Source organism: Phoca vitulina, unplaced genomic scaffold, assembly GCF_004348235.1.
Source record: "Phoca vitulina isolate PV1807 unplaced genomic scaffold, GSC_HSeal_1.0 scaffold83, whole genome shotgun sequence".
Classification (NCBI taxonomy): Eukaryota; Metazoa; Chordata; class Mammalia; order Carnivora; family Phocidae; genus Phoca; species Phoca vitulina.
This window is the reverse complement of record NW_022589786.1, coordinates 4,778,500-4,850,588: the sequence shown is the minus strand read 5'-3', so window position 1 is coordinate 4,850,588 and position 72,089 is coordinate 4,778,500.

Genomic DNA, 72,089 nt, shown 5'->3' with positions numbered 1-72,089 from the left:
CCAAATCGATTTCAACCAGGAACCACTTGCAACAATCAATGAAGGGCTTCCTTCTCCTCCCCGAATCCTGGGGAATCAATCAGACACTGAGGCAGTGATATTCTCCTGGTTTATTTGCCCAGGCCTCCATGCAGGGACACGGAGCCCAGAAAGAAGCAGGGCGGCTCTTCTCACAAGAGCGAGCAATTTACAAGATGTCCTCAGAGGGAGGGAAGAACCACAACGCCTTCATTAAAAAGAAGATGTAAACAGCTGTCTAGCCTTTTGAAAACACTCCCCATTGGGAGCAGAGATGGCGAAGAGAAAAACGCGGCAAAAGTAAAGAACACTTAAAGACCAGGAGGCAGCTGCCCCAGGACAGGGCACCAGGATGTCAGCTAAGAGTTCTAGATCCCTTGGTGGCCTCCTAATGCCTAAAAAATAAAGTCCAGGTGCTTCCCCTGATTTTAATACTCTCCCTCTCTTGACCATAAGCTGCCTTTCCAGTTTTCTCTCCCACTACTCTCCTGGATCCTCTCTAGGCCCTAACCAAGATGGGCTATGCCCTGCACATACTCAGGGGTTCATACTTAGATGCCAGCAAAGTGACGGAGTAAAACCAGCTGGATATAAGAAAAACAGTATGACAGATATATTTTTAATCACTACTGACCCTCAGAAAAACGACAGAGAATGGTAAAGCCTGAGAAAAACTGGAACATTTTTGCCCCATTTAAATGAGGCAAAAGCCTGAAACAAACTAGAATATTTATGCCCCATCTAAAGGGGGTAGAAATTACCCATCCCTAGTCAGTCATGGCCCAGCTTAGATGACCTCACTTTACCCCTCAAGGAACTAGAAACAAAAGAACAAACTAAGCTCAAAGTTAGCAGAAGGAAGGAAATAACAAAGATCAGAGCAGAAATAAAGACTTTTTAAAAAGATAATAGAAAAGATCAATGAAACAAACAGCGCTTTTTTAAAGATAAACAAAATAAGCAAATACTTAGCTATACTCACCAAGAAAAAAAAAAGAGAGAGGACTCAAATAAATAAAATTGGAAAGAGGAGACATTATAGCTGATACCAAATACAAAAGATCAAAGAGACTACTATGAACACCAACAAATTGGACCACCCAGAAAAAATGAATAAATTCCTGGAAACATACAACCTACCAAGACTGTATCAAAGAAGAATACAAAATCTGAACAGAATAATTACCAGTAGGGAGACTGAAGTAGTAATCAAAAACCTCCCAACAAGGGGCGCCTGGGTGGGTCAGTCGCTTAAGCAACTGCCTTCGGCTTGGGTCGTGATCTCGGGGTCCTGGGATGGAGCCCCGCATCGGGCTCCCTTCTCCGCGGGAAGCCTGCTTCTCCCTCTCCCACTCCCCCTGCTTGTGTTCCCTCTCTCTCTGTCAAATAAATAAATAAAATCTTTAAAAAAAAAAACAAAAAAAAAAACCAAAAACCTCCCAACAAAAGAAATTCTATGACCAAGTGGCTCACTGGTAAATTATACCCAATGTTTAAAAGGGAATGATTGCCAATTCTCTCACACTTTTCCAAAAAAATTGAAGAGGAGGGAGTGCTTCCAAGCTCATTTTATAAGGCCAGCATTACCCTGATACCCAAACCAGACAAAGACACTACAAGAAAATAAGACTGCAGGTCAATATTCCTGATGAACATAGATGCAGAAATCCTCAAGAAAATATTAGCTAACAGGGGCGCCTGGGTGGCTCAGTCGTTAGGCGTCTGCCTTCTGCTCAGGTCATGATCCCGGGTTCTAGGATCAAGCCCCGCATCGGGCTCCCTGCTCCGCGGGAAGTCTGCTTCTCCCTCTCCCTCTCCCCCTGCTTGTGTTACCTCTCTTGTTGTCGCTCTCTGTCAAATAAATAAAAATTTAAAAATCTTTAAAAAAATAAAAGAAAAGAAAAAGAAAATATTAGCAAACTGAATTTAACAGTAGATTAAAAATATCATCACAATCATCAGTGAGAGTTACTCCTGAGATGCAAAAATGACTCAACATCTGCAAAGCAATCAATGTGATGCACCACCTTAACAAAATAAAGGATAAGAATCCAAAGAGAGAGGCAAACCAAGAAACAGACTCTTAACTAGAGAGAACAAACTGATCGTTACCAGAAGGAAGGTGGATGGTAGGATGGGTTAAGTAGGCAATGGGGATTAAGGAGGGCACTTGCTGTGATGAGCACCGGGTGCTGTATGGAAGTGTTGAATCACTCACTTTATTGTACACCTGAAATTAATATCACACTGTATGTTAACTACCTAGAACTTAAATTAAACCTTTAAAAAAACAGACTATAGAATAACAGCAACAAAAAAAATTCCAATGACATTTTTCACAGAAATATAACTATCGTAAAGTATGTATGGAACTACAAAAGACCCCAAATAGCCAAAGCAACTTAAGAAAGAACAAGCTAGAGGTATCAAATTCTTCGTTTCAAAGGATATTAAAAATCCACAGTCATCAAAACAGTATGGTATTTGCATAAAAACATATGCATTGATCAATGGAACAGAATATAGATCTCAGAAATAAACCCATGCATACATGATCAATTAATTTACAACAAAGGAGCCAAGAATATATAATGGGGAAAGGACAGTCTCTTCAATAAATGGTGCTGGGAAAACTGGATAGCCACATGCAAAAGAATGAAACTAGACCCTTATCTTATACAATACACAAAAATCAACTCAAAATTGATTAAAGACTTGAATGTAAGCCTTAAAATTGTAAAACTCCTAGAAGAAAACATATGAAGGTAAGCTCCTTGACATAGATCTTGGCAATTATTTTTTGGATGACACCAAAAGCATAGGCAACAAAAGCAAAAATAAACAAGTGGGACTACATCAAACTAAAACGATTCTTCACAGCCAAGGAAAGTGTCAACAAATTGAAAAAGCAACCTGCCAAATGAGAGAAAATATTTGCAAATCATATATCTGATAAGGGATCAATATGCAAAATATTGACAACTCATACAATGCAATATTTTAAAAATCCAATTCGCAACCTACCAAATGAGAGAAAATATTTGCAAATCATATATCTGATAAGGGATCAATATGCAAAATATTAACAACTCATACAATGCAATATTTTAAAAATCCAATTTAAAAATGGGCAGAGGATCTGAATAGACATTATTCCAAAAAAGACATACAAATGGCCAACAGGTAGATGAAAAGTGCTCAATATCAATCATCAGGGAAATGCAAATCAAAACTACAGTTTTGAATAAATATCATCAAAAAGATAACAAGTGTTAGAAAGGATGTGGAAAAACGTCACCTTTGTGTGCTGTTGGTGGGAATGTAAATTGGCGCAGCCATTATGGAAAACAGTATGGAGGTTCCTCAAAAGATTAAAAATAGAACTACTAAAAAAAATAGAACTACTATACGATGCAGCAATCCCACTTCTAGGAGTATATCCAAAGGAAATGAAAACAAGATCTGAGGGGCGCCTGGGTGGCTCAGTCGGTTAAGCGTCTGCCTTGGGCTCAGGTCATGATCCCAGGGTCCTGGGATTGAGCCCCACGTCAGGCTCCCTGCTCTGCGGGGAGCCTGCTTCTCCTTCTCCCTTTGCCTCTCCCCCCTGCTTGTGCTCTCTCTCGCTATCTCTGTCACTGTCTGTCTCTATCAAATAAATAAATAAAATCTTAAGAAAAAAAAAGAAAACAAGATCTGAAAGAGAGATCTGCACTCCCTTGTTCATTGCAGCATTATTCACAACAGCCAGGATATGGAAAGGACCTAAGTGTCCATCAATGAATGAATAGATAAAGAAGATGTGGTATATCTACACAATGGAATATTATTCAGGCATGAGAAAGAATATCCTGCTGTTTATGACAACATGGATGGACCTGGAGGGCATTATGCTAAGTGAAATAAGTCAAAGATAAATACTATATGATATCACTGGTATGTGCTACCTAAAAAATCCAAACACAAAAAAACAGACTGGAACCGTGGTTAACAGTGGGTGGGAGGTGAGGAAAAAGGGGAGATGTTGGTCAAAGAATACAAACTTCCAGTTATAAGCTGAATCAGTTCTGGGGATCTAATGTGCAGCATAGTGATTATAGTTAATAATATTCTGCTATATAGAGTTGACCTTGAACACTGGCTTGAACTGCATGGGTCCACTTATACGTGGATCATTTTTAATAAATACAGTGCTCAGTATATATAACATACAAAATATGTGTTAAAAGACTATGTTATCAGTAAGGCTTCTTGTCAACAGTAGGCTATTAGTAGTTAAGTCTTAGGGGAGTCAAACGTTATACATAGATTTTCTACTTTACAGGGGGTCAGCGCCTCTAACCCCATGCTGCTTAAGGGTCAACTGTACCTGAAAGTTGCTAAGAGAGTAGATCTTAAATACTATCACCACAGAAAAGAATTATGCGACATGATGCGATGTTAGCTAATGCTACGGCAGTAATCATTTTGCAGTATGTAAGTGTATCAAATCAGCATTTGTACACCTTAAACGTATACAATGTAATACGTCAATTATATATCAATAAAGCTGGGGAAAAAAATCACGGCCTAGATAAAGTCAGGCTAAGGGTTGCCAGAGCTCCTGAATGAAGAGAGCCCGGCAATGCACAGATCTATATGAAATATCCTGAAAAGGTAATAATTTTTTAAACATGGACCAGGCTAAACAAGGTATTTCTGTTGCACCAATGCTAGCCTGACATTGGCCCATCCAAAGCCAGTGTCTAATTTCTTCCTACACAGCCTTACTCCTATGGCTTGAAATAGTGCCTCCCCTTCTCTACTGCCTATTAAAAGCCTACCCATTCATAACCTGAGAAAGTGGCACAATGCCAAAAACAATGTCTCACGGTTGTATTTTTTTTAAATATTATGTTAGGGAAAAGCGGCATAAAACTTGGAAAACCAAGTCCAGTGAATATCATAGGTCTAATAGTCTCAGGTTAACATCATGGAGAGATGAAATGCTCATTGATATGCAGGGAGGAGGCACAGCAGGCCACAGGGTATAACGCCAAAGGGCCTCAGGACTCCGCGCCAGAAGGCTCGGGGTCACTCGCTAGCCGTGTTATCCTAAGCAGATTACTGAGCTGGCTGAGACTCACCTTCCTCTGAAAAATGAGAAATAGCAGTATCTACCTGTCTGCCTCCAGAGTCATTATGAGAATCCAATGATCAAACATATGTAAACATGCTTTCACAATTGTAAGATGATACAAAAATGTAAGGAGTTATTACTAATGTAGTATCTCAGGTTAATAAAAATTTGAATAACACAACTTTATAAATGCCTTTTCTTCTTTAAATTCAATTAGCCAACGTATTTATTATCATTAGTTTTTGATAAAATGTTCAACGACTCATCAGTTGTGTATAACACCCAGTGCTCATCACATCACGTGCCCCCCTCAATGCCCATCACCCAGTTACCCCATCCCCCCACCCACCTCCCTCAACCCTCAGTTTGTTTCCCGGAGTCAAGAGTTTCATATGGTTTGTCTCCCTCTCTGATCTTTTCCCATCCAGCCCTGCCTCGCCTCCCCTATTGTCCTCTGCACTATTCCTTATGTTCCACATATGAGTGAAACCATATGACAATTATCTTTCTCTGATTGACTTATTCGACTTAGCATAATCCCCTCCAGTTTTACCCATGTCGATGTAAACGGTAGATATTCATCCTTTCTGATCACTGAGTAATATTCCAACGTATATATGAACCACATCTTCTTTATCCATTCATAAATGCCTTTTTGAAGTATATGCCCACTATTCATTTCCAGAACTTAGAAGATAAAATTAAAAAAAAAAAAATTTAAGTGCATGTCCCCTTGGCCCAGAAATTCTACTACAAAGAAATTAGCCTGAAGAAATCATCATGTGATGGCATTACTTAGCTACCACCATGATTACTGTAGTATTGTTTGTAACAGGCAAAAAATAAACCAGACAGCAACGAGGAAATACCTTATGTGTCCAATGATAGAAGCCTGACTAAATATACCATGGCATCTCCAAGAGTCCAATGCTAAGCAACCATCACAAAATCTAAGACCATGTACTATAAATTTTAAAATGCATTTCCCTGCTGCCTCAACATCTCCATGAACAGCCCGTGAGCACCCTGACTGTGAGCATCCGGGTGCAGCAGTGAGTGAGAAGGCTCACCCCTGCCACAGCTCCCTTCCTGCCCTGCCCTGTGATCCAGTGACAGTCAAGGGCACCAGTGAAACCCCCTAATGCCTTTTGCTTGTGTACTCCACCCTGACCCCCAATAAAGGCCCTTGTCCACACAGGTCCTTGCTCTCTCTTGGCTCCTCACCTGCCTGAATGAGCCCCCTCTCCTGGGATCTCCCCAATAATCAACTTTGTTTTTCTGCATCTCTCATGTCCCCTCTTGTGGCAGCACCTGACTCATAAAAGAACACAAAAGAGAACACTTTAGTGGAATAAAAAACACATTTTAAAATGTGTTTAAAGTTAAAAAGAAAAAACTGACTATAAAATAATACAATCCCATTTGTATAATCATGTGTGCATATACTTGCATAGTGAAATGTTTTAAAATTATACAACCCAACGGTAACTAATTATCTCAGCTGGTGAGATCACAGGGAATTTTGATTTTCTTTCTTTCGCTTACTGATTTTTTTTCTAAATTTTCTAAATAGATCAGGTATAACTTTTTCAGTAAAAAAGAAAATATCCAAAATGGTAACTACCCTATCTTCAAAAGAATAAAAATCTACCCACCCTCCAAACCACATTTCAGGAGACATCTTCTTCATAAGACTTTCAAAATTCCAACAGTTGCATGGTACAACTCTGTCACTGAACCTCCATTTTACTTAGCATCTCTCCTAGGGGACATGATTTCTACATGGTATTAGAATTATTTATAGACTTCTCTTATCCTCCCCTCTTAAACACCTTGGGGGCATGAACTGTGCCTGGGACAGACCCTTGCTTGTACATAGTAGATATGCAATAAATTTTATTGAACTGATAATTAAAAGTGAAATTAAGTAACCATTCTGAAAGGACTTATGTTTTGAAGTCTTCTGTCCCCTTAAGGACATACTCTCTTTGATTAAGTAGACCGACGTTATCATCATTACTATCCCCATTCATTTTTTTTAAGATTTTATTTATTCATTTGACACAGAGAGAGAGAGGGAGAGAGGTAGTGATAGAGCACAAGCATGGGGAGCTGCAAGCAGAGGGAGAGAGAGAAGCAGGCTCTCCACTGAGCAAGGAGCCTGATGCGGGGCTCGATCCCAGGATCATGACCCAAGCCGAAGGCAGACGCTCAACCGACTGAGCCACCCAGGCGCCCCATCATCATCACTATCCCCAAATAACAAACATTTATTGTACACTTACTATATGCCAGACATGTATTTGCTTTTAATAAAATAATGTTATCTGAAGCTCTTGTATATCATAATTTATAATTAAAGAGTTCCTTATGTGATTGTTTGCTTAAAGACTACCCACCACTAACATACTTCCCGGATTGTGGGGTCTTGTCTGTTTTGTCTACCATGTGTCCCCAGCAGGTATCTGCCTGACTTATAGCGGGTGCTCAATGCTCAGTAAGTAATTAATTAAAGACTATAATAATGGTGTGGCAATTGTGATTTCCCAGAGCATATAGGTGGGAACATGCCAGAGATGGGAAATTGAATATATGACAGGGTTAGTGGACAAAGAAGAGGTTCTGGCAAGTAGTGTCTTGGCTTAAGTGCTAAGAATAACAAGAACAAGGCATGAACACAAAAAGGTCCAAGGGGATGCATTTGCAAAGCCGGACCAGCACACCCTGGACACAGCACCTTGGCTGGACAGTGTGTGTGGATTCGGAGAGGAAGGTGGACCCAGCTCTGTTCTGGTAAAGCGGGGTCCTTCCACCTGCTCCTCGCACAGCATCCGTCTCGGATTGGCGGACCTCCGGAATGCGATCGGCATTGGCAGGCAGCTCCTCACCGTTGCATTCCGGTCCCTCCGGGCTGCACTGCAGCTGCTGTGCTCGGCTGCACTGAGCCCTGGCAGCGTCGAACCAGCCCCCTCCAACTGTCTCTCTGCTGTGCCAGTTTTCACCCTGACATGGGACCCACCAGACAATAGCCGCTTGTTCTCGCTGTCACTCGAAGCCTGCTCATGGTAACAACACTATTTCCAGTACGGCAAGCAATGTCTGGGCTGGACTGAATCATCCTCAGACAGCCGACCCCACACCTCCGGGCACAGGGCAACTGCAGGGAGAGACCGTGGTCTCTGTCCTTTACCCTGCCAGCAGGAGGCCAATATCTAAAGGGGGGTCAACCAGGAATATTTGCTCCAAATGTTATCTTTACTTGAAAAGTTACTTTTTTCACGGAATTTTTATTGCAGCTTATCAAAGTTCTGCCTAAACGTGCAATAGATGAATGGATATATACATGTTACTTACCAATTATTTGTATTGGTCCTTAGTATGCCAGTAACCATTTATTTTTTTTTATTTTTTTATTTTTTAAAGATTTTATTTATTTATTTGACAGAGAGAGCGAGAGAGCACAAGCAGGGAGAACAGTAGAGGGAGAGGGAGAAGCAGGCTCCCCGCCAAGCAGGGAGCCCGATGTGGGGCTCGATCCCAGGACCCTGAGATCATGACCTGAGCCGAAGGCAGACGCTTAACCATCTGAGCCACCCAGGCACCCGCCAGTAACTATTTTTTTTTTTTTTTTTAAGATTTTTTTTATTTATTTGACAGAGAGAGACACAGCGAGAGAGGGAACACAAGCAGGGGGAGTGGGAGAGAGAGAAGCAGGCTTCCCGCAGAGCAGGGAGCCCGATGTGGGGCTCGATCCCAGGACCCTGGGATCATGACCTGAGCCGAAGGCAGACGCTTAACGACTGAGCCACCCAGGCGTCCCCGCCAGTAACCATTTATAGAGCACTGTTACATTCTTTCTCCTGTGAGCTCCGGGGCAAACCTGTGAAGCCAGTGGGATATTGGATTCGTTTCCCCAGGGCTGTTGCAACAAATGACCACAAACTTAATGACTTAAACTTATTTTCTCGCAATTCTGGAAGCCAGCAGGCGGAAATCTGCCCAGGCCATGCTCTGCGTGGGGGCTGCAGGATCCTCGAGCTCCTGGGGGCAGCCAGCACTCCCAAGCTGGGTCTTCTGCTCCCCCTGCACACATTGCCTTCCTCTGGGTGTCCAACCTCCCTCAGCCTCTCTCTTACAAGGACACTAGAGAATTTAATTACCTCCGCAAAGACCCTTTTTCTAAACAAGGTAACATTCATAGGCTTCGGGGATTCCATGTGGACATCTTCAGGGGCGGGGGGGTGGCGGGGGGAGGGCATTTTTTCAGCCTATCGCAGACATGAATGACTGTTGCCATTTTACAGATAAGCAAACTACGGTTGGAGGACTTGCCCACAGTCACCCAGCTAGTAACAGAGACAACATGGAAACCAAATCTGAACACTAAATCCAGGACACTTCACATCACACGGCTTCCCAAATGTCCCTCTGAAAGAGAGAGAGGAAAAGAACAAATAAACAAAAACCTCTCCTCAGCTCTCAAAGAGAAGCTCAGTCTGTGTGGGGAAGTTCTAGAATATTCCAGAGAGACTCGAAGTCAAGTGACTTGCCCAAGGCTACTTAACAGCTGCCCTGTGGCAGGAGTTGTGGGATAGGCTGTCTGAGGAACCGCTTCCATGGGAGCCAAGTCCTGGATGCAGACTGGCTGGAGAAGCTTCCTGTTCTGAGGTTTCCGGATCCAGTCAGTTCCCAGGGCCATCCCAGCCACCGCCCACCAATCGGCTCTCCTGCACCCATTTAAGGAGAGTAGGCTCAATCAATGAAGACCCTGGAAGCAACAAACTCTAAGCCAAACCCAAAGGGAACAGAGGTCTATGTGTGAGGAGTTAGTTGGACAGTTAGGCAGTCAGGGCAGGGTCCCCAAGAACATATGGAGTCAGGACAGCTAAAATAAAACAGCACTGACATCCTGTTCTGCAGCTTAGACAGGACCACACTGACACTCCACTTTGCAACCTTTGCAGAAGTGACTTATGCAAAACATTCTAAAATAAGACAATTAACCACAAAAGCATTTGTCAATATCACAGGCAAGGGGCCATTAAGACCTAAGCCCCCAGACGTCAGCAAAAAAAAAGACCAGCACATGGACATGAACCTAATACGTAGACAGATATGTGACCAAAGCCCTGATTGGCACTACTCAGCACACCCTGATTGCTTAAGAAAGTTCCGCAAAAGAGCTCATAAAAACCCCTAAACTTAAGAGACTCTGAGGGCAAACCACTCGGGTCCCCCTCCCTCTCCAGGAGCTTTGTATTCTTGCTCAATAAACCTTGCTTTGCTGGCACTACTCTTCGTCTGGTCTACCTCTTCATTCTCGCAAGAGGCGTGACCAAGAACCACGGGCACTAAGGGGACACAAATCCTGTAACATATGAAGTAGCAGAGAGAAGAGGATAGTCATGTTTGAGGGAGGCAGAAACATAAGGCCTGGGCAGGAAACAGGATCAGAGGGCCTGGACTAGAAACTTCCCTGAAGGTTTTGTAGGGACAATGTGTGCTTCAATGGGAAATTATGCATTATCCACAGCACACCCTTCCACTTTATCTGATTCTGACTTTGGGAAATATTTAACTCTGTAACTTGTAGATAATTGATAGCAATGCAAAATAATTCTTGTCTACAGACATGCAAATGAATTCTGTCCAAAGTGGGGGGGGGGGGGAAGCAACCCTCCCCACCCTGTGGAAAAAAATGAGTTTTGTCTCCATTTGCAAATTTATTTCAATGTCCCTGATTTCTAAATGCTCCTGTTCTTTGGATTCTCCTTTGAATTGGTTGAAACAACACAGCTGTTTCCTCATTAAATAAGTTTAGTAAAATCTTAATTATGAAATGTGTTCATTTTTTATCTGTATGAGAATCATGATTTTATCTTTTATTTTTAATTTTCTTTTAACAATCCATAGGAGAGGGAGTCCTGCATTGTCAGAGCAGAAACTACCTTCAAGCTCACATGGTTCAGTGTATGGGACCGGACTACCAGACCCACAGATGTGGACTCCTGTCCCAGCTTGTCCCTGACAAGCACATGACTCAGGCAAGTCCCTTACCTCAAAAAGCCTGTTTCATTTGCAGCAATATGGTTGGTCGTTGAAGACACTATGGTAAGTGAAATAAATCAGACAGAGAAATACAAATACCCATGTGATCGCACTCATGTGGAATCTAAAAACAACAACAACAAAACCAAGCTCATAGATAAAGAGAATAAACTGGTAGTTTCCAGAGGCTAGGGAGGGTGGGGGGAGTGGGTAAAATGAGTAAAGGGACTCAAAAGACACAAACTTCCAGTTATAAAATAAACAAATCATGGGGATGTAATGTACATCATGGCAACCACAGTTAATAATGCCATATTTTGGGGTGCCTGGGTGGCTCAGTCATTAAGCGTCTGCCTTCGGCTCAGGTTATGATCCCAGGGTCCTCCCTGCTCAGCCAGGAGCCTGCTTCTCCCTCTCCCACTCCCCCTGCTTGTGTTTCCTCTCTCGCTGTATCTCTCTCTGTCAAATAAATAAATAAAATCTTGAAAAAAAAAAGTTCCAATAAGTTAAAAAAAATAATGCCATATTGTATATTTGAAAGTTGCTAAAAGAGTAGATCTTACAAGTTCTCATCACAAGAAAAAGAAATTCTCTGTGTGTGGTGACAGGTATTAACCAGGTTTATGATAGTGATCATTTCACAATATATACAAACATCAAATCATTACATTGTACAACTCAAATTAATATAAAACATCATTCCAATAGACATAAGTTTTGAATCATTATGTTGTACAACTGAAACTAATAAAAACTAATATAACATGTCAAATATACCTCAATTTTTTAAAAAGCCTCCATCTGCCCACCAAAGTACCTACTTCCTATCACCCACCTACATTAGGTTGCCTTGAGGGTCAAAAGAGATCATGCTTGAACAGCAGGAAGAAAGAATCTGACTAATGAGAAGTGTTCCACAAAGGTCGGCTATTATGATCTTTGTTTCATGGTCCTAAGGTGGCATAAGAAAAAAAGGGCTCTGTCACAGCTGACCCTGTGAAGTTACTGAATTGTACATTTGTCTTATAGTAGATCACTACTTCATTATATACCTATATCCGCCCCCCACCCCCCCTCCACCCCACCTGTAGAGAGAGAAATTTCTTGAGGGCAGGGATTATCACATTCTCTTAAATAGACTCTCTCTATGCTTGGGTACTGAGCTAAGTGCTTTACATACATCATCTCATTCAATCCTCCCCAAACCAAAGGGGATAGGCAATGTTATTTGGTTCCTGTGGCAAACTTACCTAGTCAATATCCATTATCCCTTTCTTCCGTACTAAGTAAACTCCAGTTTTATTCAGGGCCACAGAGCACCCAGACAAAACAGTTTCTCTCTCAACATCTCTTGCAGGTAAGGAGGGTTACATGGCCAAGTTCTGGCTATAAGATGTAAAAAGTTTGTGAGCAGCATATGTGAGAAACAGTCTTTCAAAGAGGACTGACTTCATGTACAGGTGACTTTTTCCCCTTCCAAGTGTCCTCTCTATGCCCTCAAAAACTTGGATGTGGTGGTTGGAGCGGAACAGCCATGTCTGAGCATGCATTAACAATGAAGAAAGGAGCCATGTACTAAGGATGGCAAAGAAGAAAGGTAGAAGAAGCCTGAGTCACCAGGAGACCACATGACCGCCCTACAAACCTTGGTCTGCTCACTTCTTGGAGAGGGGGAAGAAAACCTAATATGTTCAAGAGATTATTTGAGAGATTTTTTTTCTTCCAACCAGCTGAATGCAATTTCTAACTACATCCCCATTTTCCAGTTGGGAAAACAACCTCAGAGAATGAATGACCTCCTAAGGTCACACAGTCAGTACACATAAAACCTAGGAATGTAACTAAGTATTCTTAACCAGGTGGCTACACTGCTTCCTTCCTGGTTCCCCTATGTTGGATACTTTGTGTCTAACACACTTCTACTCATTGAGCCACTGATCTAGCTGTTGTAAAGCTATAAAGTTCATCATCTTCCCCCTTTCTTGTATTTTTCCAACTAAACCAGAATTCTTTGGGGATCTTAGCACTAAAGAGAACATTATCAGAATCTGGACTAGGAAGTAGGGCCTCAATTTCTCCATATGTGTAAGGAACTGCTCAGACTAAGGGATCTCTACAGGCTGAAAGTCACTGTGGAATATCAGCTCTGACATTCTACAATGCTAATGTCATACCAGAATGTAATTTCGTAAGTCACCAGGCAGGGTAATTGCTCATAAGTCCCAGAGTCCTACCTCAGCATATCCAATGCATGAATCTCCTCGACAGCATCCCATGACTCATTCATTGCCCACCCTTTACTTACATTTCTTCCAGTTTTTTAAATCAGTTCTGAATCCTCAGCATTTAGAGTGGTATCTGGTGATGCATTCAACATGCATGTGGAATGAATGAATGAATGAATGAACGAACGAACAAATGACAAATGATCAAATCCAACATATCCGAATTTATTCGGAGGACAGCTCTAAGCATAAGGAAGTTCTACATCATAAAACTTTAAAATTCACATTGAAAATAATTACATCAGTAACAGCAATGACCACTTATCAAATGATTATTAGATGCCCAGCACTATGCTAATGCCTTGGTGTGCATTCTGTCATTGGGCTGCAATTTGCCTGCCTATGATTTCAACACACTGGTCCTAGTTCTACCATAACAGCTGCCGTCTGAGGCCCTGCTGTGTGCCTGACAGTACGCTGCATACTTTACAGAGCTTCTCAAATGTAGTATCTTCAACAAACTTATGAAGTGGATATCATCATCTCTACTTACCAATAAAGATAAGGGAAGCAGGGCTGCCCGGATGGCTCAGTCACTTGAGCATCCAACTCTGTTTCAGCTCAGGTCATGATCTCGTGGTTGTGGGATCGAGCCCCGCGTTAGGCTCTGTGCTCAGTGTGGAGTCTGCTTCAGATTCTTTCTCCCTCTCCCTTTGCCCCTCCCCGCTCATGTGCTCTCTCTCTCTCTCTTTAAAATGAACAAATAAAATCCCTTACAATAAAAAAGTTAAGGGAGATAAATAACTAGCACAAGAAGACAATAAGTAGAAGTGTCTGGACTAAACACCAGGACTGCTAATGCAAAAGCCCATGGGGTTGACCACGCTGCAATACCTCATCCTAGTGACTAAAAGGTCTTAGCTTCTGCTGTAATGGAGAGATCCAACTGCTGATTTCAACTGAGGCATAAAAAAGGCATGCACTTTAAAATATGTAGGTAGCAGAGTGAGACCCAGAAAGGCAGTGAGAACTATCCACTTCACGACTCTCCCTCCAGGCCAGGGGGTGATATGTGAGAACTCCAGTAGCTCCCGCCCAGAGCGGCCCCGCCCTCCAGGACTCCGAGCAATGTAGGACAGGAGTTGAACAGAATCCTGCCACACTATGACGCCTGGAACCCTACCAAATCCTACAGCCCCACCAAGGAAAGGCCAGAGACGAGCCTGTCTCTCCTCCCACCTAGAAGCAACAAAGCCAACACACACTCTACCCTAAAAGATCCTTCAACTTCTCCCTGACCCTGGTTACGCTTTACTGTTGCATCAGACCAACAGATCATAAACTTTTTTTTTTTTAAGCTTCATTTATTTATTTGAGAGAGTGATCAAGCACGCTTGCACACACACGCACTGGGTGGAGCAGAGGAGGAGAAGCAGACTCTCTGCTGAGCACAGAGCCCAGCCAGCCCATCCCATGACTCTGAAATCATGACCTGAGCCAAAATCAAGAGTCAGACACTTAAACAGACTGAGCTACCCAGGAGTCCCCAGATCATAAACTTTTTGGTCTCAGGATTAAGTTTTACGCTCTTTAAAATCATTGAAGATCCCATGGGGCGCCTGGGTGGCTCAGTCGGTTAAGCGGCTGCCTTCGTCTCAGGTCATGATCCCAGGTTCCTGGGATCGAGTCCCACATCAGGCTCCCTGCTCGGTGGGAAGCCTGCTTCTCCCTGTTTGTGTTCCCTCTCTCGCTGTTTCTCTATCAAATAAATAAAATCTTTTTAAAAAGTGAAAATAAATTTAAAAAAATAAAATCACTGAAGATCCCAAAGAATTTTGGTTTATGCAGGTTATACCAGTCAATATTTATTGTATTAAAAATTAAAATTGAAGGGGCACCTGGGTGGCTCAGATGGTTAAGTGTCTGCCTTCGGCTCAGGTCATGATCTCAGGGTCCTGGGATCGAGCCCCGCATCGGGCTCCCTGCTGAGCAGGGAGCCTGCTTCTCCCTCTCCCTCTGCCTGCCACTCCCCCTGCTTGTACTCTGTCTCTAATAAAAAATAAAAAATCTTTAAAAAAAATTAAAATTGAAAACAATTTTTAAATTATTTAACACAATCTATAATGAACCCATTAATAAAAATAACACATTTTTATGAAAAATAACTTTCTCAAAGCAAACACACACAAACATGCTGGGAAGCATGGTATGTTTTACTTTCATCACTCATCTCTTTAATGTTTGGTTTAGTCAAAGACAGCTGGGTTCCCATTCTGCTTCTGCATTCAGTTTGTTGCAATATCCTACGTCATAGTGCCTCTGGAAAATTCAACTGCAACCTCATGAGAGGAGGAGAGTGAAAAAGGCAAATAATGAAAATAATTTGGACTTCACACATCAAAGTGTCCCCAGAGCATACTTTGAGAACTTCTGCCCTAAGCCAATCCCATAACACATACTCCAGAAGTTTCTGTGCTGCCCCCTCTGGCTTTGCTCTGGGTGGTATAGCCAGGCCCTTCTTTAATGTGACCTCCTTCATGAAGCACTCTCTGATTGTTCATCCCCCTACACACAGGCGGCAGAAATTCTCTGCCTCTTTGAACTCGAAAAGTCCTTTGTTTTTACTTCTTGTGTGTTACTCATCAATTTCTAGTTGGTAGGAGTCAACCATGGCCACTTTTGATCCCTCTGCTCTAGTGTCAACTCTTTAAAACGGGACCTGCATCTCACTCAATGTCACACCTCTTATTTAGATACGACACACAGTAGGTATCCCCAGGAAACATTTATTTGACTAATTGTATGTCAAGTACAGCCTGTAAAACAGAGTGTGGTAATAAACACAGGAACTTATAGTCACATAGCCCTGGCTTCTGTGCTCTGCTCTGCCACTTTCTACCTAGGTGACTTAACACAAATTTCTTAGTCTCTCGGAGCGTTAGCTTCTGCAACTAGAAAACGGGGATCCATAAGAGATCCATTCCATAGTTTTGATGTGAAAATTGAGGAATTTAGCACACCGTTGGACACAGGAAGTGCTCAATGATTGCTTGAATTACTTTTGTACAGCCCATCCATCACTGATTCTGGAGTGACAGCTGACACAGTTGAAGTGTGACGAGAGGAGACAGTGTAAAACTCGGGAGGGGATTCCACCCTGGCTTTTCAGACTCCAGGGTCCTTTCTCAAGTACAGATACTTCCTCAGGTCTCCTTTCAGTTCTTCCCTAATGGCGTCCTTCTTAAGACCATCAGGAAAAAAAAAACAAAACACAAAACAAAACAAACAAAAAAACCCAAAGACTCTCTCAGGAGCTGTCACTGCCTGCCTCATTTCTTACAGTCCACCTGCCATCCCACCTGCAGAGCCGCTCATATCTACGTCTCTCCATCTTCGCTGTCCCGCCATTCCAAGCCACCATACTTTCTCACGCCCAGCTACACAGCTTTTGATTTGTCCCAGCTTCTTCTTGGAGAACTTTTCATCTATTCTTCACTGAGCTGTCAGAGTGACCTTTGTCAACGGTCTTTGTCAACCTGCTGCTCAAAGCCTTTTCTTTGGTGACTTCCCAGTCTCATTCTCTTCTCATTCTCATAGAATAAATTCTCAACTCTTCCCTCTCGTTCTCAATTCACATTCTCAGCTCTCTCTTCTCATTCTTGTAGAAAAAACGCCTAACTCTTCACCATGCCTGCAAAGTCCTCCATAATCTGGAGGACTCCCCAACTCCCCAGCCTATTTCACAGCATTGTCCCCGTGCTGCCCTTGCCCACCATGCTTCAGACAGCCTAGCCATCTTTCCATTCCTCGAACCTCCAATCTCTCTCCCACCTTCAGGCCCTTGTGTCGGGTGTTCTGCCCCCCAGAAATATTCTCCTGATAACGCCTGTGTCTTGCCCATTTTCATCCTTCAAATCTCAATCAAATGTGTGTCTTCAAAAGGACCTCAGTGACCACCCTGTTCAACATGGCCTCACTGGCAACGCTCTCCCTCACCATTCTACTTTTTTCATGTCACTTCTGATAAGTTATACTTATTTGTTGAGTTTTCATATGTCTTCCTTATTAGTACATAAGCTCTATGATGCAGAAAATTTGCATTTTTTTCACATTATTGACCAACACTACATATGGCACTCAGCACTTGTAGGTACCCAACAAATACGAAATATGCATTGAATACATGAATTGCTGGCCCAACAATTGGCGAATGGCATGAGACAAATCTCCAATCCCTAGCCTGTTGCAGTCATCAAGAAAGGAAAGGGACACTGACTCCTCCCAGGAACTTCTACAGCTCAAACTCAAGGACCCTTCTTCACTGCAAACCAGTTCCCCGTTCACTCCTCCAGCCTTTCCCAGATGGTTCTCTATCAGTAACTACCACCATCTCCTCAATTCACCCTCTCCTTAATTCCTTGCTCCTTCTCTAGCTTTTCCTAGTGAGGAGGGAAAAAGAGCCCAGAAGCCTTTCTCCCTATGGATAACTGCTAGTTGCTAGGTGGACACATTCAGGAGTTAACAAAATTTGTGAATTCCAGAGTCTTACAAAAATTCATGATCATGGCCCTTGCTCCATAATTTTGGACTCCCTCTTGAGAAGGTAACTTGGTGCTTCATAAGGCTTCTTTCTGCTATGAGAGTTGGACTCACCAACCTTCTTTCCTAGTACAACCTCACATCTCTGACTGACAAGACCATCTTTATCTCACATGGGCACCTTGTATATCAAAGCCTTTCTGTAGAGGAAAGTCCCAGTGCTCAGGGCTGCCATTCTCTCTTCCACTTCCTACCACTCATGGCTGTTAGGCAAGGATGGCTCTTTACAACTAGTGCAAAGGCTACTATTGATACATCAGCAACCAGCCCACATACCAAAATAATCACCCTCTGTGCCCTTTTTGGCCTAGATTCCAGCATATGTCCCCTCCCAGGCACTACACAAATCCTTGCCAGTGAACTGATTGAATATGGAGAGCTATGCTCAGTTGGTCTTTATGGTTATAATCCTTCCAAAGCCTGTAAACATGCTTGAGATTACAGTACAGTAGATGATGTTATATGAATGAAGACTGGGAGAAATAGCTTCTTGCCATTTAAATGCTTAGCACATCCTAAAGAAATCCCATTCTGCCTCCTCTTACCACAAAAGGGCCAGGGAGCTGAAAGGGAGGAGAGAATTACCTACCCGTGTCTACCGTCAGTATCCCATCTCAAACTTCTTGATCGTCACTGTTTGGCTGCGAGCTATCTGGCAAGCCATTTTGAAAGCCCCCAGGTTGTTAAATTCAAGGAACTCACGTAAGAAGCCAAGAGAAAACCAACCACAGCAACAACAACAACAACAACAAAAACCCACAGACTTACCCTGGCACATGACAGAAAATTTCCCTCCCCTTCTCCATCCCTGCCCAAGACATTACCCCCTGCCTCAAGCAAGTGGGAGACCTGGACTTTGTTGATGAAGTCCAGTGTGCTCTCCCTGCAAGACCTGTATTAGGATTGCTCGGGGACTGTCTGTCAGGATGCGGCAGCAGAGCAGAGGCTTAAGGAGCAGAGGGACAGTGAGGCACTCATGCATGGGAACAGACACCATACGAAGCCTTAAGGTTTTCAGAGTCCACCCATATACATTGTACCGGGTGATTCTTAGAGTAGTCCAGCAAGGATATCTCTCCTTAAAAGAAAAGGAAGCAGAATAAGAAAGGTTCAGTGATTGCCCAAGATCACATGGCAAATAGATAGCAAGTGCCAGCTCTCAAGCCTAAGGATACTGACTTCTGATGCAAGTCTTTTTCATTAACAGTAACAGTTCCTGTTTGCAACATATATTACAGCCAAAGGCTAATACGGCTGTTAGACACACAGGGGCCTGCACAGTATCCATCCCTCACTTTTGTGTTACAGATGGAACATCAGTTCTATTCAGGACAATAAGAAGCCCCGCCCCAGACAACAAATCATCGGTCTGGGCCAGTAGTTCTCAAAACTGAGCATATCAGTATCACCCAGAAAGCTCATTAAAACACAAATCACTAGCTCGACTCCTAGGGTTTCTAGTTCAGTAGGTCTAGGGTGGGGCCCAAGAATTTGCATGTACAGCAAGTTCCCAGGCGATGGGGCTGCTGCTGGTGTGGATATCTCTCCTAGAGAACCATTGGCTGAAACTAATCATGATAACCCTGATCTCCGACTCCCCTGCAGCCCGGTGTGGCTGTGGATCTCAGCAGTTTGGAAGGTAAGAGGTTAGGAGAAGGCTTCTGGGACTTCCAAGAACATTTTGCTTTCTTGATAAAAAAAGAAAAGTATGGTTTGTGCTACCCCATCCCCTTTGTTCTGCTCTGGACAGAGAAGTGATGCCTGGGACTGCAATACTCATCCTACATCCATGAGGCACCACGAGAATGCTATAGAGAGAAAAGACAGCGGGGCAAAAAAAAAGTCTGGCTCACTCATGACATATTTGAGCCCCCCACATTAGTCCTGGACCAACTACCTCTGAACATCTTATCTTAGGAAGTAAAGCAACCAAATGTCTTTATTACTCAAGCATCATTGGTCAGGTGGATTGTTATTCAGAGTTAAAATCAACTGTCACCTATACAAAAGGTTTCTGCAAAACAATTTTTCAAAAATATCAAATATTGGAAACATGCCTCTCATTATGCAAAGTGTACCTTCACATTCATTTGTACATTCAGTCCCGGGGTAACAATGATGTTAGATTTAAAAGTTTTTTTTTTTTTCTAGTCTGACTTACTTCACTTAGTATAATGCCCTCTAGGTCCATCTGTGGTGTCACAAATGGCACACTCTTGATCTTTTTTATGGCTGTACGCCAGTGTGTGTGTGTGTGTGTATACCGTATCTTCCTTATCTGTCCATGGATGGACACTTGGGTTGCTTCCATCTTGACTATTGTAAATAATGCTGCAATAAACATAGGGGTGCACATATCTTTTCAAATTAGTGTTTTTGTTTTCTTAGGGTAAATACCCAGTAGTGAAATTATTGGATCATATCCAATAAGGGGTTAATATCCAAAATATATAAAGAACGCCCACAATTCAATATCAAAGAAAATAAACCATCCAATAAAAAAAATGGGCAGAGTATCTGAATAGACATTACTCCAAAGAAGACATACAGATGGCTAACAGACACATGAAGAGATGCTCAACATCACCCATCAGGGAAATGCAAATCAAAACCACAATGAGATATCACAACCATCAGAATGGCTAGTATCAAAAAACAAAACATAGCAAGTGTTAGCAAGACTGTGGAGAAAAAGGAGCCTTTGTGCACTGCTGGCGAGAATGCAAATTTGGGCAGCCACTATGAAAAACAGTATGGAGGTTCCTCAAAAGATTAAAAATAGAAGTATCATACGATCCAGCAATTCCACTTCTCAGTATTTATCCAAAGAAAATGAAAACACCAATTTGAAAAGATAATATACTCCCCTATGTTCATTGCAGCATTACTTACAAAAGCCAAGATATGGAAGCAACCTAAGTGTCCATTCATTGATAGATGGATGGATAAAGAGGTACTGTGTGTATACACACATCTTCTTTATCATTCATCGGTCAATGGACATCTGGGCTCCTTCCATAGTTTGGCTATTGTGGACATTGCTGCTATAAACACTGGGGTCCACATACCCCTTCAGATCACAACGTCTGTATCCTTTGGGTAAATACCTAAGAGCCTAGATGCCCATTGATAGATGAATGGATAAAGAAGAGGTGGTGTGTGTATATATATATGATGGAATATTACTCAGCCATCAAAAATGATGAGATCTTACCATTTACAATGATGCAGATGGAACTGGAGGGTATTATGCTAAGTGAAATAAGTCAATCAGAGAAAGACAATTATCATATGGTTACATGCAATTGTGGAATTTAAGAAACAAAACAGAGGATCATAGGGGAAGGGAGGGGAAAAATAAAATAAGATGAAATCAGAGAAAGAGAGACAAACCATAGGAGACTCTTAACTCTAGGAAACAAACTGAGGGTTGCTGGAGGGGAGTTGGTGGGGGAATGGGGTAACTGGGTGATGGGCATTAAGGAGGACAAGTGATGTAATGAGCACTGGGTGTTATATGCAACTGATGAATCACTGAACTCTACATCTGAACCTGATGATATATGTCAAATAATTGAATTTAAATAAAATAAGTTTGGGGTGCCTGGGTGGCTCAGTCGTTAAGCAGCTGCCTTCAGCTCAGGTCATGATCCCAGGGTGCTGGGATCGAGCCCCACATCGGGCTCCCTGCTAGGCGGGAAGCCTGCTTCTCCCTCTCCCACTCCCCCTGCTTGTGTTCCCTCTCTCGCTGTGTCTCTGTCAAATAAATAAATAAAATCTTTAAAAAAATAAATAAGTTTATGTACTGTGCATGCACGCACGCACGCACGCACGCGCACACACAATGGAATATTACTCAACCATAAAAAAGAATGTAAGCTTGTCATTAATGACAACATGGACAGATCTAGAAGCTATAATGCTAAGTGAAATAAGTCAGAGAAAGACAAATACCATAAGATTTCATTTATATGTGAAAGCTTAAAAACAAAACAAATGAACAAACAAAACAGAAACAGAATTATAGATACAGAGAACAATCTGGTGGTTGCCAGAGCAGAGGGGATTTGGGGAAATGGGCAAAATAGATGAAGGGGATCAAAAGGTACAAACTTCCAGTTATAAAATAAAGTCTTGGCGATATAATGCACAGCATAGGGAATAAAGTTAATAATATTGTAACAATTTTGTATGGTGACAGTTGGTAACTGCACTTACTGTGATGAGCACAGAGTATTGTATAGAATTGTCAAATCACTACGCTATACACCTGAAACTAATATAATATTGTATGTCAACTACACTTCAATAAAAGTAAAGTAGTTTGATGACTTTTAGTTTTAAAAAAAGTTTTTTTTTCTAGTAGCCACGCTTTATTAAAAAAATTTGGAGTTCATTGCCATAAAGTATGCATTGAGAAACACTATTCTAGGTATTAAATACATGTGTTTTTTTTTAAATTAATACTGAATGAAAGACAGGGACCAGAAAAAAAAACTGCCTACAGTTGTAGGCTTAATTTCAAACTTGTCTTCATAGACCCATCATGCTGGATACACAATAATTGCCCCCAAAGACTGGAGTCATTAAGCAAAATGAAACTTGACCTTCAGTACACATTTGTTGCAAGATTAGAGAAATGACCTACTACTGAGTATTCAAAAACGTGTTCCAAAGAACAAGTTCCATAAAATGTTCCACCACCAAAAAATGTTTGGGAAATTATGCATATTCTATCTCCCTCCTTGGAGGTACAAAATGAATGTTTATATTGAAGGCTTAAAGAAGTCCTTCAATATGGGGCACCTGGGTGGCTCAGTCAGTTAAGCATCTGCCACCTTCAGCTCAGGTCATGATCTCAGGGTCCTAGGATCGAGCCCCACGTAAGGCTCCCTGCTTAGCGGGGAGTCTGCTTCTCCCTCTCCCTTTGCCCCCCCCCACTTATGCTGACTCTCTCTCTTTCAAAAAAAAAAAAAAAAAAAAAAAAACTGCCATTAAAAAAAAAAAAAAAAAAAAACAGTAGAAAAGTCTATTATATTCTGTTTAATGAAGACTTTCTCAAATTTACTTGGGTCACAGAACATTTTTCTCCATGAGATCCACAACCTTTTCAAAACACTTGGTAGTCAGGGGCGCCTGGGTGGCTCAGTCGGTTAAGTGGCTGCCTTCGGCTCAGGTCATGATCCCGGAGTCCTGGGATCGAGCCCAGCATCGGGCTCCCTGCTCAGCGGGAAGCCTGCTTCTCCCTCTCCCACTCCCCTTACTTGTGTTCCCTCTCTTGCTGTCTCTCTGTCAAATAAATAAATAAAATCTTAAAAAAAAAAAAACACCTGGTAGCCAAGACAGACTCTACATTATGTCATAAGCAAAGCATGGTAGACAAGCTGTAAGCCCTGCAGTTGATCTTCTTGGGTTCAAATCCCAGCTCTGTCACGTACAGCCATTGATTCTAAAATGTATTTTTTCACATTTATCATTTCTTAAAGTCAGTTACATGTCTTGGTTCAATTGGTAGCATTTTTTTCTTAGTATAAATAAAATAATGGTACATCTTAAAATTAACACACCATTAACTACTTACCAAGATTGATAAAACATTGTATATGACTTTTAGCTGGTCATGTAACCGTGGTGTGGCTCAGTGGTCTCATTGGCAAAATGGGGATATTATCTACCTCATAGGGATGTGGGGATCAGTGCCTGGCACGAGGTAAGCACTCAGTGAATATTAGCCATCCTAACAATTATTTCAGGAACACAAAAAAGGCCCCCTCCTCCTCAAATCCTTTCCTCATCTCTTTGTTGATTCTTCCTTTAACAATGAATATTTTCCCAAAGAGATACAAGTCTTAAAATGCAAGTCCATCAGACAGAGGGGACCACAGCCTGGCAATCATACTCTGGTATAAAGACTAAGAAAAGATGCTCTTCTGAGGGCTAATTTTGACAGACGGAAAGAGGAGGGGTCACAAGGCACATTGTGTGTGTGAAGGCAGGGAAGGAAGCCCGGCCACATCTAGAGGGGAAAGGAACATCAGTGAAGTTGGAGGCATGCTCACTTTCCACAGTTTTCCTCAGGGTTGAACCCAGGCTTGTTACCCCTGAGGGCCTCATATTACTCTTGACTTAGAAACTGAGCATCTCCAGGAGGGAGCAGCCCTTCAGATGAGATCAGGCCTCCATCGACAGCCTCCTGAATGTGAGGAACTAGACACTGGCGATGCACTAAGAGGAAGAGGGGCCCGCAAACAGGACATGGAAGGAGACCTGAGACTACCTGCTGTCTCCTAATTCTGCTGAGCATTCAAGCTAAGAGGACCAGATGCAGGGACCACTTTAACAGCAACAGGACCACTGAAAATTCTTAAAACTTAAAAACTACTTTAACAACCCAACACTAAACTGTGAGCTAGTCTCTTCTCTCTTTTCTTTGGCAAATGTTTCATTAAGCACCAGTACCATCTTCATCACCATCATCTTCTTTAAATAAGTGCAGCCATTTTTGTGATGGATCCTCACTTTCTCTTCCTAGGGAATTTTCAAAAATAGGTAGGTAGGTAGGTAGGTACATAGGTAGGTAGGTAGGTGATAGATAGATAATAGTTGGCTGGATAGATAGATAGACAGACAGACAGACAGACAAACAGACTGGCTGGCCTGGGAGAAGCAGAGGAGAAACATTTAATGGATCAAGCTCAAGGACACAAGAACTTTAAGAACAAGCTCAGCCACTTGCTGGCTGTGACCTAGAACAAGTCATTCAACCTACTGAGGATCACCTGCAAAACAGAGGCACTACCCTTCACCTTGCTTACTGCACAAAGGTGTCATGAGTATCAAGGTAAATTATGTAGGTGAAAGTGCTCAACAAAAACTAAGTAATTAAGGGAGGCAAAAGAAGTGATTGAAAATTAAAATTTATATTTCCTCTGTCCCAGTAATCTCATCTTGGGGGAACTCTGTTCTACAAAAATATAAGCTTCTGTATGAAGGGAATTATGAATGAGGATATTTATTACACTTCAATTGGTATAGGAACAGGAAAGGGAGGGAAGGAAAGAAAGTAGGAGAGAGAGAAAAAGAAAACAAACCTAAAAAGTATTTGATTGTCTTTCAATAAGGGATTGGCCAAATAAATTTATGGTATATCCATACAATGGGATATTATAAAGCTATTATTATTTGTGTTAGACTTACATAACCTGACCTAGAGCATTTTCCCTGATACATCTTTAAATCAGAAAAGCAAATAGTATAGAGAGTTTGAGTTTATTCCTTTATTTAAAAAAAATTAAAAGGGGAAGAGATTTTTATGCTTATAGGAGCATTCTTTAAAAGTGTGGAAAATACCAAGCTGTTAACATTGGTTATCTGGGGAGGGTGGGATTAAACAAAGATAGAGGAAGATTATAAATGTTTCCCTCCTGCATCTCTGGATTGTTTGGCATAGAAAAATAAATCCACATTACTTTTATAATGTGTATAACCTAATAGAGCTGGAGGAAAGGGGAAGAGAGAGAAAAAAAGAAAGATCTGTGATCCTTGATCAAAGTAGAAAAAACACCTTATAGTCTTACAAGGATTCCAGGATCCTGCCTGGTTTTTCATGGATATTAGGACTTTTAGACATGGCACTGACCTAATAGATTGTGACTCGGTCAAACCACCTATTCTCTCCATCTTCAGCCTACCAAGTTCTAGGGGTCCAGAGAGGAAAATTTCTTTGTTGTTCCAATTCAGTTTGAGTTTTTATTTTCTAAGCTGAATGTCCAGGCAACTCCTTTGAATCTCAACTGTGAAATTCCTTTGGTTATCACCTTTTTCTTTTTTTTAAAGATTTATTTGAGAGAGAGAGAGAGCAGGGGGAGGGAGAGAGAGAATCTGAAACAGACTCTCCACTGAGTATGGAGCCCAATGTGGGGCTCGATCCCATGACCCCGAGATCATGACCTGAGCCAAAATCAAGAGTTGGACGCTTAACCAACTGAGCCACCCAGGCGCCCCCTTTGGTTATCATCTTTATCTTTCTCTACCTGATATGTGAGTTTCTCATCCCCCTAGAGCTTTTTGGAGATTTCCCTGGAACAGACACGGGGAGATCCTATATTTCTGAGCCCTTGGCCAGCATGACACCAGATACGTGTGCCCATGCATTGTCTCCCAGCACCCTGGCCTTTCCTCAGCTCAGCTCCCAGTTTCCACACCAGCAGAGTGCAAACATTTTAGTAGCTACCACAGCAGCTGTTGAGCTTTTACCAGTTGAAAACGTTGACAGCTTCAAGGGTCCTTGGAGGTAGAAAGAATGCAGTAGAGGGGCGCCTGGGTGTATCGGATGGTTAAGCGTCTGCCTTCAGCTCAGGTCGTGATCCCAGGGTCCTGGGATCAAGTCCCGCATCGGGCTCCCTGCTGAGCAGGGAGCCTGCTTCTCCCTCTGCCTCTCTCTCTCTCTGTCTCTTATGAATAAATAAATAAAATCTTTAAAAACAAAATGCAGTAGAAAGCACTCAGGACTCAAACACTTTTTAAAATGATAAAACGTGTACTGGTGAAAACACAGAGAGAAGAGAATGCTCAGACCCAGCTGGCTTGAGGATAAACAGCTACCACATCTCCAAATAGCAGTCTGGTAACATGTCTGAAGAGTCTTACAAATGTTCATGTCCTTTAAGCAATATTTTTTTCTAAAAAATAATCAAGAAATACCAAAAATACGTATATAAGTATCTCACGTGGTTTTTGTGGGAATTAATACGTTGATTCATGTAAAGTGCTTAAAATAGTTCCAGGTACCTAAAAAGCCCTGTAAAACTATAAGCTAATACTAATAACTATTATTATTGTCCTCTTTAAATTTCCTTAGCTTTTTGGGGCCCCTGGGTGGCTCAGTTGGTTAAGCGTCTGCCTTTGGCTCGGGTCATGATCCCAGGGTCCTGGGATCAAGCCCACGTCTCAGCAGGGAGTCTGCTTCTCCTTCTCCCTCTGCCCCTCTTCCCAACTTGTGTTTGTTCTCTCTCACAAATAAATAAATAAAATCTTTTTTAAAAAACTTAAAAAAAAATTCCCTAGCTTTTTAAACCTTCTAAAATAGCTTTGCATTATATCTATAACCAGAAAAAAATATAATATAGATGTCAATCCTAAAGAAATAATCTAAAAATTTTTTAAAATGCTTAATGCCCAAGATGTTCATACTATCATTTAGAATAGTGACAAACTGGAAATCATTTCAATGTACAACCATAATGGTTGACTAAGTAAATGAGGATGCCTCCATGTGATTGAGTACTTTACAGAAATTTAAAACGATGATCCTGAGGAATTCTAAAAACTTTTGGAAATACCCATGTTCCTAAGTTAGGGGGTAGAAAGCATACAAGATTATACATACCTACTTTCAACTGTGGTCAAAAACCACAGGGGTGTGGAGAAGCCTGGAAGAAATTCTAACCAAGTGTTAGCTAATACCTTCTTCCTATACCTACATCTCAAAGGGGGTCAATAAGTTCTAAGGTACATATACTTTCAGGGAATAAGCAGATGATAGTTTCCTAAAACAGGGGGCCCAGAAGAGCCCTCTGCCCACAGAACTCATGGAACTGTAAGGCAGGAAGAAGCATCAGAGGAGATGGGGGAGGAGCAAGAGTTGGAGAGTAAGACCAACCCCGTTCAAGTCCCAAGACTGCACTCTTCTTACTCCTTGGGTGACCCCAGGCAGGTGATTAAACCTCTCTAGGTAAGTTGGCAGAAGGCAGATTACCTTTACGATACATGCAGCGAGAATGGCTGCACCTAACAAGTTCTCAGCAACTGTGAAGAGTGTTGACTGTGGTGAAAACATGGCCTTCCCAGTGTCTCCATCACACGGCGAGTAAACTGTGACTTTAAGAGGTGAAGACTTGTCCAAGTCACTCACCAGAACTCAATCAAAACAGACCCCAAGCCTCCAAATTCCCTTTCTCTGGCCCGGAACTGCCTCCGTAGGGGCGCCTGGGTGGCTCAGTCGTTAGGCGTCTGCCTTCAGCTCAGGTCATGATCCCGGGGTCCTGGGATCGAGCCCCGCATCAGGCTCCCTGCTCCTTGGAAAGCCTGCTTCTCCCTCTCCCATTCCCCCTGCTTGTGTTCCCTCTCTCACTGTCTCTGTCAAATAAATAAATAAAATATTTAAAAAAAAAAAAAAGAACACATAGTGTATCACAGATGTAAGAGCACGCTCTCAGAAGGTCTGTTGGCTGCGAGTGGAGGGAAAAAGTCTGAAGTAGGGGTGCCTGGGTGGCTCAGTCGTTAAGCGTCTGCCTTCGGTTCAGGTCATAATCCCAGGATCCTGGGATCGAGCCCTGCATCGGGCTCCCTGCTCCTCGGGAAGCCTGCTTCTCCCTCTCCCACTCCCCCTGCTTGTGTTCCCTCTCTCGCTGTGTCTCTCTCTGTCAAATAAATAAATAAAATCTTAAAAAAAAAAAAGAACTGCCTCCCTAGAGTCTGTTCGCTTCTTGCCTTGTCCCCTACGACCCCAGTTTCCTCTTTGGAAACTGCTGAAATGATCACTTTGTTATTTAAAAACGAAAGCTTCTGTCATGTGCCCAAAGTAATAAATGTTTTAGAGTTTCAATTAAACTAAATGTAGGAAAGCAGGATCCCATTCCTATATCTAATGAGTCACACAGACCCATTACCCCACCATCCATTAATTCTAACAAGATCAGCTCATTAGTGAAGTCGCCTCATGACTGCATAATAAACCTGAGCAGGGGTGTGTGGTGGGCGGACCCACAGAGAGACCAGCCCCCAGGGCCTCTGGAGTTTCCGTGCCTTTTCTCCTGTCCATCAAAGCCCAGGCCTCAGAGCTGAAGGAGGTTCATGCACACGCAGGCCACAGGTCCCAAGGGAAACTTCTGAAACTTACACATCTAGAAGTCACAAGGCTCACGAGCGTTGTTTCTCTCCCAAGCTAGAACCTCTAGTTCTGAAGGAAAGACACCTTCATACTTACTGGCCATCTACTTGGTGTCAGGCGCAGTGCTAGATGCCATTTTATCACCATCTTAAAGATGAGGAAAATGAGTCTCAGCATCAGAGTGCTTAAGTAGCTTTCCCAAGGACACACAGTAAGTAGCAGGGATTGAATGTTAGCCTGAACCCCATTGTCTTAACTACAAAGTTTTCATCTCTTTTTTTGCTAAGCATTCCAAATGAGTGGGAGACAGAGATCTCTGGGCAGGGGCCACCTGCTGACATCAGCACACCTCCTATGGCTAATGTGAGGATTAAGGGAGACAATGGAATCAAAGCACTTGACGCAGCATAGGGGTTATTGGTGCTAAAACAGAGGTTAAGGACAAAACTCATTAAAAACAAAACTGGGGGTAAATAGTAGTGCAATTGCTGGGTCATAGGGCAGCTCTATTTTTAATTTTTTGAGGCACCTCCACACTCTTTTCCAAAGTGGCTGTACCAACTTGCATTCCCACCAACAGTGTAAGAAGGTTCCCCTTTCTCCACAACCTCTCCAACATTTGTTGTTTCTTGCCTTGTCAATTTTTGCCATTCTAACTGGTGTAAGGTGGTATCTCAGTGTGGCTTTGATTTGAATTTCCCTGATGGCTCATGATGATGAACATTTTTTTATGTGTCTGTTAGCCATTTATATGCCTTCTTTGGAGAAGTGTCTGTTCATGTCTTCTGCCCATTTTTTGACTTGATTATTTGTTTTTTGGATGTTGAGTTTGAGAAGTTCTTTATAGATCTTGACTACCAGCCTTTTATCTGTAGTGTCATTTGTAAATATCTTCTCCCATTCTGTGGGTTGCCTCTTTGTTTTGTTGACTGTTTCCTTTGCTGTACAGAAGCTTTTTATCTGAAGAAGTCCCAAAAGCTCATTTTTGCTTTTGTTTCACTAGCCTTTGAAGATGTATCTTGAAAGAGTTGCTATGGCCGATGTCAAAGAGGTTACTGCCTATGTTCTCCTCTAGGATTTTGATGGATTCCTATCTCACATTGAGGTCTTTCATCCATTTTGAGTTTATCTTTGTGTATGGTGTTAGAGAATGGTCGAGTTTCATTCCTCTGCATGTGGCTGTCCAATTTTCCCAGCACCATTTATTGAAGAGACTGTCTTTTATCCATTGCATATTTTTTCCTGTTTTGTCAAAGATTATTTGACCATAGAGTTGAGGGTCCATATCTGGGCTCTCTATTCTGTTCCATTGATCTATGTGTCTGTTTTCGTGCCAGTACCATGCTGTCTTGGTGATCACAGCTTTATAATACAGCTTGAAATCAGGTAACGTGATGCCCCCAGCTTTGTTTTTCTTTTTCAACATTTCCTTGGTGATTCGGGGTCTTTTCTGATTCCATACAAATTTTAGGATTGTTTGTTCTAGCACTTTGAAAAATGTCATTTGAATTTTGATCGGGATGGCATTGAAGGTATAGATTGCTCTGGGTAGCGTAGACATTTTTTTTTTAAGATTTTATTTATTTATTTGACACAGAAAGACATAGCGAGAGAGGGAACACAAGCAGGGGGAGTGGGAGAGGGAGAAGCAGGCTTTCACTGAGCAGGGAGCCTGATGTGGGGCTCGATCCCAGGACCCTGGGATCATGACCTGAGCCAAAAGCAGACCCTCAATGACTGAGCCACCCAGGCACCCCTAGCATAGACATTTTAACATGTAGTGAAAAGAAGGGCCATATGCACCCCAATGTTCATAGCAGCAATGTCTGCAATAGCCAAACTGTGGAAAGAGCTGAGATGCCCTTCAACAGATGAATGGATAAAGAAGATGTGGTCCATCTATACAATGGAATATTACTCAGCCATCAGAAAGGATGAATACCCAACTTTTACATCAACATGGATGGGACTGGAGGAGATTATGCTAAGTGAAATAAGCCAAGCAGAGAAAGTCAATTATCATATGGTTTCACTTATTTGTGGAACATAAGGAATAGCATGGAGGACATTAGGAGAAGGAAGGGAAAAATGAAGGGGGTGGTAATCAGAGGGAGAGATGAACCATGAGAGACTATGGACTCTGAGAAACAAACTGAGGGTTCTAGAGGGGAGGGGGGTGGGGGGATGGGTTAGCCCAGTGATGGGTATTAAGGAGAGCACGTACTGCATGGAGCACTGGGTGTTATACGAAAACAATGAATCATGGAACACTACATCAAAAACTAATGATGTATTGTATGGTGACTAACATAACACAACAAAATAAAATTTTAAAAAATAAAAATTTTAAAAAATAAAGAAAAAAAAACAAACAAAAAACAAAACTGGGGTTGACTTCAAGTCTGGCTCTCCTTTCTCTTCCCTTGGGGTTTTAAACCCTGCTCCCTGGAGTGCTGGAGTCTTGCTGAGTTTGGGGGAAGTTCCTACAGAACATGGAAGGAAAGAAAGAGGGGCTATAGTGCCCCCGAGATGTTGCTGCTCCAGCCAGGGTAGCTCTGCTTTTATCCATTTTTAAACTGGGCTCCTGCATAAGAGTTCATGTGACAACTGGACTCTGCTGCCTTTAAAAAATAAAGTTTGAAAGTAGACATTATATGTCACTGTTGGATCATGCAGAATTAAATGGAGAGATATTAGAGATTTTACACACGCCTATCAAAACAGATGGATCAAATAAACAGAAAATAAGGGCAAAGATTTTCTTGATATGATTAATAAGCTCAACCTAGTAGAATATACGAAACTTTACACCCATCAAATGAAGAACATCAATGCCTTTCAAGCGCTGACTCAGGGACACAAAGGAAGGGTCCAAATAGCTCAAAGAAGCACTATCTTACAGATATTGATCACAGCAGAATAAAATTAATAATTTTTATTACAACTTAAAAATTCCACTCACCTGCAAACTAAAACAAGAATATTGCTACTGGGGCGCCTGGGTGGCTCAGTCATTGAGCGTCTGCCTTCGGCTCAGGTCATGATCCCAGGGTCCTGGGATCGAGCCCCACATCGGGCTCCCTGCTTGGTGGGAAGCCTGCTTCTCCCTCTCCCGCTCCCCCTGCTTGTGTTCCCTCTCTCGCTGTGTCTCTCTCTGTCAAATAAATAAATAAAATCTTTAAAAAAAAATAGAATATTGCTACTGCATAATGTTTGGGTTAAAGAGAAATTCATGAATGAAATGACAAAACAAAAAATAAATAAAATTAATAATAAATAAAAAGGAAATGACAAAACACTTGTAATTAAAAAGCAATGAAATCAACATATATTGAAATGTGTAGATAATGGCAAAAAGCAGTACAAAAAGGAAAAATTATAGCTTTAAATATAATTAGCAGAAAACAATAAAAATTAAAAATAACCCAGCTAAGAGTTCAACTCAAGAAAATAAAAGAGTATCATATATAGAAACCGATGAATAAAGAAATTTTTTAAATTCCAAAAATGAAAAACTCCAAAAAGCGAGTTTTTGAAAAGAGCAATAATATGGACAAACCTCTGGAACGACTGACATAAAAAAGATAGCAGTGAGGAACATTTTGAATTGCTGAATTATATTGTACACCTGAAACTAATATAACACTACATTAATTATACTTCAAAAAATTAAAAGATAGCATGCCAATTTTTAAAACTGTAGATTCTTAACAGATATAGAATTTATTTCAAAATTAAAAATATGTGAAAAAGCAAAAAAACTAAATATGTAAATTTCTTAAAATATATATAATTACCAAAATTGGTACAAAAAGGAAATATATAATCTAATTAGCCATTAAAGAAATTAAGATGAGGGCACCTGGGTGGCTCAGATGGTTGAGCATCTGCCTTCGGCTCGGGTCATGATCTTGGGGTCCTGGGATCGATTCCTGCATTGGGCTCACTGCTCTTTGGGGAGCCTGCTTCTCCCTCTGCCTCTGCCTCTCTCTCTCTCTCTGTCTATCATGAATAAATAAATAAAGTCTTAAAAAAAAAAAGAAATTAAGATGATAATGAAAGTCTTTCTGACTCTCCAAAAAAAATCCTGGGGCTCAGATAATTCTACAGAAGAGTTCTAACAAACTTTCTTTATTATTATTATTTAAAGATTTTTATTTATTTATTTAGGAGAAAGAGAGAGCACGAGAGGGGGATGGATCAGAGAGGGGAGGGTCAGAGGGAGAAGAAGACTCTGTGCTGAGTGGGGAGCCCAATGCCACTGGATCCAGGGACTCCAGTATCTTGACCGGAGCCAAAGGCAGATGCTTAACCAACTGAGCCCCCCAGGTGCCCCACAAACTTTCAAGAAAAAGATAATGATCCTTCTCTTATACAAATTGTTTTGAAGAAAGGGAGGAAGGAAGGGAGGGAGGAATGAAGGGAGGGAGGGAGGGAGGGAGGGAGGGAGGGAGGCAGGAACAGGGAAAGATTTCCCAACAATTTTTATGAAGCTTATACAAACTTTACCAAAAAACTAGATAAGAACATCACAAGTAAAGGAACATTATATGCCTATTCATTCAAACACATATATGAAAATGTGAGTAAAATGTTAGCTTTTTTTTCTAAACTATATTGTAATCAAGTAGGATTTATTCAAAGAAGTATGGTTTAACATGAGAAAAAACTATGCAATTCTCTACAATCAAGGACAAGAGAAGAAAATTTGCATTGTTATCTCCATAGTCACAGAAAAAACATCTTATAAAATTTTATACTAATTATGAAAATTCCCAGAGAACTGGAAGTTGAAGAACTTCTTTAACTTAATAAAAACTATATTCCATAAATCTACATCCAATATTCAACCTAATAAAAACCTTTTAGATATACCACCTTGAAATCTTCTTCAAATCAAGGATAAACTAGGATCTCCTCTATCACCAGTACCATTCAAAATAATACTGGAAACTGCCCAATTTAATAAGACAAGAAAAAAATAAAAGCCTAGTATAAGGAGGAGAGAAACAAAACTGTCATTGTTAGCGATGATAGAATCATCTATACATAAAATAACCACAGCATCAAGAAAAAAATCAATAGAACCTAATATTGGAATTTAGTAAGATTGCCAGATTTAAGGTAAATGTATAAAATGCAACTACACATGTCTGCGCCAACAATAACCAATAGAAAACAGAAATCTATTCATAATAGTAACAAAAATAATAAAATAGCTAGGAACCATAAAGAAAGATGTACAATACCATGATTTTAAAATACAATAATAGCATCAAGGAAGACGAAAAAATAGAGATTCGTGTTCACAGGTGGCACTAATTTACATTTATGATTATCTTGATTTTCCCATATTTATCTATTAATTCTGTGCAATTCTAATTAAAATTCCAGTAGCACTTCCTGGGAAATTTGACAATATTCAAATAAATCTTCTTCCCTTCCTAAAAATAAGTAAGTTGGTTTATGTTTCCTATAAGTAAGGGAAGAAAACTGTATCATACATGACATTACTAGAATTTAAGAAAGGAGACCTAGCGACCAGGACAGTGACTATGAGACTCTTGTGAGACTTAATTTTCATAGCATCCATGTCTGTCATTGTTATGATTCCCCATTCTCCATGGTCTCGGTTTCTCAATTTGCAAAGAGATCTCCAGCAATGTTTTCCAAAGCATTATCTGTTTAGAGCACCAACTGGGGTTAGTGTTAGGAAGTCAGAATCCTGTCCTGCCCAGGCCTTCTGGAGTGAATATCTGCTGCTTCTGGTTCTACATTTATTTTTTATGGAAACTGTCCCTTTCCTACCCACAAGTGATTCTGGTGATGGTATCACCCGTGACCCTGTTTTCTCTGCCACTCAGGTAGCCAACTTATATACCCCTTCTTTTTGAACACCTCTGTTGTGGGCATTTGACCCAAGCAAGGCTAATCAGAGTCCATTTTAGGGCTTGATATGAAATGTAAAGAGAGAATGTGGCACTCTTTCCTCTGGATCAATACCTGTGATCAATGTCTTGTATCAATAATACAAGCCTGGAGTTCCCATACCTATTTTTACCACCAAGTCGAGAAAGCATTACTGAAAATGAAGCCAATATATACATAAGAAGAACTTTTAAAAAGAGAGAGAGGAAGTTTTTTTGTTTTTTTAAGATTGTATTTATCTGCGAGAGAGAGAATGAGAGACAGAGAGCATGAGAGGGAGGAGGGTCAGAGGGAGAAGCAGACTCCCTGCCGAGCAGGGAGCCCGATGTGGGAACTCGATCCCGGGACTCCAGGATCATGACCTGAGCCGAAGGCAGTCGCTTAACCAACTGAGCCACCCAGGCGCCCGAGAGAGAGGAAGTTTTAATATTTTAACTGCTAGATCTAGCCACGCCTAAAGCCACTCCACCCCTGATTCCCAAGTAGGAGAGCCTGTTGTTTTGTTTTTGCTTAAGTTGGTTTGAGTTGGATTTGCTTAAGTTGGTTTGAGTTGGATTTCTATTACTTGTAACAGAAAGAGCCCTAACTACTACATGCAAGTGTTTCACTTTTACAAGCTCCCTGGGAGAATCTGATGCACACCAAAGTTTGAAAATCAAAGTATTACTTCTTCAGGATCTAAATGACAAAAAGGGAAACAGAGTAGGATACTGGATTTAAACAAAATGAACATACGACTCACGATCTAGCCCTTGCCTGTCCCTCTAGCTTGGATTCATGCCATTTCGTACCTCACCCACATTGAGCTCCTTTTACTTCTTCCAACAGGACATTGCTCACCTCAGGACATCTGCATGTGTGTGTCCTATCATTCTTCAACACAGCTGGCTGGTTCTCAGTTTCTAGTTCCCAGTTTAACTCTCAGAGGGTCCATCCTTGACTGGCCCATGGAAAGGAGGTCACCTCTCTCATTATCCACTGTCTTAATCACCGTGTTTTTAATTCATAGTTTTTATCAAATTTTTAATTACTTATTAGCTAACTTGCTTCCGTCTGCTTCCTCTACTAGAATATAAATTCCAAGAGAGTAAGGACCAAGTCTGTCTTGATCACCATTATCTTCCCCATGCCTGGCACAGAGCCTGACACTAGCAGGGTTCTCAATAAAAACATCTGGATAAATGAATGAGTCACTACAATCTAGGCACTTACCTGTCAGCCCTCCTTGGGAAAAACAAGGAAGGCAAGTCAGGATCGCTTTTTAGTTCTCTTGGTTGAGGCAACCGATAAAGAGGGAGGAGAAAGGGCTAGGAAAAGAAATGGAGAACTTGCTTCCATGAGAATTTGCAGATGCTTATAATATGCCAGCCCTGTGCATGCTTCTAAAAGGAAAACAGAAAACAGAATCATCAGGTAACCCACAGCAAGATGTGGTCCCCGTCTTCCAAGAGCTTCTCATCTGGCTGGAGAAACAGTTAAAATAAGGAGCCGGGGCTGGGGGGTAGAGAGAGAGAAGCTCAAACAACAGCAACTCTAAAACTATACTTGGTCTTTACAGACACTGTTAGCATTTTATGGCAAAATAATTTGTGAACCTAATAGAGAATGCAGAGAGGAAAAGAACAGACGCATCTACACCACACCGAGGGGGGAAAGCTGCAATTAAACTGACATCCCTTATTCAACAGCCTGCAGGCTCTAGGGCTGGGCTCCGGGTTGGTACTGCGTCGCTAGCTGCCTCTGTAACTTTGTCTCATTTTCCCCTTCTGGTGTCTTACTGCAGTAATAGGTTTGTTATTATAGCTCTGAAGTCAGGCGACACCCGAGAGCGGGGGAAATGAGAGGAAGAGAAGAGAAAGCGGAACGGGAACAGACGGCCTCTTGCCTGAGAGCACTTTCTACATTAAGATACAGAGGGAGGGACCGTCCCTCTCACTCCTATTTGCCTTTCTCCTTCTGTGGCACTCCCTGAAATGAGCTGCAGGGCAACTCCAGAGGCTCTCTCTGGGAATGCGTCTGTTCGGGTCCCTGAAAGAATTTCATTACATTCAAGAGGCACATACTTAGTTCCCTATTAGGCGAGGGAAGCGGGAGGGGGCTTACAGAGAGTAAATGTCCTTTCTCTGCCAGGCTCTGCACTGGGTGCCAACAAAATACTGATAAAGGAGAAAGCCAGTGCCCTGGCTCTCCTGCTGCATATATACTAGTGGGGAGAGAGACAAATAAATAAGATAGATAAGACAGAGATAGATAGAGACAGAGATACATAATCTAGACCACAGGAGTAGATGCAGCCAAGCCTGAAATCACAACGTGCCTAGATGTTGCACCTGGGAAACTGACCTTGCAGGAAACACTCTGCACCTGCAGATCAGTAAACAGGCGTCTGGAGGGTGGGAAAACCCTGAGAATGGATGAGTGGGAGCTCTCAGGAGACAGAAGGGATCCTCACCTCGATTGGCTGATATACCAGCCACAGGGACTTGAGGGGCTGGGACTTCCAATGAAAGAAAATGCCACTCTGTCCCCAGCTTTGTGTAGCTGGTTTCGTGCACTGAAACTCTCAGTTCTTATAATTACACTAAAGAAACGTGTGTCCTTTGCCTCAGTCTGTTATTATCTCTTCATCAATCATGGCCACCCTCGAGACAACCACACACAGATAATTTCAGAGAGTGAGAAAAGTCGAGAAGGGCACAAAAACCACAGAATGTGACACTGAGTGCCTGGGAAGAGGGGGGCAATATTAACTAGGATGCCCAGGGAAGTCCTCTCTGAGGAGGTGATGAAATGAGGCAGCCGGGCCTCGACCAGACAGAGGGGGCAGCAAAGGTTAACAGCTGGAAAGAGAAGCAAGACGGGCAGTTGAGGAGCAGAGTGAAGGTCTTGTGGCTCACGTGGTTCTTCGAATGTGGTTCCCAGACCAGCAATGCCAGCATTCCATGGGAACCTGTCAGAAATGAGCATCCCCGGGTCTCACGCAAACATCAGAAACTCTGGGCATGGAGCCCAGCCATGCGCATTGAACAAGTCCTCCAGGTGCTTCTGCGGCATGCTCAAGTGTGAGAACCACTAGGCTAGAACAAAGAGAAGAGTGGACTTGTAGGAAGGGTTGAGGCAATGCATCCTTTAGAGGTGAATTGCCAGATGGTGAAAATAAGAAAGGCAGTTCCTCTGTGTTCTTCATCATTGTACCCCAAGCACCCACCGTGTTGCCTACCACAGAGTAGATGCTCAACACTTGTTTACTAAACAAATAAATTAGTTTAAATATAAATATGGTGCTTCTATTTGGAATGGTCTGGTACCAGTTACTCGACAAAGATATGCAACATCCACAGCAGTTCATGATCTACAAATGGAGATGAGAGAGAGAGAGAGAAATGAAAAGAAAAAAGGAGACCACTAGAGTCAGATGCATGGATATCAGCAAGAAAATGAGAGGCAAAGATATCTTGAAGCAAAGAAGGTCAGAAAAACTAAAAAGCAGGCAGAACTCAAGAAGTGCAAAGGTTTCAGCATTCGGTGTGGGGGCAAACAGTGTAGTTCATTAACCCCCTAGGGAATTACTATATTAATGGCATAGAACAACTATCATTCACTTGTCTCCAAGTAAATGAGAAATATTAGGTTATATTGATTCAATCCATCCAAAAAAAAAAAACAGTAAGAGTCTCTACCTAAATGGAAAAATTCTCAGCTTTATGGAAAATTCCACTACCCGAATTGCTTCATTTCCTGAGGCATTTTAGATAGCAGGATTTTTACTGTATTGTTATTATTTTATTACCAAAGAGTTCTCACAACCAACAGTAGGTGATATTGGTGCTAACCAGGTCAATCTGGAAGCCAGTCAGAAGTCTCCTCTGGTGGGGGAGACCCAAGGTAGCCAAGCCCCTCTCACAGTCAAGAAGTCAGACAGAGGGCGCACGAGTCATTGCAAGATGCTGACCTCTCTGTTGAACTTCTCCTTAACAGAGTGGAATGTAACAAACCCTTCCTCTCCTTCTTCCTTCCATCCCTTCCTGCAGTTAGTAAATTCCTGGGATATAAGCACCTCCCAGATGCCTCCAATTTACTTCTGTCTCCAGGCCAGAGAGAACCTGGCACACGGAAAGAAGACACATGAGCGACCAAGAGAAGCCTCGACTTCCTCTGATCACTTCCCAGGCAGGAAGTTCCTGGCGGTGTGATCCAAATCCTTCCTGCGGTGTGAAGCCCACTCCCTCTCATTGAATTTGGAAGCTCCCTCAGCTAAGGAGGGAGGAAAAAAAAAGACGTCGTTCATTTTGGATGGAGCTGTTCTCAATCGAATTCATTTCTTCATCCACATTTCCAAATCTTGAGTATTTATCTTACTCTTTTTTTCTATCACTGTTTTCCCCTCAACAGTCCATGTTTTAGTAAGGACCCTCCTCCTGTGTTAGTGCAAATACCAAAGAAATAGCCCTGAAAGTAACTGTGCTTAGTGCACACACATACACACACACACAAGAAGATATTAGTTAATACACTTGGGCTCCCACCATCAGAGGTATCTACAAATGGGTTGGGCTGCCTAGAGAATAGGGCATTCCCTTTAACCAGGAGGTAAGATTGCTTCTGGACAGGAGTTCAAGGAACACGTCAAGTATTGGACTAGCTGTCTCCAAAGGTCCTTCTTCGCTGAACTGCTATGATGTTCAGTGATACAATGAGACTCCAAGCTTAAGTGTGAATGTGGGCGGAAGCTAAAAGGAGGAAGGGGAGCAGCCTAGTTTTGTGGGCTTATCTGACGCTGAAGGCTATGCTAGGAGTACTCAGGGAGCCCCTCAGTAGCAGGGCAACGCATCAGTGATGGTATCATTATCATCATTGCAAACGTGCATTCAGCCCCTCCAGCATGCCAGCCCCTCCGAGCATTAGCTCAGGCCGCCTTACAACAGACCTATCAGATAATGACTATTATTATGCCCCGTGTCTCAGGAGAAAAATAAGGAACACAGAAGTTAGATAATCATCACAAAGCTGGTAAGTAACAGAGGCAGGACTCTAACCCAGGCTATCTGGCTCCGGAGCTAGTACCCTTAACCGACTCCATCGCGCCACCTCCCAAACGTAACCCCTTGCATTTTTTAACATTTTAGATGCTTAAAAAAAAAGAACAGGATCTCTTTTCATTCTTTTAGAAGTCTCCTGAGGCCAGGAAGTTATCCCTAAAGGACAAATTGGAGACAGGTGGTCCGGGAGGGGGATGACTTATCCATGGGCACCTAATGGCCAGGGGCAGAGCCTCTTGGTCCTCTGCCCACATGTCCCCTTTCTGTTCCCACATCACCTAGCTCTCCTGCAACTCCTCGCCCAGTTACCTATGAAGAAAAGTAGTACATGGCTACTTTTGCAAACTGGCCACTCAGCCATGTACCCTGAGTCCCAGACATTTTACTTATAGCCACAAACTCCCCAGGGAAAGAAACAGCCAGAGGAGGAAGATTAAGAAAGAAAGGCAGTGTTCATGCTGCAAATCTAACAGACATCTCTGATGCATCCTGTCCTTCACCCCTTAAGCCTACAGTCTTCAAGCCCCAGAGGCGATAATAATAAAGCCCCATTTCACTGATGAGAAAATTGAAATTTGAGCGGTCTCCTCACTGTCCTGCCTCCCACACCACATCTTCTTCTCTCCTACTGTGAAAAGCTCTTCACTGGCATCTTTCTTCCCTTTTTTTGCTGCTTTGATCCTGTCTGCACAAGATGCAGAGCTATGCTTCCTGGATCACGGTTCTAATCATGACCTTCTCCTCATCAAAGACTTCCAATAGCTCCCATGACTTACAGCATCGAGTCCCAACTCCCCAGCCTGTTCTTCCATTCTTCCATGACTTGGCCACAGCGTACACTTTGAGCCTTACCTTTGCTATGTACACCTAAGCTCCAGCCACAACAGTACCCAAGGAAAGAACCTAAGAAAGTCCTATGCACCCCCTCTTTCTGATGATTCCTCCACTGGAACCCTTTGCCTATTTAAGGCTGTACTCAAATGCCACCCATCATGAAAACTTCCCTCATTTACCTCTCAGTCTAAATCTTTCTACACTTTGCCCATCCCCCAGGAGTATTATATTCTGTACTTTATGTGTGAAAGGGTCCATCCCATGATTTCTTACAAGACTAACATACTCTTATCATATGATCAAGCAACACACTCCTTGGAATTTACCCAAAGGAGCTGAAAAGTTATGTCCACACAAAAATCTGCACACTCATGTTTACAGCAGCTTTATTTATAATTGTCAAAACTTGGAAGCAACCAAGATGTCCCTCAGTAGGTGAATGGCCAAATAAACTGTGATACAGCCAGACAATGGAATATTATTCCGTACTAAAAAGAAATGAGATATCAAGCCATGCAAATATATGGAGGAACCTTGAATGCATATTGCTAAGTGAAAGAAGCCAGTATAAAGGGCTATATACTATATGATCTCAACTACATGACACTCTGGAAAAGTCAAAGCTGTGGAGACAGTAAAGATGAGAGGTTGCCAGGGGTTACAGGGGACGGATGAATAGGCAGAGCACAGAGGATTCTTAGGACAGTGAACTATTTTGTATGTTACCATAACGATGGACACACGTCATTACACATTTGTCCAAACACAGAGGATGTACACCAAGCATGAACCTGAATGTGAACTACGGATTTTTGGGTGATGATGATGTGTCAGTCAATGTAACTTTATCAACTCTAACATATGTCCCACTCTGGTGGGGGATGTTAATAGTCGGGGAAACTGTGCATGTGTGGGGGCAGGAGATACATGGAAATCTCTGTACCTCCCTCCAATTTTGCTGTGAACCTAAAACTGCTCTAAAACATAAAGTCTATTTTTTTTAATGTCTGTCTTGTGTGTGATAAAGTCCTTAAGAGAGGGGCGCCTGGGTGGCTCAGTCTGTTAAGCGTCTGCCTTCCGCTCAGGTCATGATCCCAGGGTCCTGGGATCGGGCCCCACATCGGGCTCCCTGCTCACCGGGGAGCCTGCTTCTCCCTCTGTCTCCCTCTGCGCACGTGCGCTCTCTCTCTCCCTCAAAAAAATAAATAAAATCTTTAAAAAAAAAAAGTCCTTAAGAGAATGGAACGTGTCTTCTGCTTCTGCTCCTTACACCCTATCCCTCCACCACCACAGCAGGTGCTAATAAATGTTTGTTGAATTGAATTCAATTGAGATGTCATCTGGGGGATAAGAGCTAGAACTTTATCATAATTTGGACTCTGAGACGATGGGGAAGTTGAAGGACCAGTGACCTCTCTCTTCAGAACTCAATTATCTGCATAAGAACAAACGTCCCAGATATCTAGCTATTAATTTGCTCATAATCATCTCGGCCTCCAAAGTTCACAAATGTCCCTTTCAATTTCTCAGCCACATCATTCATAGGAAATGAGATTCTCTTCTCATTTACTGAATCACAGTGGCCCTGGTACCATCTCCCTGCCCTACCCCACACCCCAAATCTCCTCATGCATTCTTATTCGTTCCCATTTGCCACAATTAACCACCTGGGCATCAAAAGACCTGTCACCACAACTTTCCTGGGGACTGTTGGGGGACCCATAGTTTCCTGCTCAGCATCATAAATCCATAGCTGAGGACCGCAGATTTTATTGGCAGCCTGAGTCAAAGGAATCTGTTCCAATTAATCCTCCACACAAAAATGATGGCCTTCAGCCATCTCTCAGGAAGGAGCCAGCAAACCCAGAGTGAAAGAAAAATGCAGGTCCGGCTTCCTATGAAATCAGTACAACCTCTTCCTGAGCTCTGTTCTGGGTCACACAGGAGGAGCAGTATGCGTGGCTGAGGTCACTGGAGAGGACTCTGGCCATGAGTCTGACGGCTGGGGGGGCAGGAGCTACGGAGCCCCCTTGTACCACAGACCCCAGAAGGCCCAGTGCCTTAAAAGGCTTTTAACCCTTTGAGACCCATGTTATGGGTCTCTGTTATGTAAATCCCTGTTATGAATTCACAAAATTCAAATGTTTCCATGTGCTTCACATGATAGGACCTCAATACCTTGAAGAAGCAGGAAATGGAGAAATCCGGGACAAGAGAAGAGAAAATTTACATCATTATTGTTGCTGTTCAGCCACAGCAGTTGGATGGTCCAGTGTTCAGTGACTAGCACATCACACAATTTCAGGGATGGCCCAGCCAATCTCGAATGGGGAGGGAGGTGAGCCACGTGGCGGGTCATGGCCGAGGAAGGCTCAGGACAGTGCCAGTGACCACAGTCAGGGGGAACGGATGCTGTGCTTCAGATGACCCACCACGGAGTAGGGAGGCAGTGGAGTGTGAGTTGGCGCCAGACACACCTGACTTTAAGTCCACTTCTTTCTACCTGGATGGCCTTAAGCAAGTTCCTTTGCTTCTCTGAGTTTGTTTACTCAGCTGGAAAATGGGATAAACAGGAACAGTGCTTAGTTAACCAGCTTGATGGTAATGGTGTGTGAGACACTGAGTGATGTTCTTTTCTGCTTCATTCCCCTAAGTCCAGGGCCCTCCCTTGCCCACTAAGTGGGTCAGAACCTCTGAGGCCAAGACTGTCCCAAGCATGAGAAGTATCACCAAAGAACTCGAGGAAAAAGAGCAAAACTCTTCCCTTTCAGCTATGTTTTAAGTGTAATAAGGAAAGGGAAGAATGTCGATCAACACACACACACCCCCCCCTTCCGTGATGTTATAGAGTTCTCTGAGCCTAGGAGGAAGAGGATGGCTGAAGGAAAAGATGACATCTCAGGCACTAATGACAAACCCCATGCTCCCTGCCTGACCATCCTCTTCCCCTTTGCTGATTTTTCTCTGAGGTTCTGGGAGCATAGAAAACCCCTCCGATCAGAGAGTAGTAGAAATGAGAGGGCCATATGGGGTAGAGGGCAAAGAGGACCAAGTGACCGCCCGGGGCAGTGCCACCAGCCAGGAAACACTGGTGGTCATGACAGAAGCCAGGTCAGGACAAGTGTGCCTCTCTGAGCCACTTTGCAGCATCAACTCCAAAGGAAAGGAAGGAGACATGGAAATCCTGAGTTTTCCTGAGTTTAAACCCCTAAGACCCAACTAATAATTGAAATGGCTCAGTTCTCCTGGAAGTGACTAGAATACACTTTCTGCCTTCTGGTGGAACAAAGCTCAAAAAAAAAAAAAGTTGATTTCGTTTTAGGAAAATAAAGAAAACTATGTTTTGGTAACCTGAGTCCATGACATACAGACCTATATATTTACACACATACATATATATTGAAAGTAATAATAATAATGATAATCAAAACAATGTAGCAACTAAATGGATTGAGGGCTTGTCATGTGCCAGGCACTGTTCTCATAGCTTTCTAGAGATGACATGATTTATTTCTCACAGTAATAGGCCTATGGGCTCGGGATTTTTACCATCCCCTTTGGGGAATGCATAAACTGAGCATAGCAAGGTTAGATGAGGTTGCCCAAGGTTACATCACAGAGAGAAGGGCGCAGCATTTGAACTTAGGCCACCTGATTGCAGAGCCCACGTTCTCCATTACTTCTGCTCTCTTGCTTCTATGCTGAGCCTCCAACACATCGCAGCACACTTACTTACAATTTAATGAGTGCTGGCTATGACTTGGACACAATGCGAAAAGCTTGACTCGTATCATATCTATACTCTTTATAATACCAGTAGAAATGTTTTGCTATTATCACCCTTTTAAGATTGAGGAAACTGGGATTCTGAACCTGAATCTAGCCGGCTCTAAAAAGTGTGCTCCCAACTCATCCTTTACAACCTCCATGGGAACACAGATAGAAGGCGTGGCTCGCTGCCAGCTTTAGGGCAAGGGCTCCATGCATGTAGCTGCCAATATGTGGGTCATAATGGTGAGGATGGGATCTGGGTTCCTGGCAGCCCCAAGTCCAAAGGCAGGGGCTGGGAGCAAAGAGCCACATAAGAATCAGGTCCAACCTCACCAAGAAGAAGCCTGGGAAATACCAGGTGGGCATCCAGTCATGCTAGAGAATCCCAAGGAAAGACTCAGGTCTTGGCAAACAGCTGGAGCGCTTGGCAGGTGGGGTGAGCCCTGGGTGAAGAAGGAGTACTGGATTCAGAGGCCGCGAGGGTCTTTAGCCAGTGAGACCTGACTCAAGGAACCGTGGCCTGGTTCCAGCACAACCCAGACAATTCAAGATGGTGGTCTTACTGGATCTAAAAGAAGACATTACAGCGCTTCATGATATAGATAAGGAAATTGAGGTCCAGAGAACGTAAGTAATGAACATGGTCACACAGCTGGTGAGTGGCAGAACCAGGGACACAGCTGGCTCTCTCTGACTCCACACTCCATGCTTTTCCTCACCATGGCTTTTATCCCAAGCATTTGTGGCATGACTCAAAGGAAAGAAAGGGGAGCAATGATCCACGCTGCCAATCCCCTGTTGTCCAAAAGGCCCAGCCCTGTAATCAGCAAGTATTTTCAACAGTCTAGGCTTGCCTGCCCCTTCTAGTCCAGACCAAGCTGACGTCAGACCCCAGATCTCTCCAGGCAAGGGATTAAAGAAATAAAGTCCCATTTCACAAGCGGCTAAATCCTATTTGACCAGCCTTGCCAGGGATTTCCTGGGCTTAATCGCCTGCTGGCTCTGGACAGTGAGGAAGTTGCTGGACTATGACTTTGTTTTTCCCTGTCCTTCCCTAATGTGATTCCACTCCTAGGTACACCACTTGGGGTTTACACAAGACTGCTCACCACAGCAGTGCTCATAGTGGCAAGAAAAGAAAAGAGAAAATAAAAATCCACCAATAGGAAATAAATAAAACATTATATAGCAGTTAAAATGAATATACTAGAGCTACACATACCAGTGTGAGTAAATCTTAGAAATAATGTTCAGTGTAAAGAGCAAACTGAAAAAGGATATAATATGACAATACTTCTATGAAGTTTAAAAACATGATTCCACAGGGACTTGAACACGCAGAAAATTCATAAAGTCGTGCATGAAAATGCTAACCACTATATTTAAGATGGTGGTAAGCTCCAGAGAAGAAAAAGAAGAAATAAGATTAAGAAGAGGTCTGTGGAGCGGTAGAGGTTTGTAATCCTTTCCTTCTTTTAAAAAATTGGAAGCAAAGAAGGTAAAACGTTAAGATCTGTTAAAGCTGGTTTACGGACACATGTATGTCTATAATATATTATTATCTTTAGGTTTGAAAACCTAAACCAAAACTTTTACAAAAAAACACATTTTTTAAAAAAAGGATGGTTGTATCTTAAGTATAGCAAGGCATCAGACTCTAGTCTGAAAGCAAGTAAGATTTCTACATAAAGAGAGACACAATGAGACATCCCAGTGGAGAAAGGGAGATGATCATCACATAGTTAGTTATGAAGGCCTGGTCTAGTGCAGTAGCACAGTATGAACAGAAAGAGGTGATAGACCAGAACCCAAATCTCCCAGTAGAGCCAGAAGATGAAAGTATTACTGAGACTAGCCTTTTTCATCCCTCACCCCTGCCTCTGAGAATTCCACCCTCCTACTCCTACCATTCCAACCATGTACTCCATTGAGGGCTGCCAATCATGGTTTCCTCCCCAAGGGTGGGCATAGGAGTCAAGCTGGGCCAACAATGGTATAGTGATTGGTACAAGAATGGGTTATTACCCAAAGCTTGGCCAATCATAGCCAGTCCTTTTCCTAGGATATCTTTTTTATTATTTTTATTTTTATTTTATTTCTTAATAAATAGAGAGCATGCATACATGTGAGCAGAGGGGAGGGGCAGAGGGAGAGGAAGAGAGAGAATCTTAAGCAGGCTCCATTCTGTGTGAAGCCTGAAGCCACGCTTGATCTCATGACCCTGAGATCATGACCTGAGCTAAAATCAAGAGTCAGACGCTCAACTGACTGAGCCACCCAGGCACCTCTCCTAGGATGTCTTTCCGAGTGTGAACCAGACAAAGGTGGTGGAGGATGGAAGACACGGGTACAGAGCTCTCTGTGGCCACAATCCCCAAGCAAGAGAAAAGCTAGTCCGGGGTTGGAGAGCATGAAGCCACTCTGCAGAGAGCAGCGGTAATAGATTTCTAGGCCATGACGAGTTCCCAGTCCCAGGTCCCCCTGCTGGAGCCCTGCCCTATGTGAGCATGAGCGGCACTGGCCACCAAGGCATCCCTTCTGAACCAGTTCTGCTGTGTGATTTTGGACACTGCACAGCCTCCTGGCTCTCTGATGTTCCAGAACACTCTGAGCACTACCCAATGCTGTTTAATAAATCCCCTTACTACCTAAATGAGCAAGCACTGGTTTCTGTTGTTTGCAACCCAGAACCTGATGCCAACAGGTAGGACAACCACTGTTCTCCCTGGAGATCCCCAGGAAGGGGACACCTCAAAATGGTGCTGCACGCACATGAGCACTAAGCCAATCAGCACTCAGAGTAATCAGGAGCTCACTGTTTCCATGCTGAGCTCATTCTCTGAGAGCAAGACTCCTCTTCCAAAAAATGATCTTAACAAAGATGACCCTTCACAGAACAGCTAGCATCCCGTAGGCATTCTTCCAGGCATCACCCAATATTTACAAAGCCCACACAAGCCCATTATGTCATTTCATCCCCAGAGTAACCCCAGGTGGTGAACAGGGTGAGGCTGAGACTATTCATCTCATTTAATTGAGGAGGAAGCTGAATCTTGGAGAAATGATGTACCCCAAACACACGACCGCTTAACAATTGTGCCTAGAACAGAGTCCAGGCCCCCTGCTGCCAGTCCAACACACCAAAAAGGAACCAAGGCTAAAGAACTAGGGAACACAACACTAATGGACACTTCCATGGTGCTAATTAAATACCAGACATTGTTCTAAGTGCTTTCTATGCATTAACTCATTTAATCCTACTTACAACCCTATGACGTTAGTTCTAGAGTGGCCCCCATTTTCCAGATGAGGGAACTGAGGCACAGAGAGGTCAAGGTACTTGTCTGAGGTCACACAGCAGGCAAGTGGCAGAACTAGGATTCAAACCAGAAGTCTGGTTCTAGAGTTCATGCTCCTAATCACTCCATTAAATAGGGTGGGAGGAGTAGTCTTCCTGGGATCCAAGTTCCTTGACCCCAACCCTCCTTGGAGCAAGAAGAAGTTCTAGAAGGCCTGGCTGTGAAGGCACCCTGAGACCCCCACGGCTTAGGCTGATCTACATGCAGGAGCCTTGTGCTAAAAGCCTGGAAGGGAAGTGTGCTAACAGAGCAGGTGCTGAATTGCAGAAAAGTTAAATATGGAATGGGAGCCCCGAAGGCTGCAGTAAGAGCAAGGAGGGTAAAAACCAATTTCAAAACAGAGCCCCAGACAATGATTTGGAGAGAAAAACCAATATATATGGTATCACATAATAACTGTAGCAACGCCTTCCATTTACCTCACCCTTTGCATTGGAGGAGGCCAAAGAAGTTCACAATGGTTATTACAATTCTTCCTTCTTGAGGCCTGGGACCTGCTGAAGACAGCTGAGCACTTTGTCATTATATGCATGGGGAAGGGAAGCACTGAGGGGTCAATGCAGAAATCACAGAGCAGCAAGGTATCCATCAAATCCAACTGTCTGGGCTCAAAAGCCATCGGTAGGAGCCAACGCATTGAAAATCAATTCAGCAAAATATTGATTTACATACAGCTGTCAGACAAATCCTGAGCTCACTCCAGGAAAATTGGCCGTTGCCTTTTTACTGCCAAGGTGTGGACAGAAGGAGCAGATACAGGGGGACAAGCAGGGGAGGGTCATGGGGCAGAAGATAGGGAGCAGGGTTGGGGATAAGTGGCAAACCAGAAAGAGACAGCATAATTCTCGTCAGAGAAAGCCCCCCACTCCCAGATAGAGCCACAAGCAAGCCAAGAGAAAATATCCTCAGTGGATCCATGAACTGGTCATCCAGCCAATTAATCATTCAGCAAAGGACTCTCATCTAGCTGGACTGGGGGTCCTGTGGGGGGTGCCCTCTGCAGTACAGCGGGCAGCAGAGAATCGTGTCTCTAACCACCCCTCCCCTGTCCCCCACCAGCTTGACCCTGGACAACAGGTCTCTCCCCACTACACTGGCTCTCTGGGAATGATTCCATCATTGTCATCATCTCTTTCTGGGATTATTTCTTTCCCCTTTTTACTCATTTTATACTCAACTAGATGGGGCTATCCACTCCTCCCATACAACCTCTACATCCTCACCCCTACACCTTTACTTATCCCTTGTACCTGGAGTGACCTCTCCATCCTCTTAGATGATTAATTCATGTCTGTGTGCATAAAAGGAAGAAAGAACAAAGGAAGAAAGGAGTCATTTACTCCAAAATGTGAAGGTCAGCCCCACTGTTCCCTTTCCAAGATTTGTGGGGTCTGGGGGCATAATCCCACTGTGCACACCTAAGTGTAGGGTGACATCATTGATCACATAAGAGGATAATGCACGGGGATCAGAGGACCTGGTCAAGTGTCCACTTTGCCACCATCTTCGAGTGTGACCTCATCCATGTCACCTCCACTCTTTGAGGCCCCACTGACCCATCTGTGAATGGGTACTGACATTGCTGCTGTCCTGCTCCACCATGTGATTTTTTTTTTTAAAGATTTTATTTATTTGAGAGAGAGAGAGCACAAGCAGGGAAAGAGGCAGAGAGAGAGGGAGAAACAGACTCCCCATTGAGCGGGAAGCCAACACAGGACCCGAACCCAGGACCTTGAGATCACGACCTGAGCCAAAGACGCTTAACCAACTGAGTCACCCAGGAGTCCCCACCACGTGATTTTGACAATCACTATGTCTAATGAAAGTGGGAGGCTATACGACAGAACTATCTTGTGAGAATTTCTAAGGGATACAGGGAAATAAAAATGTTCTTAAAACACACTCAGATGACCTGATGGCCAAAAGAAACAGCTTCATATAAACCAAACTTTTTGCAAAGTTAGAGCTCCTCATACCTTACTCCGGAAATGAAAGAAAGACCCACATCCCACTTGGGTATAAATTTTAAAAATAAAATGGGTTTGGGTCAGAAAGAATTGGTTCCAATCCAGTCCCCAAAATTTATTGGCTATATGACTTTATTATATGACAAATTATTTTTTTCTAACCTGTAAAGTGGGCATAATAACACTGACCTCACTGAGATTAATTCAATTGGTGGTGTTTATAAAGCACCCAGCACAATGCCTTACACAAAGCAAGCCCAGAATCAGCAGGGAGAGTGTTCTGTATTAGTTTTCTTTCCTCCTTCCCCAGGAACTGGAATTATAGTAAACATGAAGTGAATGAAATAGACAGAGGCAGTCCTCCCTTTTGCCACCTCACATGTCTCCCCAATCTATAACTTCAACACTGTCTATTGAGACAGACTTCCAGTTCTCTCTGCCTTTTCTGAACCTGCTTTCTTATTCTAAAGCTCTACCTGTATCCAAAATAGATGAAAGCAACAGATGCGTGGATTTTTCATTTATCAGACCTTTGTTACACATCAAATTCACCAAAAATCTGTTGAGCATCTATTCCTGCATGTCCAGAGTGGGGCTGGGAACCAGGATAGGGACACTTAGCATGTGGGACTTGGCCTTACACCAATCCCTTTAAAACTCAGGCTCACAGAATGCATCATAACTTAAAAGGGAGAATCACCATCTCTCCAGGCTCAGCTGGGTTATCCTTGAAGATACAGATCTATAGAACCAAGCCATGGAACTGGATTATTTAAGTGTGTCACAGGGAAAAGGAGAGATGCTAATTTTAAAGCTTCATTCAACTACACAAAATACTAGACTGGGAGTCTGGAATTCTGGATTCTCATTTTGGAGTAATAAGCTGTGTAGTAATAGCCATGTGTAACAATAAGTCTCCTCCCCTCTCTAGGCCTCAGATTTCTCATCTACAAAATAAGAAGTTAGACTGGGGTCTAAGTAGCAATAGGTCTTACACTAGGTTGAATAACACCCCCTCAAAAAAATCCATGCTCACTTGGACCCTGTGACTATGACTTTATTAGGAAACGGGGTCTTTGCAAATGCAGTCAAGATGAGGTCAGGATGAGGGTGGGCCCTAATCTAGTGGCTGGTATCCGTATAAAAAGAGACAGAGCCACCCGGGTGGCTCAGTTAAGCATCAGCCTCTTGATTTCAGCTCAGGTCATGATCTCAGGGTCCTGGGATCCAGCCCCATATCAGGCTCTAAGCTCAGCAGAGAGTTTGCTTGAGATCCTCTCCCTCTGCCCCTCTCCCTGCTCTCTCTCTCTCTCTCTCTAAAATAAGTAGATAAATCTTTTAAAAAAATAAAATAAAATAAAAAATAAAAAGAGACAGACACACAAGGAAGGAGGCCACGTGGAGATATAGAGACTGGAGTGAGTCATCTACAAGCCAAGTAACACCAAGGAGTGCCAGAAACCACCAGAAGCCAGAAGAGGCAAGGAAGGAGTCTCCCCTAGAGCTATCACAGGGAGCATAGCTCTGCCAACACCTTGATTTCCAAAGCTACGGTCTCCAGAGCTGTAAAGAAAAAGTTCTGTTGTTCAAGCCTCCGGTTTGTGGTACTTTGTTATGGCCGGCCGAGGAGACTAGCACAAGCCTCCTCAAATTGTCCCTTACTTAATCATTATAATCTCTTTATGCCCTGATCATATATGATCCTTTTCTTTTTAAAGATTTTATTTATTTTTTTGACAGAGAGATAGAGAGCACAAGCAGGGGGAGCAGCAGAGGGGGAGGGAGAAGCAGGGTCCCCGCTGAGCGGGGAGCCGAATGCGGGGCTCGATCCCAGGACCCTGAGATCATGACCTGAGCCGAAGGCAGACACTTAACCGACTGAGCCACCCAGGTGCCCCTATTTTTTTTTTTTTTAAGATTTTAATGATCATATATGATTCTATTATCCGAAATCCATAGGCCCCACCAGGAGTAAACGTCCTGGGACCAGGGAAGTGTGGGCAGAGACCCATGCCTTCCCTCAACCACTGCCTCCCACTCCTCCCAGATAGAACCAGTCCCCCTCTGCTCTGGAGATGGCCTGTGCTCTGTCACCCTCTTAGCTTTACCGTCACCAGATCTGCTCTGAGGTCAAACTGGCAAAAACCAGAATTGGTGTCCCAACTGCCACTACACAAGGATTATGACCAGAAGTGAACTTGATTTATAGCAGTGACACGGTTGATAAATAAAAAATCCTGAGTGGAGTGGAAGCCACAGAAGGGCCGATGTTTCACTGAGCAAGGTTCGGGGAAGCCAATCTCCTGGAGCCTTTTAGGGGTTCAGATCAGGCCAGAGGCACTCAGGTGTACCCATCATTCCTGCCTCTCCTCCGCCCAGCACCCTGGTTAGAGCACAGCTAAACAGCACCTGGGATCCCAGAGAAGGGTCTCAGCGATGGTGCTTCATAGGCAAAGCTGGAGTGGAGTGCCCCCTTCACCCAGAGCACCTAGGCTTTATTTTTTTATTATTATTTAAATTCAATTAGCCAACATACAGTACGTATTTAGTTTCAGATGTAGTGTTCAATAATTTATCAGTTGCATAAAACACCCAGTGCTCGTCACATCATGTGCCCGCCTTAATGCCCATCCCCCAATTACTCCATCCCCTACCCACCTCCCCTCCAGCAACCCTCAGTTTGTTTCCTAGAGTTAAGAGTCTCATGTTTTTTCTCCCTCTGATGACTTCAGAGCACCCAGTCTTTAGAACAAGGTCTTTTGTGACTCTCACAGCCCAGCCTGCTACATGCTCCACTCACCCACATGTTCTAGAAGGCTCTGAGTTGTTAAGAAACGAAGCCACAGGGGTGTGGAGAGAGCTCTGAGCTCCGTTAAGGGTCCAAACTTGCCTGCGGCCATCTGTGGGCCAGCACGCAGCACTTCTGTCTGGATGGGCCCAGAGTGGCAACTCACCTGCTTCTACCCCCAGCCCTCCCCACCCCCATCAGGGAGGGAATGAGGTTCTTTCTTTCTGGGGAATGTAGGTCCCTCTGTACCCCTAGCAATGATATTTCCTGCTACCAACTCACCAAACTCTCCCCAAGCAAAGCCCTCTGTGTTCTTGGTCTGCCTTGACAAAAATCCTGCCAGCAAATGTCCCTTGGCTTCAAGGGCCACTCAAATTCCAAATGCATCCTTGGGCCCGCAACGCCCTAAGGACCCCGGGTCAGCCCCGTGCTGCTTCCCAGCCTCTCTCCAGGCTCCCACTGCAGCCACGAGCGTCCTTTCAAAACCTGACATCTGATTCTGTCTTGTTCCTATGCAAAAGCATTCAGAGGCTTTCAGATAAAACCTAAAATCCTGCAAGGAACAAGATGCTTCCTCACCCAGACCAGCTGAAAAAATAAAAAATATATATGTATATAAAAGAATTGCTTGAAAAATGAATGAAAAAGATATTCAAAATACAAGATTCAGCAGACATAAAATAACTGTCAAGTTTTTCAGTAAAAGCTGACTCTCCATTCTGGGCGGATATCGTCACAGATCTGTAATTAACAGCTCGGGTGCAGTCGCAGCACACGGACCACTCTTTGGGAGCTCGGGCACCGAGGACTGGGCAGATCTACCCCCCTGCCCCCGCAGGCATCTCCAGCACCATTCCACGGGACTCGCTCCCTCACCCCCTTCACGGCGACTGTACTCACCTTCCTCTGTTTCCCGCTACCGGCTTCCCACCGCCTCGTGGCTTCTTAACACGCTCTTTCCTCTGCCCAGAACTCTCTCTTTTTCCCTTATACCCCCTCCATGTAGTTAGCTTCAACTCACCCGTCAGGTTTTAGCTCACATATTATTTCCTCAGGAAAACCTGTGCTGCACCTACCCCTCCATCGCCCCCACACACGTGCACACACACATACCCCTCCATCTCCATACACACACACACGTGCACACACACCGACCCCTCCATCTCCATACATACACACACACACACGCACCTACCCCTCCATCTCCGCACACACACACTCACACACACACATGCACACGCACCTACCCCTCCATCTCCGCACACACACACTCACACACACCTACCCCTCCATCTCCACACACACACAGGCACACACACATGCACACGCACCTACCCCTCCATCTCTGCACACACACACTCACACACACCTACCCCTCCATCTCCACACACACACACGCACACGCACGTACCCCTCCAACTCCGTACATATACATACATGCACACACACGTGCACATGCACCTACCCTTCCATCTCCACACACACATGCACACACAGATATCCCTCCATGTCCCCCACACAAATATGCACACACACACACACCCCTACCCCTCCATGTCCCCCACACAAATATGCACACACACATGCACACACAACTACCCCTCCCATCTCCCTTCCACACACACATACATGCAAGCCCACCTACTCCTCTATCTCCTACACACACACACACACACACATACACACACACCCCTACCCCTCTATCTCCCACACACACAGTTTGGGTAAGTTCCCTTACTATTTGCTTTCAAGGGACCTGATTGATTCTTTCATTGCAATTATCTCAGTTTATATTTACTCATTCATTACAGTCCTTATTTGCTTAATATCTGTCTCTCTCTTTGCTCCATAAGCACGACAAAGAGGGACCAGCCCTCTTGTGCTCTCCCCACAGTCCCAGCAATTAGCACAGGCCTTGGGGGCCTTGTAACATCCAATAACGATTTGGAGAGTATAAAAATGAAATAACTGAGTTGCCTCTGATTCATCGAAGCCCTCCTTTTCCTCCACATCGTGCAATTCCTTCAACTGGAAGCAACACACTTCGCTTGCCAAGGTTTCATTTCTACAGACATTTCCCTCGGTTCTTTGTGTCCGTTTAGCCCCCCGTCTGCACCCCACCAAGGTCACGTACGCCAGGCCTCCTCCCTCCCCATCCGTGATGGGTTCTGCATGCTGCTGCTGTTACAGTGTTAGCATTCTCCAAACAAACACTCACATGAATATTAATTCTGTATTCCGAGCAGCAGATTGCTTAGATACATGTTTTGCCAAATGGGGCTCTGGCCACATCCCCCAATCAAACATGCCTCCTCAAACAGACAGTTGTAGGGGGCAAAACTGAACGCCATGTGATGAATCCCTAATGGCAGCATGCCGGACATTAATGGCAGGCCAGTGGAGAGAGAGATCCAAGGGCTGCTCTTTGGCTTGCCTTGAGTCCTAACATGGAGGTGAAGACCTACACCTTAAGAGACACTGCTTCTAAGAGCTCCTCTGGCTTCAGACAAAACAGCCATAATGATAGAAAAAAGAGTCCAAACTAAGAGAACAATGACCTGGACTCAGCTAGTGACTTGCTATGTCGCTTGGCTAAGTCACCTTCCCTTTCTGGGTCTTGTTTACCCCAGTCATAAGATGAGGTTGACTTCATGGTCCCTAAATCCCCATTGAGACATTTCACAGATCTGCAGATTGCTCTGACATTCATAAGTTAGATTTCAGCGTCATCTCTAGTCATTTTATTGATTCATTCAATAGGTGCTAACTTTTTTTTTAAGATTTTATTTATCTGAGAGAGAGAGAGCGTGCGAGAGAGTACAAGCGGTGGGGAAGGCCAGAGGGAGAGGGAGAAGCAGACTCTCCACTGAGCAGGGAGTCTGACACGGGGGCTCGATCCCAGGACCCCAAGATTACTACCTGAGCCTAAGGCAGATGCCCAACCAAGTGAGCCAGCCAGGCGCCCCTCAATAGGTGCTTACTGAGCATCTCCTAAGGTCTTTTCAGGCTGAGGTTACACAGACAAAGAAGACGGACATAATTCCTGTCCTTCTGATGCAGGAGAAGAAACAGAGGCTAAACTAATTAATTAACCATCACCATTACAGCTATAAAGGAAAAGGCCAGATCTCGTGAGAGCCAAGAGGGTGAGGTCTAAGTAGAATGAGGTAGAATGAAGGACAGCTGTCCTGAGGAAGATATTTGAGCTGAGAGGCAGTTTTTACATGTGTCTGAAGCCAAAAATTTCTTGAACATCTCACTTAGCTACATGCTAGGTGTAAGGTGAGAAGGGGGACAAGTGTCACTGGCCCCTGTTTGAACTGTTAGGACAAAGACTCTTTCCTTGGCCTACAGGGCCTGCTCTCCCACACACCCCAGCCCCAGTGCCCTGCCACACCACACCTCTCCTGGGACGGCTAAACTCACTTCACTGTGTTGGTTACAGATTTCATTTTCACATCTGTGCCTCCCTCGCCCCAGTGAGCCGGGGCGGGGGGGGGGGGGGGGGCTGGGCATGTCTGCTTTGCACATCACTGTATTTCCAGCCCAAGCATGATGCCAGGTACATATCAGGTGTTAAGAGTGTGACTGAAGGCACCTGGGTGGCTCAGCTGGTTAAGTGTCTGCCTTCGGCCCAGGTCATGATCCTGGGCTCCTGGGATTGAGTCCCACATCGGGCTCCCTATTCAGGGGGGAATCTGCTTCTCCCTCTGCCTCTGCCCCTTCTCCCTACTCATGTTCTCTCTCTCTCTCTCAAATAAATAAATAAAAATCTAAAAAAAAAAAAAAAAAAGAGTGTGGCTGAATGGGGGCGCCTGGCTGGTTTGGTCAGGTAGAGCATCCGACTTTTGATCTCAGGGTTGAGAGTTCAAGCCCCACACTGGGTGTGGAACCTACATTAAAAAAAAAAAAGAGTGTGGCTGAATGAATGAATGAATGATTGAATCCCCAGATCACAGATGAGGAATCTGAGGTCAAATGAGGAGGGAATGTTTTTTTTCCAAGTCCTAAGTTAGCATATATCAGAGAGGCCTAAGATTGACAAGGAAGGTAGAATCTGGGAGTCCACAGGTTGAAATCTGCCTTCCTTCACTCAGAACAGAATCATTTTATCTGTTGCGGTTTTGCTTCTCCTACAGAATCCAGCACTCCAAGTGAGGCCCTATGGGTGTTGCCCCCACAAAGGAAGATTCTGCACAGAGCTAGTTCTTGTCAGTGGACGATGGAGGAGGCCCAGGGACCTGTGTGTTTTGTCTAATCGAGAAGGCAGCACTCCTGGCTTCCCCTTGGTGCCCCCCATCCCGGGCAGTGATAGCTACAGAGTCAGTGTGAGGTGCTTGGCAAACATTTCATGCATCAAGTGGATCCTTCAACTGAGGAACATCGGCTGAGGTCTGACATCAGTCTTGGGGCTCTCAGCACAACTCGTGAACCTGCCTTTCCTGGACACCCTTTATGAGCCCAGCCATGTGCTGGGGGTGATACAGGGAGGTGCCAGGAAGCAAAAGGCTGCTGCTGGGCTGGGAGAAATCCAGGCAGAGGCAGGTAAGCCTGGGAAGGACCCAGGCACAGGGCGCCAGTGTCAGTTCTCAGAACCAAGTCTCTAGAGCAGGTGAGGGGATGGGTGCCGAGTCACACCACTTTGGGGCCTGGGCTGCTCTCGTACCCAAACCTGAGAGTGGGCATGGCCCTGAGGATGGGGGCGGCACTGAGATCGAAGGGATTTTTCAAGGATGAGGGCAGGGCCACCTTATTTATTGACATACTCCTAATATCTGACACAATACCTGGCTGATGTCTATAGAATGATTGAAAGAAAAAGAGAAGGAAGCAGGTACCGGCAGCCAATCCAGCAATGAGTCTTTATAATAACCTTGGTCATGTTAACTAAGTGCCAGCACTGCGCTAAGTACTTCACACCCAGAATAACCCTGTGGAGAAGGTGTTACAATCCTTCTCTGACAGTTGAGCAAATACTATGCATAGCAAAGTGAATAATTTGCATAAAGACACCAAGCCAGGAATTGGTAGAGCTGGGATTTGACTCCAATTCCATTTGATTTGAGTATCTGAGCTCTAAAGTATGTTGTTTTAGCTTAACAAGTTGCTACTATAGGAATGGAATACTTTTGAATACAGAGAGAGAAGAAAGAACATTTTTCCTATGAGGAAGAAAATGGGAGTGAACACAGGGCATGATTTCAGACTGAACAGCACCATTTCCCCAAAGAAGTCTTCCATGCTTCTCCTGACTAAGTGAGGGTCGCTTCCCACACACTCTCAGTACCTCTCCCCCACCCTGAGCACTTGTTATAATTTTCATTACACCAGCCATGGTGAATGGAGTTAGTAAAATGTCTGTCTGTCCTCACGGGACACAGGTCTAGAAGGGAAGGTGCGATGACCATCTCTCTCCTGCTCCACTCCAGTGTGTGACAGAGTGCCTAGCACATAGCAGGGGCTCGGTAAGTATTTTTTGAATGTGTGAGTTAAATAACTGAAAGGCAATGGGAAAAAACATCCTGATGGCATGTGATAAGGAAAGAAGACAAATGGAACATTATCAAGAAGCTCCTTGAAGACCAAAGAGAAGAGCTTCATGTTGGGAAGCCACCCTAGGTTCTTGAGCTCATCTGTAAGAGGAAGACTCTCATATTAGGGGGAGAAATAGACCAGCTAAGGGAAAGCCTGATGCTCTAGCCCAAATAGTATCAACATTCAAATCCAACCGAACACTTGAGGTGATAAGCATCTTAGGATGACAGCAGTGAGAATGCAGTAGAAAAGATAGTATCAGGGAAACATATAATGCAGGTTCTACTGAGAGCGTTCCTCCTCAAAACTTAATAAGCAGACAGGGACATAAATCTCGGTTAGTGGATGGAATAGGAGAGCAGACTATGCTGACTCTAAACTCTACTCCTCCCGTCACAGGAGGTAAGATTGCACTGAAACTCGGCTGTTGTCAAACAAGGGTAGAAAATATGTTCCTTATCATTCCATTGGTTTCTAAGTCTTATGCATGACCAGCCAGGAGTAAAAAGAATATGTTTCCTAAGGTTTTTAGAAGGCTCTGAGTCATTTCCAAATGAATAATTTACTCATCCACCTTTCTAAACCTACAGTTCTAGATCACTGACTTTGGAGCAGAAATGTTCCCAGGGCAAGGTCTCTGTCCCTTTTTGAACAGAATTCAAGAGGGAGCCCTCTGAGCAAGTCAGACTCCTAAAAATTTTTTTCCTACAGAAGCTGTGGATTCAAATCCCAGCTTTGAAACTTACTAGCAAGGGCAAATTAGCTAATGATGCATAAACTGCTGCTTAGCGATCCATGAACTAGAATGATGGTCCTGGATCCATGCTTCAGAAACTTGAATCCTCCTTGAGGATTCTCATGCATGGGACAAATAATCATCGAGCACCTTCTGTGTACCAGCCACTGTGCTAGCTGCTGGAACAGGGTAACCCACAAAGCACACTGCCCAGACTCTAGTCTAGTCTGGGCAGACAGATATAAAACAAAAATCATGCAAGCAAATGCATAATTGCAGCTGTACTAAGTGTCATGAGAGAGAGATTCCGGGTAACAGGGAATCCTACAAAAGGGAGATGTGTACTCATTACAGAGGTCAGGGAAAGCTTAATCCGAGTCTGAAGGAAAAGTAGGTTCAGTTTACGGGAAAATGGGATGGAAAGATACTCCCAGCAGAAGGATGACCATGGTCAAAGCACCTGTAGTAGAAACACAGTGAGTGGGAAGATTGGCCAGGCAGTTGCTAAGTCTGAGCAGAGAAAACTCAAGTGACAGTATGATGAAAAATGAGCCTGAAAGACAGACGGGGGCCAGATCATGATGAACCTTATAGGCCATGTTCTGGAGCATGTTTGACTTAAAAATCAATGGGACAAGATGAAACCAGAGAGGGAGACAAACCATAAGAGACTCTTAATCTCAGGAAACACATTGAGGGTTGCTGGAGGCGAGGGGGGTGGGAGGGATGGGGGGCTGGGTGATGGACATTGGGGAGGGTGTGTGCTATGGTGAGCGCTGTGAATTGTGTAAGACTGATGAATCACAGACCTGTACCTCTGAAACAAATAATACATTATATGTTAGAAAAAAAAAAAGGAAGAAGATAGCAGGAAAGGAAAAATGAAGTGGGGAAATCAGAGGGGGAGACGAACCATGAGAGACTGTGGACTCTGAGAAACAAACTGAGGGTTTTAGAGGGGAGGGGTGTGGGGGGATGGGTTAGCCCGGTGATGGGTATTAAGGAGGGCACGTATTGCATGGAGCACTGGGTTGCTCCATGCAAACAATGAATCATGGAACACTACATCAAAAACTAATGATGTCATGTATGGTGACTAACATAACATAATAAAATTAATAATAAAAAAATCAATGGGAAACCACTAGAGAGGTGTTTGGGGGTAGGATGGGGATGGAGGAGGACACAGGATCATTGCCTTCCAAAATAATCACTCTGAATGGCCCAGAAGAGGCTAAAGTAGATGTAGGGCAACGAACTGGCGGCTAGTGTCGCAGTCCAGACAAGAGATGATGGTCTATTTGACTGGATGGTACTGGGCATGGCAGGAAATGGGCAGATTCAATGCTTATGGAAGAAGCAGCATAGACAGAACGTTCTGATGGACTAGATCAGGGAGGGTGTTTCAAGGGCAGTCCTGGATTTCTGGCCTGCAAAACGGGCCAGACAGAGTGGCCATTCTCTGGGGGAGAAAAAAAACTCAAAGAAGATCAGGTTTGGAGGAGAGTATGAGTTCTGTTTTAGACATACTGAATTTGCAGCACATCTGAAGCAGCTTAGAAGAAACGTTAATCAGGCAACTGTGTGTGCATATCTGGGGCTCAAAATATACACCTGGACATTATTAGTGTAGAATGAGTAATTGAATCCGAGGGCCATGGCACCACCACACAAAAAGTGGGACTTAAGGGCCTATGATTGGACTTGCAGAACTTAACATTTCCCTATTCAACTCTGTGCTTGAAGGGTTCTCCTTTTTAAAACAATAAAACCAGGGATGATGGTAAGCTGCACTTGTTCAGCCTGATGATTTCCTAGGCACTCTAGGTAAACCAGCAAATTTAAACTACTCTTTCCCACAACACAGATGAGAAGACCCAAGCATTCTTGTCTTTACAAATGCAGAGGTGGAGGTTTAGAATATATATTTGCCTAAAGTCATACAGCCGGTAAATGGCTGCTTCTACACCTAGGTATCTCAGATTTCAGAAATACTTCTCATAGTCTGCCCTCACTGGGCCCATCACAGTCACAACCCAGAGGGACAAATAGCACTGAACCAGACAAATACAAGGCAGAGAGCTTAGCCAGTGGAAGCAACCTTGAGGTGGCCGTAAAAGATGCCAACCAAACTCCTACAGCTAAGGGTCCAGCCCACATGCTCAGCCTCTGGCGAACGTCAGTGTCTCTGCTACGCCCTGTTTCCTCCCCACATTCGTTCCCCAGGCCAATATGAAAGATAGATGTAATGACTTCACCCCCATGCTGACCCATTATAAGAACCAATTGACACCAAACCCCGTGAGGGCCTCTGTGAGGCAGCAGAACAAATTTTGATCCAAAGATCGAACTCTTGCTTCTGTTTGGCACTAGACAAGTTACTTAACTCCTCGCTGACACCATCCTTGAAAAACAGGGACAGTAATATGCTTCCACCCGGGGTTATTTTGAGGATTAAATGAGAGCATGTTTGAGAAAGTGCCCTGCAAACTGACAATGATGATGAAATCAAACTCTTATGTGGCAAATCTTGTCTCTGTAATGGGTGCCTTTTGGCCTCTCAGATCTATTCTAAGCACCAAAACAGATTAGTGAAGAGGAAATGATTGGGAACAGCAGGTAACTAATGGGATCTATGAGAAAAGTTTAAAAAAAAAAAAATTGACATGAATTGACCTTAAAAAGAGGGATGAGAAGAAGTTGACCTAATAAATTATTTCTCCTGCCAGAAAAAAAAAAAATAGGATGATGAATGTGAATAAGGCTTAGCCTTTTCAAAAGGACAAGAGGTGTGTGGCCCCAGACATCCCTTACTATTCATGGCCTCATCACTATTCCTAGGCCAGGTACTTGATAATAATTCCAGGAGTGGTCAGAAGAGTAATCTTGGTAACTAACATTTTACTGATTAGTTACCATGTGCCAGCCACTGTGGGCTAGGTGCTTTATGTGCATTATTTCACGGAGTCCTTGATGAGTGAGAAGTACTGATCAGAGGAGAAATCTATGGCACTGAAGGGGAGAAAGATATCAAAATTAGTCAGCAAATTCAGGGAATCATGTAAAAATCACCAAAACTAAGTGATAAATAAAGGGGTATTCTGGAAGAAAGTGCAGAATGTCTACATTTGGGGGACTCTAAAGAGAGGTGTATGGAGTGGGAGTTGGACCAAGTGGAGTTCATCTTTCAGTGAATCCACATGGCACCTACTTCCCTCTGAATGGCCACCTACCTGGAGTTACACAGTATTTCAAGCTCTCCTCCACTATTACCTGGAATCATAAGATTGAGAACACCACCCCCAGCTCATACACACACTGAGTGCTTAGCCTTTCCTAGGCACTGGGCTGAGGACTCTTATGCATTACTCTCATTTCATCCTCTCCACCTAATGAGGTAAGCTTGCATGAATTTGTTCATTCTAAATAAAGAAACTGAGGCTCAGCAAAGTTTAGTGATTTGATCACACTCCCACAACTTAGAAATGATAGAGCCTGGATTTGTATGCAAGGCTATTTGAGTCCAGCGTTCAGAATTTTTATCAGGACACTTATTCAGGTTTCTCTTCCAGCCTGGCAAGTTTTCATTCAGGAGTAGATGCTCCATCATGAGCCATAGGAGTGGACACTTTATAGGAAGACATTCCCAGAGGTTCAGACGTAAATGAATTCTGGGCGCTGATGGAGTCAGCAAGGACTGGGTCTGTCACTGAATCAAGGGGGCTATCCATGATCTTATGTTCTTCAGGCACAAAGTGCCTCAAGGGTGACTTAGGTCACCTACCCATCATCTTCCAAAGAACCTTTGGTCCTCAGAGGGATTTTTAAACTCAAGAATTAGAAAACCAAGTGAAATCTGGGCCAAGAGTTTTCCCATGGGAAACTAAACAGACTCTACAGGAAAAAAGAGAAGACAGCTCATGTGTGAAGCACACTCACGAGGGAAGCAATAAGAAACTCAGTACACTATTCACAGAAATAAAACCACAAAGCCTGGGAATCAAGATCTTTCTCTCGATTCAGTGCTCCAGGACTCAGTATTCTTATCTGAATAGAGAGACCAGTTTGGACTGAAAGATGTCTAAGACTGAAAGATGCCTTCCAGCTCTGACAGTCTATGATACTGTGATAAAATTCTTTCTGAGGAACCTGACGAGCACTGGGAAGATTTAAGAAATGCCTGTGTTGGAAAAGAGCTGAGTAAAAGTGCCTCAGTGCCATTCACCGCTACCTGCTCCCACACGCCAAAAAAGTTGAGCTACCCAACTTGATTCCAAAGGTTCCCATACCTGGCTTGATTTCCACAGCATCTCCCTAGGTTTCCGGCAGGTTTGAAACCACAAGGTACAATGAAAAGCACTGCTTCTGCCTTCTGACAGTTTTAAGGCTGTATGCTTCCCCATTCTGACCACTTCCAAGGGAAAGCAATGGGTGAATGGAGCTATGAGGGCTTATCTGTTTGACAGGTAAGATTCTGACATGGATTCCAAGGGGACTCTTTTGGGTCTGTTGTTTTTGCCTTCCCAGCATGCATTATATACTCCAGCAAGACTAACCCAGTTTTCCTTTGGGAATTGCTCACTTTCTCTCCATATGGTTTAGGTGGGGATGACTCTACTCACCAGCCAGAGCTTGGCCCATCCACCCTCTGACCAGAGCTTGTTTCAGAGATGAACAGGTAATCCAAACCAGGTCAACAGAACCTATACCCAAATTTGTTCTAACTACTATCAAACAGGGGCTTACCTTCTATTGGAGCTGCTAGGATATAAACCTGGAAGTAGGGGTTGACATCTTTTCTACTCCTTCAAGAAAAGTTGCCCAAGAAAGCAGCTAGCACAAAGGAGGGCAGATCCCATACTCAGAGAAAATCAGATGACTAATCCCAAGACATGAGCATCCAGATCTCACCATGCCTGAAGCTCATTCAGCTACACTCTCATCTTTTCATTATGCCAGCCAATAATTTTTCTTTTTGCTTGATGAGTTCAAGCTGCATTTCTTTCATTTGTAGCCCAAAAAGTCTTGAATAATACATATTGTAGTCAGAAAACAAGTCTTTATTAATTTCTCTTAACTAGGCATTGTGGGTGTAAGCAGAAGCAATATATATCAGTCATCTTGCCCGGCTAATTTATGCTATTGGTATTTTAAGGTTTTGTCAAGTAGTGACATTTTGAGATTCTTGGTGGAGGGAGTGATTCACTGCACACCACAGACACATGCATCATCTCCCATCTTTCCTTCACTATCCCCTGGACTTATCTCAGCCACGTCTTCAGTCTCGACCCAGAATCTCCCGCCATGCCCCAGCCAATCCTCAGGCTCAGAGAAGGTAAGACTTTTTCCCAAGACTGCACAACTAATAAATTGCCCATGCCAGACAGCCTTGATTCTCTTGCCCTGGCCCCCACTCCCCAGTTTATCTTGAAACTTTCTGTCCCACCATTTCCATCCGACCATCGTAGGCCAGGCCACCATCATCTCTGCCTGGACCACTGTGACAGCCTCCCTTCTTTCAGTGTCCCTCTCAGAGCAAACGGTCACATGGAATGAACTTCCTAAAATGTAATCATCACTCCCTTGTCAAACCTTCCTTGGCTTCCCAACTGTACTTAGAATCAAGTCCAAACTGTCTAGCTTGCCCTAAAGCTCCCAGAGGGTCCAACCTGCTTCTTCTTCACTCTCCCATCTCATTACTCCCCACCATCACCTCTGCTCTCTGGACTCCATGTGCTTTAGTTTTCCTCCAGTCTTCAAACATACAAGCCATTTCCTGCTTCAGAGCCTCTGCATCTGTTGAAATGCTCTCCATCTGGTCCTTGCCAGGCCGGTTTCTTCTTTGTCCTTTGAGATGCCATTTAAAAGTCATTTTCTCAAAAATGCTCTGCCCCTCACCACTGCCACCACCAAGTTAGTCTTATTCCCGTAACCCTGGTATTTTCTTCCATTGTCCTTATCACAATTTGAAGTTACCTTGTTCATTCATTTACTTATTCAGAGGAGTCAACCCAACTAGAACATAAGGTCCATGGAAGCTGAGACTTGGTCCGTTTTGTGTGTTCTCGGTATCTAGTAGCTACAGTACCAGGCTCGTGGAAGAGGCTCAATCCATATTTGTTGGATGAATGAATGGATGGAAGTGGAGATGGTAGAATTCTAACTTAGGTTTCAGGAAAAACAGCACCTGTGTGAAGATTCTCAAACTTCTGGTCAGCAATTCTACTCTCGGTTGTGTGACGTGAGAAGCACCACCTCACCTGTTTTACTCTGTCCTGTGGCATTACCGTGGTGTATGGTGAGGCTGGATTGGAAAGTCCTGAAACATCCCAAGAGAAGATAGAAAGTTCTATCACCCATACCAGGTATTACAACTTATTACACCCAGATGCAGAGGAGAACCCCCAGCCAGTTGCAATCTTCAACAAATTTTGACTGCCAATACAAACAAAATGGACTTTCTAACCTTTAGTTTTTAATAAAAAAAAAAATATTGAGGGAAGATGATGAATGCTAGGGCAATCACAGTAGAAGATGTATTACCTTCTATAGTTGTCTGCTCAGATCTATAGCTATTTCAGAAACAGACCTGGTTACAAGGTAAATTTCATTTGTTTTGGATAAAGAACAATGTGACATTTTTGACAATGTAGTATAAAATATACCACATTTTTTAAACAAAGTGAGATATAATAAAAATGAAATATAAGATTTCAGGGGAAAACTATGATTAGAAAAGAGCTCATAGTCCTTTTTGAACTACCTGTAACACTCAGAAAATAAGCCTCCATACCCTCACGTGCAGATGTGAATTAAGTAATGGCAAGTGTAATTAAATCATTATTTCATGGCTTATGTAGCATCTGTCCCCCACTTGACTATATGCTCCACAAAGGCAGGGACTGGGTCTGTCTATGACTTCAGGGCCTAGAAAAGACATAATAAATGCTCAAGTATTTGCTGAATGAATGGAATCATCATGTGTAATATATCCACATTCAGATTCTTCACAGAGAGAAATGCTTTGTAAAATAGATAAATTTCAAAATCCTCATGAAATATGGTTTAGTACTGAAACAGTACAGACCACCCATGGACAAAAGATGAGGGTAGCCAAGTGCCACATCAGGACACAGGCCTGGATAATTCCTGGATGTGGCCTGGAAACTTTAAAGTCCAAGATGGAGATCATGGGAAGAAGCCAGGCCAGACCCTCGGTGCACACAGGGACCAGTTGGCCCGTGAAGGCAGGTTGAAGAGTGGGATCCCGGATCCACCTGTGCACTGAAGTCTCGGTGATCTTCAACAAGTCCCTCACCCTGCTTGGAACTTCAGTCTCTAGATCTAGCCTCAGGTCAGAGACAAATCAGACTCAAGATCAGACTCAACAATTTATAGTCATACACTGTGCCAGGAACAGGAAAGACCTGAAACAAAGCAAAACCCTGCCCTCAGTAGAGTCTCCTGTGCCCTTCTTATAATGCCAGGACCAGGAACCGACTGCTTGGGACATGGCCAGCTGGGAACAGAGACACAAAGATCTAGGGGAGAACAGCAACTCACACCCCTAACTCTCTACCACCCTAGGTAAAAGATGGAATCCGAAGCCAGACAACCTGGGTTCAAATCCCACAACCACTATTCACCCTGTAGGACTTTGAGCACAGCTTGTCTCTTCATCTGTAAAGGAGGGGTAAATAGTAGAGTCTTCCCCAAGATGACATTAGCACATTAGGACAATTGCCGCTAGACCTAGCAGGTAATAAGCACTCAGTAAATGCGTGCTGGCAGCATCGCCACCGCCCCCACCAGGCCACAGCCTCCTCCTCTCCATCCTTCCCATAGCCAACCCAGAAACTTCTCTCCTTCAGCCCCAGCTCCTCCCAAACAGCAGAAGCCAGAGCACAGCATGCCTGTGACATAAATCAAAGGCAGATCATCTCCTCTCACTGACTTGTTCCCATAAATAAGTGCAGCTCCCTGGACAGAGACACATTCAGATTCCAAATGTGTTCTCCAGTCTCCCTCTCCCTGGTGAAAGATGACTTTTCAAACCAGAGTTTGGAGCGGAGAAAAAAATTTAGAGATGACCCAGTCCAGTCCCCTTACTGTACAGTTGGGAAAACTGAGGCCCAAAAGAAAATGAGATTTGCCCCATTAGCAAATGAGACTTGCCAGTTACAGGCAGGAACAAGACGGGCACCCAGAAATCCTACCTCCCAACCCAGAGTAGTTTTTACTCAGTGGTGTAACACAAACCAGACAATGGGGGCAATCAGTGTGGCCGGTGGGGCTAACAAGGACAGGCATTTTCTGCAGGGAATTTAAAACAGTGATTTTTTTTTTAAGATTTTATTTATTTATTTGAGAGAGAGAATGAGATAGAGAGAGAGAGCATGAGAGTGGGGAGCGGCAGAAGGAGAAGCAGACTCCCTGCTGAGCAGGAAGCCCGATGCGGGACTCGATCCCAGGACTCCAGGATCATGACCTGAGGCGAAGGCAGTCGCTTAACCAACTGAGCCACCCAGGCGCCCTAAAACAGTAATTTTTAAAGTAATCGGAAATCAGTCTTCTTTTTATCATCACCACATGCCTGAAATTCCAAACAATGCCAGTGATGAAATATATACCCCTTTCCCAAAACAAACAAATAAAAAAATCTTTGGTTGGTCCAAGTTCTAAACAATTGCCGAGGTTATTGCTGGATTTTGATAATATGTAAGTCTGAAATGTGGGCTCAGCTTCACCCACTAATTTCCGGCCCAAGTGTGTGACTGTTTGAAATCATTTGAGCTCACCGTAGGCACCGTGGCTGCCTCCAAGCCCTGCTGTATTACAGACCCCTGCATTTGAACAGCAGATCAGAAATAAACGGAGATAGCACAGTGATTACAGCAAAGGAAGAATAGCATTTGAGCTAATTCAGTTCTGTCATTCTACGTGACCACTTGAAGATTTTGTCTGGGCTTAAAATTTCAAACAGCAAAACGGTGATAAAATGCAAAGTAGTATTTTCGTTTGGTAAGTGAAAAGTTCGATTCAGATGTGAAATATTTACTGAGCTTGAATAACACTGTGGAAAACAAGATTCTGCTCTTTTGTTTCTCAACTGTTTTAAAACTAAAGATGGAGTCAAGAAAATAATGATTATTTCTGATCATTACATAGTTATCACTGAAATTAATTCTGTTGTCTAAGGGTGGAGGCTGTGTTAAATGATCTTCTCCAAGTGTTAAATATGCCAAATACAACACTGTTCTTGTTACGTGCTGAAGTTTGGGGGAACCCTTCCTGTCCACTCCAGACATTCCTTCCATCTGGGGCAGGCTCCGTTACTGTAAAATCCCAGGATTTTCCTCACCTCTCTTCCCCATCCTAATCTCCACCTCCAACAGGAGTGGCTCATCTGAGAACCAATTTGAGGGGAAGGTATACAAAGCTCTAGCTTTTCTCTCTTACTCGTTGAGAGCCAAGTGGCCTATAGGGAGCTCACTCCCATCCTCTTGGCAGAAGTCGGTTCCCCCAAGATGGCTTGCCCCCAACATACAGAAATCGGTTTCCCCAAGATGGCTTGTGCTGGTCAGGATCGGGCAGTAGTTCTGGAATCCTGTCCACCCAAGCCTCAGCCTCCAGTGTCAGCTTTTCAGTGACAAAGGTGACATTTTGGTCTCTCATCTTGTTTGCTCCTTTATCTTCTTTCTTTTTTTTCCCCCATGAACCTGTTTTGTTTTTTTTATTTGATTCCCTATGCTGTACCTTTATTTTTTTTATGCTGTACCTTTTATTTCCATCCCCTTATCTTATTTCTTAGCTGACTCAGAACTCAAGCAGGAAAAAGGATTGTTACATATTGGACCTCCTCATACGCCAACAGTCACGACGACGATAATGAAACCATCAGTAGCAAATTTTTTAAGCTATCATGTTTTAAATATTTGTTGTGTCAGGCACTGTGATGAATTTAAATGTGTTACCTTACTGAATCTTCCAGACACATCTATGAGGCAGGTTCTATTGTCATCTCGACATCACAGATGAGAAAACTTGAAATTTAGCAAGTAATAAACATGCCCACTATCCCATAACTAGTAAATGATGATAGAGGACTTGTACCCCGGTCAATGATTTAGGGCCCAAACACTTAACCACTATGCTACTCTGCTTCATAGTGGGAGAAAATCCATTTATGGACCCTACTTATTAAATTAAACTCAGAGCTAATGCACTGTTCCCAGGATTATTTGGGCCTCTGGCTGTCGAGGATGGTAAAATGGTTCATGTTCTCTCACCTCTGTTCTGTTGATTTGCTCTCCTTCCCTTTCCCCAAGTGAGAATTCCAGGAGATTTAATTTGGAGATGGGCTCTGTGCTGTGAACACGAAGCACAGCAGGCTGGTTGTGCCCAGCTCCGTGGCCCCACCTTTGCCAGTCACCTCATCTTAGGTCTTGCCTTCCAACTTGGCTGGGCACTTCCCTGCCCCAGCATGGCCAGTTACAGTCTCCAGGCTGAGGGGGGCCAAGAAAGCACTCATTGCTACAAGGTGACAAACTCAGCTCATGCCAAGTCTTCTTGGCAGGGCCAGCCACCACTTTTGTGGTGCAATTTCAGGAGCACAGCAATCTGCTGTCCACCCCTAACATACCTCTCCTCCCACCCCCAACTGGCCGGCATATCATGGGGCCTGAACTTCTGCCATTATGAATGTATCCCTTTGACTTTTAAAGCATCATCCCCATTAAAAAGCAAAAGGTTCAACGAGAAGTAACACACTCAGCCTTAGTCTCTTCACGTAGAGTGGGGGTATGCAGAACACCCTCTTCAAGGCGTTGATGTGAGAACCAAGAGAATACATGTAGTAGCCTTATCCGAGTGCCTTTTACAAAATACATACCCAATAAATATTAGCAGTTACCACACAAGCATCACCATCACTAAGTGTGGATGTGTTCACATACATGATTTCTTTGCTCAAGGGCTCAGAAACAGAACGGAGGACTGGAAGCAGGAAACTTGAATTCCAACCCTGACTTGGCCATTGACTCGCTGTATTCTGGAAATGTCACTGATATTCTCTGGGCCTTTTTAATTGTCTTCATTATTCTCATCATTATTATGAAAATACCTTTTATTTCTACGGCGTATTTTGGTTCACAGAGCTTTTTGGTATTCTCTCTCTCATGTAAGCTTCCCAATACCCTAGAATTAGGCAGGGGCAAATGTGGAATTGGAGGCTCTGGGTGCATAAGTGACTTGCCCAAGGTCACAGAGCTAGCTAATGGCAGAACCACTGTGACTTCCAAAAGACATCACTCAGTCTCTGGTCCAAGAGGGTTTGGCAGCATTAAGGTTAGAGAATGTCAGAGCGGAAAGAGCCTTCTGAAGTAGTCTAGTTGGTGATGGCTAATACCTCGTCCTCAGAACCCAATTCCCCATCCCATACCTACAGTAGATATCATTAATTGGCCATGATGAGTCTAGAAATTCTTCTCCACAGGGTGTGCCAATGAACTCTCAGTCAAAGCTGCACATGGAACAAACTCATTGGTTTCTCCCACCTAGACCAGAAGTTCCTATCAGCCCCTGGTCTGTGCGTCTCAAACTTTAATCTGCCCACAAGTCACCTTTGGCACCTTGATAAAATCCAGATTCTCATTCAGTGGGTCCATGCTGGGGCCCAAGATGCCACCTTTCTACCTAGCTGTCTGTCCGCTGTCAGGTGCTACCTCTGCTTTTGGTCCCCAGACCACACTTTGGGGGGAACAAATTCCTAGGTGACGTGATGGAGATGCCCCACCCCCTGTGTATGTGAGCCTCAGGTTGCAGATTTCCCCTCAGGAGCATCAATCCTGTCCCAAGGCTGCCGCCAATGCCTCCTATGTGTTGTTCCCTTGAACGCGCAGATACGAGAAGCGAGGGCTGGAGAGAGCCCACAATGTGCTAGTCTTCTCCCACTCCTATGCCAGTAACCCCCTCATGCACACACACACACACACACACACACGTGCACACACTCGACTCTTCTGAGGGTTCTTGGGACATTTGTGAGGTGCAGCGGATAGTGCACACCTGAGAATTCAGGGACCTGCCTTCTAGCCTTGCCTCTGCAACTTCCTCTGTGTGATCTTAGTCAAACCACTCCGCACTGTCTGCACCCCCTTATAGGACCCTCCTGAGAAGCGAGGGTAGCCCAAAAGCCAACCTGTCTCCTAACCCCAACATGTACTTTCTCCCCTGGGATGCCTGGGGACAAAGAGGTGTGGCTGAGGGTACTTATTAATTCCCCACCAGGTTTGTGGTGGGAAGTGACAGATGAGCAGTAAGACAAACAGCATGTCAGTTTGTAAAGGACCTCAGCCCCCAGCCAGTCCAACCTCTTCCTCCCACGTCACGTTCCTACTTCGTTGCTTATTCATCTTGTTTAAAACACAGAAACCCAAACCCCTTTGCCCTAGAACCTCAAGCAACCTTAGCAATTAAAAGATACTTAAAAACTGCAACCGATCTTGCAAACCGTAGCAGCATTTTAATGACCCTGAAGTAAAACCCTGTTTAGGAAAAAAACAAAAAAACAAAAAACGTTTACCTTCTAACCTGACAGCATCCTGGCCCCAAGGGCGCTGTCCTGACTGCGAAGGGAGATAAACTGATGCGGTCCGATGGGCTGAAGCACGCAGCGCCGGCTGGAAGTCAGGAGGCATGGGAGCCCGTCCAGCCCTGGCAGCCTTGAGCAAGGCGATTTCAGAAGCTGATTCTCAGTTTTCTCATCCATCAAATGGGGATAATAGTAATAGCAAATATGAACTGAGTACTTAATATATGCCAGGCACTATTACTTGTATTGTTATCCATCCTCACCAAAGCCCCAAGCTATATATGTACTATTATATCTAATGTACAGATGAGAAAACCAAAAGGTGGAGAGGCTTAATACCACGGCAAGACTCCCATTGCAAGTTGGTCCTCTAGGCCCCGAAATTTTGCTCATATGCCCTGGATCAGACCATGTCTCCTCGCCCTGCACCCCTCACAGAACTTCTGTGAGATTCAAGTAAGAACATCTCTTCGTAATCCTAACTGTTGCGTACATACTGCTGTAGATCTTGAACTAAAGCAACGAATGCCAAGTGGATCCAGCACAGGCACCACGGTAGGGGTGAGCATGCAGGGAGGAGCTGGGGTTCCTCTCAGAGCACCCTGGATTTCACTGGTTCTTGATTCCACTTCTCTGGAATCTG